General features: G+C 42.7%; 3 protein-coding genes across 6 annotated transcripts; 1 reads left to right on the forward strand and 2 right to left on the reverse strand.

The window, feature by feature from the left end:
* Nucleotides 1-666: 666 nt before the first annotated feature.
* Nucleotides 667-18256, reverse strand: efhc2 (EF-hand domain (C-terminal) containing 2). Of its 2 annotated transcripts, none has more exons than XM_053876392.1 (16): nt 18005-18256; nt 15765-15953; nt 15232-15420; nt 15014-15164; nt 14419-14642; nt 13921-14172; nt 13227-13334; nt 11653-11791; nt 10902-11067; nt 10701-10843; nt 9400-9596; nt 9010-9143; nt 8054-8248; nt 5000-5092; nt 4730-4829; nt 667-1199 (listed from the first exon to the last, which is right to left on the reverse strand). In XM_053876392.1, exons 2-16 carry the CDS (start codon nt 15894-15896, stop codon nt 1035-1037), a joined length of 2388 nt encoding a protein of 795 aa, XP_053732367.1. In that variant the 5' UTR covers nt 15897-15953; nt 18005-18256; the 3' UTR covers nt 667-1034. The 2 variants fall into 2 exon arrangements, with proteins under 2 accessions (XP_053732367.1, XP_053732366.1); XM_053876391.1 differs by lacking the exon at nt 18005-18256 and adding an exon at nt 16818-16888.
* A 136-nt stretch (nt 18257-18392) lies between these two features.
* Nucleotides 18393-21073, reverse strand: fundc1 (FUN14 domain containing 1). The gene is made up of 5 exons (XM_053876393.1): nt 20908-21073; nt 20368-20521; nt 19811-19886; nt 19176-19304; nt 18393-19063 (listed from the first exon to the last, which is right to left on the reverse strand). The coding sequence occupies exons 1-5, from the start codon at nt 20924-20926 to the stop codon at nt 18986-18988; spliced, it is 456 nt and encodes a 151-aa protein (XP_053732368.1). The 5' UTR covers nt 20927-21073; the 3' UTR covers nt 18393-18985.
* Nucleotides 21074-22141: 1068 nt separating this feature from the next.
* Nucleotides 22142-47641, forward strand: kdm6a (lysine (K)-specific demethylase 6A). 3 transcript variants are annotated; one of them, XM_053876388.1, is made up of 30 exons: nt 22142-22607; nt 22746-22809; nt 26757-26865; nt 26983-27032; nt 27645-27703; nt 28170-28290; nt 33249-33303; nt 33688-33722; nt 35048-35141; nt 37597-37723; nt 37799-37897; nt 37971-38190; nt 38412-38552; nt 39390-39491; nt 39563-39628; nt 40592-40699; nt 40842-41240; nt 41353-42182; nt 42318-42447; nt 42755-42860; nt 43146-43351; nt 43475-43527; nt 44487-44558; nt 44632-44780; nt 44855-44969; nt 45039-45226; nt 45683-45824; nt 45883-46009; nt 46702-46872; nt 46938-47641. In XM_053876388.1, the coding sequence occupies exons 1-30, from the start codon at nt 22447-22449 to the stop codon at nt 46962-46964; spliced, it is 4326 nt and encodes a 1441-aa protein (XP_053732363.1). In that variant the 5' UTR covers nt 22142-22446; the 3' UTR covers nt 46965-47641. The 3 variants fall into 3 exon arrangements, with proteins under 3 accessions (XP_053732363.1, XP_053732364.1, XP_053732365.1); XM_053876389.1 differs by lacking the exon at nt 38412-38552; XM_053876390.1 differs by lacking the exons at nt 22142-22607; nt 22746-22809; nt 26757-26865; ... (1 more) ...; nt 27645-27703; nt 28170-28290 and adding an exon at nt 29870-31889.
* Nucleotides 47642-66620: the final 18979 nt, after the last annotated feature.

A 66620-nucleotide genomic window follows, 5' to 3' on the forward strand; every position in this document is an offset into this window, starting at 1 on the left:
GTCCACTCTGCAGATATGATATGACATCATGATGTGTACCACAAAGCCATTATCATTTCCACTTTTAACTGCAAGAATAGCACCACAAATTAAATCATGCCACAAATCAACAACTCACATTTAGTGTTGCTTTAACAGACATGTGTTGCTTTGAGTTGAGGACCATAAAAAAGTGAAAGTGGCTTTTATAATCGACTTTCAAAGACGTTGCAGAGCTGCAAACGCATGTTGTTTTGCTTTGTGAACTGACTCACTCCACTGCAAAAATGCTTATTGGCGTGGTGTTTACAAGTAAGAAACATATTTTAGGCAGATTTGAAATGGTTCAAGGGATCAAATTATACAAGTTTATATGAAGAGATCTAAGATTACATATGAACTTGCTGTTTAAAGTGAGTTCCACCAATGGACATAGCTGCTATGCTTCAGGAGGGTGTCCAAGATGGACCAGAGGTGGACAAGCCTCCAATGAGGTCCCAAACGGAGATTTGTGCTATCATCTTGTCTGCCATGAATTTTGGCCGGGGTCACAAGAAAATGGAACATGAACTGATGTGACACTTCTACATTCATTGCAGAACCAAGTCCCATAGCATAATACAGTAACATTGGGAAAGTGGACTTTTGCGTCCTATACTGACAACAAAGGCATTTGAGAGGCTACATATGAAAAGAGAAGGGTTAGAACCACTCCAACATTTATTCATTGTTTACAACATGAATTAAAGTTACATTCTTTAAAATATCAACTCAACACCATCATCATGCCACTGACACTGCAACATGTCCGTGTTTGAATTGGCATAAACTTGTGTGTATTTGGTTTACTGCATAGTTCTTAAACAAACAAATGACTGTGTCCTGCCCACCAAGGCAATAAAACGTCCATTGTGGTTCTGCTTCCACGCCTCTCTCTGTTTTAAGACGTCTTGGAAGGATTCACACTTCCTCTGCAAAACAGCACTCCCCTGAATCCACCACTTCTTGACTCAACACGGTGGTTTAACCAGCCATGAATAAGTCAACGAGGGTGTTTAATTGGGCCCGAGTTTGTCAGGCGTCCTTGTCGCGTCTAAACCTTCGCCCTCTCGGCTTGATGGGTTGATTTGCTCTGTTCCAAAAATGTGTCGCAGCAGTGAGAAATAGTTCACTTTCTTCTCTGGAATTCCATCTTCATCATAGCGCCAGTTGACAGCAAACTGGAGAAGGAGAGACAGGTTTATTATATTACACATTAATGGCACTGTATTTATGATGGTACTACGATCATAGTGTACGAATTAACAGTTAACATTATGGCACAGTGCTAGGCGACAGGATTGGAGTGTAGAGCTGGACGCTGCTCATTGCTGCCATCGGGAACTGAACTGGTTTTGAATTTTTCAACTCAATAAGCCAAGCCTGCAGATCACAGACGACTTCTTTGAACATGGAAAAGTACAACACTGAGTTGGTGTGTTGACGTTGAGGGAGCACAAGTCTGAGAAGTGTATGCTCATGTTTTTTCTCACTGTTTTTTCTATTAGCATAATGCCAAAGGTAAACGTTGCAGCAGCAGAAGAAAATCAACCCTGGAAAACTGGCGGAGTTCAAATTCAGGTTCATGGTCGAACCGTGGATGGGTCAGGCCAAACCCAACATGGAACTATTTTATTAACCAAACAGTTGGAGGCAAAATAACAACAATAAAACTGTTAATTGTTTTCATCTTGTGCACTTGGGCATGTCTCTTTTTGGCTGTGTTTTATGAACACCATTCATCTTTTCACGTCCAGTTCAGACTAACTCTCCAATAAAAAACCTTAAAAATGGGCGCAACTGTTTCTTTTGATGAGAGTTTTTAGAGGTTCTGGATCGACTTTTGAGAGTCATGACAGGAAAATGAGACTCATACACCCTGCTGGTGATGGGATGCTGTTTCTCTTAACACACGTGGTTCTCCTTACAGTCTTGGCCAGTGCTGCATCAGCACTGCATGGAAAATATACAAACACAAGTGACAAGTCCAAAGCTTGAAATGATCTTTATGAAAACCCGTGTGTGTTTCTGCACTTATGGCAACAAATTGTTGTCATGCCCTCCTGCACCATGTCCTGCACAACTGTCTCAGCGATTGATCTGCCTGTATGTGAAGTAGAATTTTTCAATTCAAGATAATGCGAACAAAATGGCTGCAGTATAAGCTTTGGTAAAATGGTTTAGCAGGGTGAATGTTGCTTTTCCTTGGTGCCTTCTATACTGTGACTCAACCGAAATGCATTATGCACCTCTTGCTGTTGTTCTCAAAACAACAACAAAAATGAAACAGCAGAACAAAGACAAACTCTTGACATCTTTCAGTGCTCAAGAGATTTCGTAAGATTGTTCCAGAGCACATCAGGATACACAAAAAGCGTAAGAGATTCTTTTTTTTGTCTGTTAGAGATCCCCTCATGACAATAAAAAAATCAGGGGTTGATCATTATGTATTGCTGCGCCCCAATAACCTGAGATTCTGTCCCACCACTGATCAAGATGGTTGTCTCTGTGCCAGAAATCCTGCTGGACCACAACCTTCATACGAAGACAACACATAGCAACAATGCGATAAACACCTAAGACCACAGGATCATTGTGGAAGTGACAAGAAGTTCTGGCTTATACTGTTGTACCATCGACGGTGGAGAAGGGGCAAAGTCAGGACAAAAACATCCCATTTATTCTGAACTGTGCACCGCACTTCGGGTTAGAAGAAATTTGTTTTGGAGGAGGACATTTTTCTTTTTTAAATCAACATGTTTGGTCGTAATTCCAAGGATTTTGCAGTGATGTAGTCGTTGAAAATCCCTCCCAGTTGGATGACCAAATCAACCAGGGGTGGCCATTCCAGTCCCCAGTGGGCCGGGGAGGTGCAGGTTTTCGTTCCAACCGATCATGCGCACACAGTTTAACCAATGAGGTTTGAGCTGAAACAAGCAGCACCAGGCTGACAACTGATTCAACCTCTTGATTAATATGAAGTAGGGGTTAGGCGTTCTTGAGTCTTTATAGCTAAGGCTAAGAGGCTAAGAGCCACATTGTTTACTGTGTTGCTGAAAAGATCCTACCAATAAGTGAGGCTGCAAGGCTCACCTCAACAGCTGGTCACGTGACTTAGCGGCAGTTAAACACATGCCTGTGTGTCACAAGGTTGCTGGTTTGCACCCAGCGTATGTCTCTTATGCATGTTTTTTTTTTTTTTACATTTTACCACGATCCTCCTCCAAATGTCAAGCGGCGTAGATAGAAACGTGTGCACCATTTATTTTACTTGTATATAAAAATCGAATCGGTGTGTGTGGGTGACGCTGCAGACTGGAGTGTCTAACACATGCCAAACGTTTAGTTTAGGGAATGACAAACGTGGAACTAAGTCATGTAAATCGTGTTGATCGTGGATCTGATGACACACACATCGGTATTGAACATGCTCCAAGCCGGGCGAGGCATGTTCATGTTTCAAAGTTAAACGCAACGAAGTCTTTGAACAATATTTTGACATTTCGCCAGAATAGCTCTTATTTTTTCGTCTTATTTCCTGTATAAACGATGAACTTGACCCAAAATCGCATTTGGTGAAGAGCCGCATGAGACAGCCGCGGGTTGGCCAGGCCTGCACTATTATACGTGTGATGCCTTGTAAATATACTAATAGTTCATTATAGATGAGTTGGAGTTTACCCAAGTGTGATCTGGAAATTTGGCACGTCCTTGTGCATTCTCCTATCTTAAAAGGCACAGTCCTCTCTGAGTGACGGTGAGGACGTGCTGAGATTGAGAGTCACACTACGTGTAGTCTACGTGTTGACACTAAGCGGAAATCTCAGCTTTTAGGGGTCAAAATAAAGCCACTGGCAAGAGCCTGGTTTTACGCATGTGCAGAGGTCCCTTACCAACCCTCCGAGGGGTACCAGCATTATCCTGAATGAACAGAGCTGATGCCATTTTATATTCGTACCTGAGCGAGAGCCTCAACGTGCGATTTCCATCACATGATCTTTATTCTATTCATTATATTTGTTACATTTACTTTAGGAACCCCACAGTTTGATCGAACCTGATTTATAGACTTTTCTGGGGCGGATCAAAAACCTCTGAAAAAAGATTAGGACTTGAGTAGACTGCTGACATTCACTTGTATTCCTCAGCATAACGGATTCTTCGTCCTTGACAGCTGCGGCAATTAAACCTCTAATTGAATCTGAACGCGTCACAGTCACTCAAAGCGGTCCAATGTCAAGCCTCCCGTTTCCCAAAAACATCATTAAGAGGCTCATTTATCAACAAATGAATGGTGTTTTGAAGCAAAATGCCCTTTCAGAGCCGCAGATTTCCATCCCAGCAGAGCAATGACACGGCACTCAGCATCGTCGCATGACGTGCTGCTGTATAAAGATGCTTCCGAAATCTCTTGTGGGGAAATATATATATATATATTTACTCGTCAGGAGATATTATTACAATCAATTCAGTTCCTATTACAGTAGGAATATAAGGGATTGGGGCAAATAAAGGATTCTCATTGAATTTTAGCCATACAAGAAAGATTGCATGGTCATTGTGTATTTAGGAATTGGTTGTTTCCAAGATCTACTACCGTAAAAAATCTGCACTAGTGCTGAACCATTCTTCTGTTGTGGATGTATTATCTGCTGTAGCATTTTCTCCGTGACTATTTTACATTGACTTTGAAGCCGGCCTTTGATCTTACCTGTAAAGTGTCTTTGGGTGTGACTGCGGTGGTTCGGTTGTCCTCCCAGTTTATACCAGCCAGGAATGCAGTGTAGTCCACTTTGTCTCCGTCTGCGAAGCTACACAACACAAACATCGATGCAGAAGTTACCGTTACATTATTGTGTTTTTTAGAGTGAAAGTAGTGCACCATGAATCTGTGTTTACTTCACAGCTTGTGTAAATAAATAATGCTCAAAAGGTGAAGCTGGATCCAACAGTGGCCAAATGCTACTTTGTGGACACTCACATGTCCAGCAGGGTGTTGAGCAACTTCTCTGGCAGGGGAAGACGGCAGGACTTGCAGATGGTCACCATCTCTTTGAGGGAGAGAACCTTGGTTCTGGAGTGGAGCAGAGCAATGAGGGGAAAATGTAAAACTCAGATTTCACTTTCAATGATAGCATCCCTCAACTGCTTGGAGTCAAAAATGTTTTTGTTTCCTTTCAATGCAATGTAGTTTTGCTGAAATATTCATTACACATTTATTATAATATAGTATTTCTGAGTGTGCTGTTAAATTCTTTATTTTTTGTCAGTTATCTTCATCAAACCTTCAGAGGATTATTTGTTTGTGTTTGTTTGAGTCCTTTGTGTGTTGCTAACCTTCAGTTACTTTTCATCTTTGAAGTCACTTCTCTATGTCTTAATGTATATTTTTAGTGTCCTTTTTAATTTGAATGTATTACTTTATTCTGTCATGTTTTTCTAAAATATTGTTGTTTCTCCATTATATTAAATGAAATATTCTTAAGGCACTTAAAATAATAGTCAATAGTTTACCCATGTTTGGAAAATAAACAAACTTTAAAACAATTTGTTGTACAAACTTTTTTATAATGCACTTATTATTTTAAGTCTGATTCTGTATTTTGTTTTGACTTAAAATACACTGTCGGAAAACAAATATTATACTAAAATATTGATTACATTTTAATCAGAATAGTATTTTGGCTGTTATACATTTTATACAATATATTTTTTTGTTTAATGTTTTCTCATAAAATATGGATACTTTGTTTTGAATTCAATTAAAAAACAGGTGCTTTTACAAATGTGAGAACCTTATGAGCGAGCTCCATCTGTAATAGGTTACATCTGAGTCAGCCATATTGTTGTAGTTGAGTTGTTTAGTGCCTCTCAGTGTCCTAAAGAGACCTTAGTGTCTTAGAACAATGGTTGGCCACATGTGAGCTGGTAATAGCCGTCATGGAGAGCGCCGCCTGCTCTTTGACAGAATCAGAGGTTCTAACCACAGGGGGACGTCTGAGCCCCATTTTGACCCTCAACAAAACTGTTTGAACCTCGATGTCATAACCAAAGAACTTACCACACGGGTGTGACTTTTGAACTTTCCAAGTAAAAAGAAACCATAATTGCGGCGGTGGAAACTAAACAATGCTGCAGAATTCACATTCACACAGACATCGTAGCGACGGCGGAGCGAGAACGTAAATTAGCGCTGACATGTATAGCACGCGGACCCGGCCAAATATGCCATCATCGGCAACCATAGTTGGCATTTCAGTAATAAAAAGCAGTTTGATCAATACGTTATTTACATGAGCCGTCTCCGATGTGGATTTGTCTGGTGATGTGTGAGTGTTGCTGACACAAGAGATCTTTGTTGTGTTCCGTGGCCATGCCAGACGGTCCGGAGGCCCATTCCTGCCGTGCCTTCCCATTAACGGGAATGATGAACAAGCTGACACTGACTCGAGGTGTCAACACGGCTGTATGGACCTGCGGGGAAGTTTTAGCGTGTTGCTCTGGTGATAGTTCAGGTCCAACACGTCGTGGCTTAAAAACACAACTTCCCCTGCCAGCTCGACGGAATACCACCGCTGAGTTCGCATGTAAACATTGGGGTGAAAATGTTTTCTGTCATTGCCAGTGTTGTAACTGTTTATCAAAAAAGCAATGTGGGATTAGAGGTTGAAAGTACAGACTCGTATTGCAATTTGTGTTTTGGGTTTTATCTTTCATTTTAATGGTGGGACAAACATGTTCTTTTGAAGCTGCAATGTTGCTTGCAGATATTTAACATTTTTTAAACTCATCCAGATGTCTTATACGGGACTACAATTGATATTGTTTATTTGCCAAAATTCCACACTCCCGTTGTGTACTATATTGACATTGGGAAAGTCAACTTTTGCGTCCTATACTGACGCAGAAGGAAGCCTTCAGCGTCACATGTTGACGCATTAGGCTTTCAATTGAAGCACACGTTCTACACCTTCCAACAATATACAGTATCCCGACACTGTGGGCATTACATTGTGTAAAAGAAAGATGAAGGTTGGGGTTAGGTAAGCTATATCGGCTTATTCCGTTCTGCATGTAACACCGCACCAATTGCAATTTAAACCCCCTCAAACAGCTGTGGGTTTCAACACTGTCAGTAAGGAGAAGTGCCATACAGTGTAAGGGGCTTTATATGGGAAATGGACACCAAAATATTTTGGTGAAGAGAGCTCCCAAATGTCTCGCCTGTGCTTGTGCTCCACACCTTCCCCTTTGGGACACGACACTGGACGGAAAAGATTTTACTCCACTGAAACAGGCAACGCTGAAGGTTGCCTTTGGCATCAGTATGGGACGCAAAAGTCCTCTTTCCAACATCAACATAAAAGGCCAGGGGAGTGAGAATGGATCGATCTAAATGGAGTAGCAGCTGACTGCAAGTTTTGTCTCTGTGCTTTTCTTCCTACGATACACGGGCTTCCTCTTTAACCATTTGAAAGTCAGCTTTCTACCTTCACAGTTACGGTGCGTAACACACGACACTGATGGTGAGTGCTCTGCCAGGTTTACTGGTTATGCATAGCAACACGTGTTGATGATAAACAAGCTATTCAAGCAGCAACAAACCCATTTGTTAAAGCACACTTTATATTGCTGAGATGTTGGGCAGCCATGTTGGAACAGAGCAGAAACTCACTATCATGTTACATTACTCAACTAGAAACTATATTTTGGGAGGGGAAAATTTGTGGATTTTCTTGGTTGAAGAATAAAAACCAGTTGCATAAAGCTGTCGTTTGTGAAAATAATAAGAAAGGTTCTTTTGGGGGGTAAACTAGCAATAACATTGTGTTTGTGTGTTTTCTTGAGGCTTGCAAAACACTGCGCTCCATCTGGTTCCAATGCTTCCCTTTCCCCGCTGCTGGAACTAATCGTCACTGTGAGGTGCGGCTTAACTGCCAGCACCGCTGTTGCCACCTCTGTCTGCCATCATGTGTGTGCTGCACAGTCTTGGTGTCAGCGCGTGTCAGCGTGAGTCAACGTCAGGGGCACCTACCTCTTTTTGTCTTGGAGGGCGAAGGCTTTAGACAAGCCCAGAAACTCCTGAAAGCTCTTCTTCATGAGGAAGTCCTGGGCGACAGCGAGCAGCAGGTCCACTTCCAGCTGGGGCTTCTCCTGCTCCAGGAAGCATCGGCAGAGCACCAGAACTTCGTGTTCCGTCAGCTCTGGGTCCAGAGTTAAGAGCTTGTCCCTAAGATCACAAAACACACTTGTCAAATTGCCATTCTATGCAAGTGTATTTGCTAAAGCATGGGTGACTGGGTGAAATAAATCGAAATACAGGGTACGAACAAATACACAAAACTCAGAAATGGACTTTCAGATGGAGAATGAGGTGCTCTGACATGGTTAAACTTCCACCTCCGTTATTATGGTGAGAATATTCAGGCCCCAAAAGTGGGACAGTAGTTAGATGACTTTTTATTGGGCAATCTTAACAACACTGCTGTAGTATGTGACGCATGAGGTTCAAACAGCATTTGTAGCATCTTCAATATATATTTTTACTTGCAGAAAGTTCCACCCACTTGCTAGATTTGGGTCACGGCTTGACATATAAGGATAATGGTGGGTCCCAAATCCAGACCAGGAAATACCATGACAGTTTGCTTAGGATTCTAATTGAGAATTACCCTTCATTGTCTTCACAACTCTCAGCACTAGAATCCCTTCAGTAGACATCTCTAATGTCTTCCTGGCTCCCGGTCAAGCTCACAATTAGCTTCCAGATCACACCATTAACGTCCCTCCATTGCCTTTCTCCTTTGTATCGCAATGATCCTCCAGGAAACTCAGTGAGCATCAGAAAATAAAAGTCATTGATAATAAACCTGTTGTGATCAATTCTAAAGATTGAGTGGTTCTCTAACCAGCAGACCTTGAATGGCGACGGTAATGTCGTGTTTATCCGGTCGTATCGGCTGTTAGAAGTGATCCCGGCGGCCTGCTTACCTCAGAGTTTCATAGCCAATGTAGCCAGAGTTGGCGGGGTCTTTCTCAGCAAGAAAGTTCCTCATCTCCCTCAGCCTCTCCTCCGCATAAGAACGGATTTTGTTGAAGATCCGACCTAAATCGGCCCTGGGAAACTTGATCAGATTGTGAAAAAGATTTTAAACTGTTGTGCTGACAGTATCAGGTTTATGTTAGAAGCACTTGTTGCTACAGGAAATAGGAACTTTAAGGACTAAAATAGACCAATGTCTGGATGTAACTTTACTGTTTTTTTTCTGTAATCTTTCAGACAACTTCAAGATCCACTAAACTGATGCTACCTTTTAAGAATCCCCCATTTTTTCAGCCATGATTTTGGAACTTTTCTCAAATGTGCATGAGCTTACGAACCTCCTCGGCATGCTGCTCCATGTAGTTGAGCGTGTATTCGTTGGCTTCCACCAGCAGGAAGTCCCTGTTGTTGAGGCTGAGCGTCGCTCCCACATACAGATCCTGAGGGGTGAAGTACTCGGACAGTTTGCTCTTGAACAACTCCTGACCTGGCTTCTTCACTCGTCCTCGCTGTAGAAATTTACCACCGATCACGCCTGGAGAATATTCGACAGAGTTAAGTCACATAATGTCTCAGTCATATTTAAAAAAAACGCTCCAAATCTGTTCTCCTTTTATGGACTTTTTTATTACAATCTGCCAGCCTAATAACTCCAAGCATATTTCAGCAACTCCGTCTGTGTCCTTTTGTGTTTAATGATGCACCAAATAAATCAGGTAGCAGGTGATTCACTAGAGGCTACTTTTTTAACAGCCTTCTCCTCTTTAATTGGACTTTATTTTTACAATAAATGAACGCAAGGTTTGTAAAAAAAAAAAAAAAAAAGTGGTACTTGTGAGTCATGATAAAAGCTGTCCTTCTGTGTCCTCTGATGATGACTAACTATACTTTTGCTGTCCTTTGGGATGGTGTCGGTGTGGCCTGGTGCCCAAGGAGAAATATGAAAGTTGCCCAACTAAAAACTTATTAAATTGCAGTTGAGGAGAACTAGCTGATACTGAAAGGTTAAATACTTAAGGAGCAATCTATATCTAGTTTGTTTCAAAATAAATTCTGAAGCAGGTGTAGAATAAAGTGTAGAAACTCAATCTAAATATTAAATAGTATTTAATTATTTGTCTTATGTTGTTTTATAGCTTGTGACTACGCAGTTTTGTTTATGTACACTGATGTTAGTGTGTATTTATCTATAATGTCTTGGGTATTTTTGTGTCTTTGTTTTCATTGGCTGCTGCAACATGTTGAATTTCCACACTGTGGGACTAATAAAGGACATCTACACTTCTGCATTCAATATTCTGCAATACCATGAGTCAACACACATTCTGCCTCACAAGTGATGCGAGGGAGTCGATGAATAAGCTCATGAACGAAAGGTGCATTTGAACCGTAGACATTGTGACTCTATGGAGCATAGTTGGGTGTGTGTTGCCATTTCAGCTCTAGTGGCCTCCAATGTAAGAATTGTTGAGGCGCACGTGACTCACCGGTTAATATGCAGTTTCACCTTATAAGGCAACAAGCGGTTGGTTTGTGTCTCAATTCCAGCTACTTTACGAAGCAAACGTGCTACACTGAGGCTTATACCGCGTCGACCGTGAAAGGGCTTTTGTTTTTTTATCTGCACTGCGTCAGTCACCTGAGTTCTTCCGGGGGTGTTCGAATACACTGATGGTGTCATCAGAGAGGAAAAAGGAGATGACAAACACTCTTTCTTTGTCCACTTCATCCGTCGTCACCATCTTTGCGTTGAAGCTCATCACATTACTGTCCAGGCCACATCTGGAAGACACGCACTCCATCAAACCCGGGACCCGGATTCAATCGTGACTCATCCAACCTGTCTTTCTCCATGAATTTGCAGAAATCTTTTCGGGGAGGTTTAGGCAGCAAGCCCTGGCAGGAGCTGAGCGAGTCCTCCTCGGAGCCAAAACCATTATAAGGGGGTACAAGCCTCGCAGGCTTGGGGACCGGGGGAGATTTGTACTGCACGGGGGTGAAGTCCTCTGGAAAAAAAAAAAAGTGAGGAACTTAAAAGGTCCAGGAGGAAGAATGATTTTTGACCTCTGGGAGTCAAACAGAACCCTCCATCACATCTGCCTGTCACTAGAGGTTTGGAGTGCTTTACTACTGTGACTAATACAGAGCCCCTAAACCTGCCCATGGTGGCTGACCCATCTCAGCTTATGTCACTCCAACTCCAACAGTGGTGTCTGATATCAGTCAAGGCTGCTTCCTTCTGCACTGGATAGCAAACCTATCTGCCAGCTACTTCTCAAAATGCACAGCATGACGCTGTTGTTCAACAAGTTTTGGGTGCAGTTGAGGACCAGCAAACAAGAAATGCATTTAGCTGTAACCACGTCTAACATCCTGGAGCCTGTTGTAACTACTTTAAAAGGGTTATTATGTTGTTTTTCCCAGCTTTTATTTTTAGGCAGCAGATTTAGTTTGTCGACCAAAGCGAATTCCTTCAGGGATTTTGTTACCATTTGTATTCAATTTTGTTGTCATGTTGCAGTTACAAGCACTTTACAAGTAGATTCTATTCTGCTGGACGTGATGTGGGCATCGAGAGGCAGCATGATTACCTATGCCATATTTGGTGCGGTAGTGATGCTTGGTGAAGTCATCGCACTCGGTCAGAATCACTTTCCGGCCCCAAACATTGACCTCTCGGCCCAGCATCAGGTCACAGTCCTTGTAGCACTCCTCGTGAACAGCTCCAGTCTACAGGAAGACAAGAAGAACAACAGGCTGTTTATTCCTGGGCAGAGCATTAAAGCGGAGTCACTTCAGCTGTATAAACACAGGGCAACATTCTGTCATTCAAACAACCTCAACTGCTGATGTCGATCTGTAAGTCATGTTTAAACGAGCCAAGTTATTGAAATTATTCAACGTCATTGATTTCAAACTGTTAAATAAATGGCGCCATCTACTGTCGGTATGTTGTCACTCCTTTCATCCAATTTCATCCAGTTAACTGAGGTCGAATACAGTGACCCTACCTGGGTCAACTCAGAGACAATACAGTGGCACCTCGGTTCTCGACCACAATCCGTTCCAGACGGCCGTTCGAGAAGCGAATTGTTCGAAATCTGAATCGATTTTTCCCATTACAATGAATGGAAAAAGAGATAATGCGTTCCTAGCCTTAAAACAGTCTTTTGTAGGAGTGAGTGTAGAGCGTCTGCTGCAGGTGCGCTGTTCCTCTATGTGTGTGGCCGCTGCATGTGGGAGGGGTTGCCGAGTGAGTGACGTCTCTCCAGAAGTGAAGAGGTGCCCGGTGCGTGTCCAGCTCTGAATGTGCGCTTCTGTGCAGTTTGGCTGTGACAAAGTCATAAACCAAGTCACGCTCTGTCCCAGACTCGCCTCATCCCTGTCCCAGCTCCAGCCCACAACAGGACATCAAACCCTGGAGTGTGTGTGGAGAGCGAGCACCTCCCCTGTGACACTCTACCACGGTCCAGTGTGGAGACAGGAAAGGTTTTACACCTCAATATGAAGAAAAAACAGTCAGTAAATGTAGCTAACGGGACACGTCTGCATACAGAGGCTGCGTTATACACAATAACAAAGCGCGTAGTGGGTCAGCTGATCGGTCCGTGCACGTTATGTTTTTCCAGGCGTTTTTCGGGGGCGTTCGAGTTCTGGATTTTCGAAATCTCGAAATTTTTGTTCGAACTCCGATTTGTTCGAAGTCTGGGACGTTCTAAAACTGAGGAATCACTGTATCTCTTCAGCATGGTCGGGGTCTGCCCCAGAGTTGTCCCAAAAGGGTCCATTCTAACAGAGCTACATTAAATGCCTGAGAAACTGCAGAGAAGCAGCTGCTCTACTGTGAGTCTCTCCTGGACTACTGAGCTTCTCAACCATTTAGATTGTGTTCTTTCCATCACAGCTTGTGACCAAATGTAGGAGGAGCTTGGTGGCTCAATCGAGACCTTCGTCTTTTGACTCTTGTCTCGCCAAAGTACTGTCATCACTGTTGCCCAAACAGTGATCTGAGCTTTACACTTTGTATTTGTTGAAGATCATTGTGTTGCGTTTACTTCAAATCACACCATTTACGGTTTCTTTTTTACTTTTTCAGAATTTTAAAAAATGCCGAGGCGACCGTATGAGCGCAAATCTAACTGATATGAATATTGACAAGCCGAACCTTCAGACTGTCCAGGATGTAGTGGGTGGCCTGGTTGGAGGACGTCAGCACGTTGAGCAGTGTGCGGTCTGTGACCTCGCCAGGTTGCCTCATCTGGGTCGGAGCGTTCTGCACAGAGATAATAAACAAAACCCGGAGGAGAAAATGACTGATTGGTTGGAAGGTGGATCGGCCTTATTAGGAGGCTGAGGCGTTAAATGAAACGGCACCAGAGCGTGAGCTCAAGAGTGATTGAGCTCTGGCTATCTTTCAAGATGAATCAGGATTCAGTCAGAGGCTTGCAGAAGAACACACAAAAAAACACTGATCAGCCAGTGAACATTACAATTTTTGCAACATTTGCTCAAAACTTGCCCCTAAATATAAAGACATCAGCTGAAACTCTTTATACCTTTACTTCCTGTTTCCATATGTTGCTATTGATAGCTATAAATATTTTTAAAAATGGTTTGCTATTTATAGTCAGTAATCTATATTGTAAAATGATTTCTCATTAAAAATAAAATGTATGAATCAAGTAACATATATATATATTTTTTTCCGAATGATATACATTGAATTTCAATTTCACATTTGGCTTCTGGACCTTTTTTGGACCCCCTTTTTTGCCATACTTACACAACTTTTTTTTTTTTTTTTTATCACAGCAATAAGTGTAATAATCTAAAACTCTTTTCTGGGCAGGTCTCATCACCTTAGGCAGCTTGCTGCGCCGGAGGAACTTGGGCAGAACGTCCCTGCCTGAGTTGGGTGGGTAGACCTCATGGATCTCAATGGTGTCATCGGCCAGGAAGTAGTGAAGAATGAGCTCTCGCGGGTCCCCGAACATGGTCTTAGAGTCGTCCCAGAGGCAGTAGAAACGCAGGACTTGCCGGTCGTGGTCCATGAACTGCTTCATCGTGTCCAGTCGTTCGTACGGCCGACGGGGCGCGATCCTGTCCTCAGCCTGGAGGGCAGAAGGTCAGTGGTGAACTGGTGTTGGGATTATTTTTGACTTCCACATGCTTGATTTTTTATGTTGTTATTTTGTTAAATATGCATTATATATTAGTGGTTTATAAAGATGTACTCTTTTGAATATGTTTTACAATAATAAAGTGTAAATTATATATTTTTTAATGTTCCTCCGGTACTTCAAATAAATAATATAATATATAATAAATACAAAAATAAAAAATTAAAGAGCTCCAACCTGCTGCCGGACTTTGCTGTAGGGGTCGTCCGGTATGTCGACGCGGTCGTTGAGTCGGACCCCGAGTTTAGTGAAGAAATTCCTGGTGAAGGGGTCGCAGTCGGTGATGATAAACTTACGGGCGAACAGCTCCATCTCCTGGTTAATGTTGAAGTGGTAGATGTTGTAGAACTCCTCCTGGTTGGGAGGCGGGAGCGGGATCTTCTGGCGGTGGATGAAGACGCCTGCGTGAGAAATCAATGAAACGCTTGAATGTAGTGAAAAGAAGAAAATGTGACTGTTTGGTAAACACCGTATTTTCTGACCACATGAGACATTTCTATTGTGACGTGCGTACTCACTGATATTTTGAGTATTTATACATGTTATTGGTTGAGCAAATATCCTCAATACAATACAGCTCTGCACATATATAGATTCTAACTGTAAAAATAATATGGCATCTAGATTATAAACATTAAACATACGCACAGACCAACTCAGTGTTTAAACAAATGGCTATTTATTTTTTTATTTATTTCACTTCCTGGTCCATCAATAACCTCATGGCAAATTCTAATTCAACCTGGATTTGTGACCAACCGTCACCTCTTACCTTGTTTCATGCCGCTGTTCTTGCTCTTGGGCTCCACGACCTGGATGGTGTCGTCCTCCAGGTAGAAGTAGATCTTACACTTCCTGATTCTGTACAGCTCGTTCTGATTATAGGGAACTATCTCCTTGAAGTAAGCATCGAAACACAGAGCCTGGAAGGGAGAATGGGATTGAGTTGAGAAAGTGGGTCGATGACGAAGCCAAGCTGCTGCCGCACACCTGTTTGTTGAACGTCACCCACGAAGGTAAGTCGTTGCACTGGGCTTTGGGGTAGACAGACTGCTTGGGTTTGGCCTTCTGACCTTTGAGTGGCTCTCCTCCAATGCCCGGCTTGATGCTTCCGACCATCATTGGGATTCCATTGGTGTAATCGAAATGTTGGGATTTGTGGAATTTGTCCATCTGGATCTGAAAACAAAAAACATTTCTAAATGTACTTCAATATTTCCAGCTGCAGCTTAACTTTTTAGATGAAGTTTTTATTCTTCTAACCAGCTTTATGTGGTTCATCATAGAAACACTTTCCAGAGCCACAACTGAAGTCAATGACACTCAGAAATTCTAAGGTAAATCATTTGAAAAGCCTTGAGACAGACGTTGCTAACAGTTTGCACAATTAAAATGATACACGCAATGCACAGTGTTGGACCGTAACAGTAACACTGTGTTGTAATAAGTGTCCAATATATCAACAAGTGTCTGATAGATCATGAGCTGTAAAATGTGGTTTTAAATATGACATTAAAAATCACCTGTTTGTCGATGGCCGCCTTTGTTGGCATGTCACTGCGCTGTGACATCGGGTAGAGGAAGTATTTTCGTTTGACCCTCTGCCCGGTCAGTGGTTGACCTCCAATCCCCGGCTTCTTGTTGCCCACCATCATGGGGACGCCGTTGGAGTAGTCGAAATGTTGAGACTTGTGGTATTTGTCGGTTGGCAACTGAAAGAAGTGTATTGAGTTGAAATAGTTGTGTTGCAGATGCGATAAAGACATAGAGGAGAAGTGTAGTTGTCACTGAAGCAACACTTGACAGGACATGCTTTAAAGTAAAAGAAATGAAAACAACAATAAAATTCTCTCTGGTTCAGGTTGACACAAGACAAGTAATATAAATATAAATACATCAGACCAAATACAATTCTGTAATGAAGAGACAAAAGATATTATCAGATGTGAAAATGAAAATATTGTTCGGCAATAAATATAAAATTTAATAATTAAGAAATAATTGAGATGCAACAAAACACAAACGGATTATTAATGTCATACATTTTTTTTAAATATAATGATAAAATTCACCAATAAACAATACATTTCATTAGATGAAAAGACTTCTTTGATAATACCTAAAATAATAATCATAATCTGATTCAAGTATTTGAATTATAATGCAAAAAATAAAAATGTAAAATATAACAATAATCACGAGGCAAAACAATCCAATGAGAATGTTTGATTTATAAATAAATAAATAAAAAGCTAATATATCAATTCAAATTCAAGTAAAAAATAATAATTTGATCTTAAATGTGTAAAAATATAAAAAATGTATAATAAATAAAAATGAGAAAAATGTAAAAATCATGAATGCAAATAAATGTGTTCAAGTAAGTTGCCTTCTACTGAAAATCTCATCATCACAAAAATATCAATATACATTTGCTTAAAGGTAAAGAATTGAATTATTGAAACGTTATTACTGCACATTAGAAAAACATGTGAGACCAAAAAGGAGAACAAGATTCCCTGCAGCATCTCTCCTTCACACCGAGGAAGAGACCAGAGACTTGTCGTCTCACTCACCATTATCACAGATTTTTGCTATGTGCGTTTCAAATTAGAATCATAGGCTCAAAGGTTGAGGCTTTTAATTGACACCTGGTGCTTAATTGATGGACTGTGGCTGTATTTATATTCTTAGCTGTGGGGGCGCTCGAGCACAGCTTTGAAATCACAAGCTGCCAGTGACAGACAAAAGACACAAAGAATCAAAGACACAGGTGAATAAAGCCACAAACAGTCTCAAAGAGTTTGCTGATACTATTCTTACTGTGTGATGACGAGTGGAACTGAGCTTTTATTTGTTTAGTCGTTGGTTAGATATGAGCAAGTATTTAATGTAGCTGTGATGTAAAACTGAAATGAAACATTGAGTTGAGTAAAGCTTTATTGGTTATGTTGGTTATTATTTTTTTTTTTTTATGAAAAAAAAATTGAGAAATATGATCATTTTGTGAACAGTATTATATATTATTATATGGTATATCATTTCTATTGTCCGAAGTCTATTTTTAAATCAAAACATGTCTTTAAAATGTGTGTTCTACAGATTCGTATTTCACATATTTTATGTCAAAGCAAGAAAGGCATTGAGACAGCCAGTCAGGTGGCATTAAGGACAAGGAGAATTCTATATTGTCTATATTGAATCTATATTGAGCTGGGAAATGAGGACAGAAAATGGATAACGCTTCTTTCTTCACAGCAAAATTTAGACACTGTAAAAATGTAAAAACTACTGAAGGCCATCTAATCTGTGTTCCACCAGATACAACTCAAAATGTTTCGGGAGTTACAGTATTTTCTCCCCCAGGTCAAGGTTCTAAAAGGGAAGCAGATTTGTATTTCCTGCTCAGAATCCTGGTTGTTGTTTGTCATTTAAAAAAATACTCTGAAATTGATTTTGGGAAACACGATCGGGGGTTAAAGACATGCAGTGATTTTTGTAAATGTTTAAAAAAGTAACTTAACATGCAGAGTAATGGTTGCTAGCTTGACTTTGAGTTGACTTTTTCCCTCACTTGCAGTGTGTTGCATTATCATCTTATGCATCTGACACAAACATTGGTGCGTGCGAACCAATGGTTACTTTTTAACAACTTAAAAAAAGCAGTTATTACAACCATTGTTAAAACTCACCATTGTCATAGTTACCTTTGACTTGTTCTTATTAAACATTCTATTAACCAAGTCTTAATGAAGTTACTCACATTACTGGAGGCAGTTTACTCCGTCAGGAAACTCAGCCTGGTCTGTAAAACCTTTATAAGCTCTTTCAGCTCAACTGAAGTGGTGTTTATGGTTACCATGGAAACCACCCCTTCTCGTGGTGCCGGGGGCGTGTCGCCACGTGGCACGAAATTTGAAAGGAAAGCTTGAGAAGACATGCATTGGAATATTTTAAGTTGTTTTGTGGGATACATACAAGAACATTTCCATGCTTGTTTACAAGATGGGCCTCTGATGCACATATACCTGCAGCCACTTCTGCTCTCCTGCAAGTTGAACATAACAGAAAGACAACAGTAGTTTTTCAGCTACAATGGTTTCGACTGCTGTACAAAAGCTCCAGTTTTGGGTGAAAGACACAGACTTCAGTTCACAAACCAAAATTTATTGGGTGCAATTTTAAAAATAGATGCAGGCGATATCACTCTCCAAACTTCCTCAAGAAAGGCAAACCCACTCCCAGCAGCACTTGGGACGAGTTAAACATTGGTGGATAGAAACACTTCATGACTGTAACCAAGCAATACAAGGAAGGAATTGAGGGCACCACCAGATATTCAACGTAACAACCTCAGAGTGTGGCTATAAACAATAAAGCTGCTCAGTTTGAACTGAGAGTTGTAAGTAAAGTGCCATGGAATAAATAGACGAGCCATGTGCCTGACTTCTATCTGCTCTTTCTCAGCATTAATGTGCAACACCGTTTTACATTTCCATACAATTCATTGTCAGTCAAAGCTTTTATTCTTAAATACCCTGCCTGATGTGAGCCGTGACTCGGCCGGGGAAGTGGAGCGTTTTCAGATTACACATCGCTACAGTAAGTCGAGGGGAGGCACAACGTTTTCTGTAGCGAAACTTGGCTACAAGCTAATGATAAGATAAAAATATTGGATGACCAAGTAGCAAAAGGTCCAGCACTCTTTTCTAGTTTGCTTTTTTCCCCAGGAGTATCACAGAGACTAGGAGGCCAGGCCGAGGAGGAAACCTCCCACAAAGCCGCTGGTGACAACAATGTTCTTCTTCACAAACTCTGTTGTCTGGAAAATAAACATAAATAAATGACAAACTTCCCAAGGAATTTGAAAAACAAAACAAAAAGGGTAATAATAAATAGAGTCTCAAAAACCAACAGCTCAACAGAAATCTCACCTTTTCAACAAAGGTGTTCAGCTCTGGACCAGCCTGATGGGTGCTCTTCTTTATCTGCTTCTTAGCTTTGTTGACGTCCTTCTCTACTCTCTTCCAGTCCACCTGGATGTAGCCGCTGTTGTTGGCAATCTGAAGAGCAATGAGTTACAAAGGTTTATCTGAAGACAAAGCAGCAGCAAAGTAACAAAAAAAAGAATCTAGCTCAAGGTCAAAACAAAGAGGGGTGATGATGCATGTGCTACATTAAGTGATTCTGGACAAACAAGAAAAGGTGTGCAGAACGTTGCATTAGTCAAAATGCAGAAGTTAACAATAACATGCTGAAATGTAATCTGACTTTAGGCTATACCTGATCAATTTAGTTGCAGTCTGTTGCTTTCCTGAGCAACATCAGACATTGTTCTGGCCAACAAGCTAAAGATGGCCAAGAAATTTACTCTATAATGTTGCTTTACACACCACGTTTAATAAGGCACCAGAAGGCGGAGGAGAACAAATTCTGAGATAAAAGACAGCGTTGTGGTGAAGAGGTATTTTCACCTCGGCCCTAAATCAAAATCCCGTGGGTTAAAACAAGTAATTCAATGAGTTTAAACAGTATCATAGGTAGAAATTGAGAAATAAATGAATAATACCTGGAGCAACAGGAGCCCTCCCCCAACAGCTGTCGCAGCAACTTTCCCGACCTTCTGGAACAGATAACCTGCACACCTAAATCCAGTCAAACACAAACTTTTATCAAGATCACTTTACAATGCAGATACACAACTCTATCACAAGAAGTCATAAACTTATTGTATTTATGATGTTTCCATCTCTACTATGGCTAATCCCCGTGCCAGATGGTTTCTCTTTCAATCTCACCTTGTTGACCTTTGCTTTTCAGTTTACAACTATGAAAAGCAAAGTCAGGTCGAGCTTTATCTATATGACTTTAAGAACTTAAGAAAGACTTTAAAACTTCATGATCTCTGGAGTCATTTCATGCTTTTTTGTTGACACGTCTGCAGTCTCACAATGGTTGCCAAATTGCATTGTTACTAAGCAGATTACTTTCTCATCCAGATCATTAAGAGCTTTGCATTTACAGCAAATCCTGTTCAACATCCTCCTGCAAGGGACACCACTTCTCTCATACAACAGAATTTAGGAGAGGAGAATGATAGTGGACAGCAAGTGAGAACGTATTCACCATCCACTCGCTCCCCCTATGGCGATCTGTGTGGCCACGGAGTACTTCTCCGCCAGAGGGCCGGAGTTTTTGCCGAACAACCGGTTCCACCATGGCTGACGTTTGGCGTATTCCGTCAGGTCCACGACTTTGTCGTAGATCTCTTCATCGAGCTCTGAACACAGAGAGAGAGGAAAGTGAAGACTGGCCACACAGCGCTCAGTAAACAGCACTGTAGGCCATTAAACAGACACATTACAGGTGCACATCATGTATGCGTACAAGCATAAATCACGCGCAGTACACGTAGCACTATGTGCTTTTCTGCAAGCGGCAGAATGACGTGCTGGACACATGTCATTCTGAGGGGCAGCAACACATTCAAACTCCAGCTAAAGTTAGCAGAGGTGACAGAAACTAGTCAGAAAACGTACGCAACAACGTCAGACACGGCGACTGAAACACGTTTACGAGACAACTGCAAGCCGTAGACATATGCGCAACACGTGACAAGATTCAAAGTCACCCAATAACACGACATTAGAACAATTATTTCCATACCCTTGTCGCGATTCGCCATTTTGGGTAGCGGGCCGTTTTCAGCTGCCGCAGCTTCCGGGGTTCATTTGCATATTCTACACTGGACAAATCTCAACATTGCGTTGTTCTGTTGCCGCAAATATCCAAAAGCTAAATAATTTCAATGTCATAATAGTTTTTTTCCATTACTTTAGTCGGAAATTAGGCGATACGTCATACATTTACGGTACAACGGCAAAACAATCAACATCTTTTAAGAAATTACAATAACACAAGAAACTCACACATGAATAAATGAAAAAGTGACGATTATCTATTCGTATAAGACGAAATATAATAGATTCGCTACCGGCACGCCGGAGCCGATGTGCATCCTGGGTAATGCAGTCATGTACATTTCGGCAGTTAAAACTGCATAATCTATCCTTTAAATGTTTTGCCACCATGTATTCAATATTACAGTGTTTTACTTCAAGGTGCAACAAAAAAACACACCTTAATTTTCTTAAATATTTATCTCAATAATAAAAATTAAATGTGATGACACCTTATCTTTAAAATTATTTCAAATAAATTACTATAAAACAAATTGTTCAACAAGTATTCTGTGACGCAGATATTTTTGTATATTATTATAGTATGTATATGTATATATTATAGTTCTTTTATTGTGAAAATTGAAATCAAATATATTAAAAGACGACACATATAATTAAGCGTGGACTTTTATTTGATACGCTGGACACAATATGTCACAGTAATAGCTAAAGACTTCACTGCAACACATAATAAAATACATCAAAATAACCATTAATAATTCAAGGTTAGTAATGCATCTGTATTGGAGCGGCTACAAGGAGGTGTGATCATAATAATGATGTTGGATTTTTTCGGCGCTGGGATCAATTTAAATACAGGGAATGAACGCGAGTGGAAGAAGTAGTTTTCGACATTTCCATCACTCCATCAGTACAGTATAAATGCAACGTTGGCACAAATGCCCGTCATTTTCTTAAATGACGGCGGGTCCGACCAATAGATATGCGGCAAAGTTGAGTTACGTAATCATAATACTGCTCGTCTGCCCAATTGGAGCGCGTAAGGCGGAGCTTGGTGGATTGTTTGATGTGTGCGTGCGCGCGCCCGTCCGCGTGTACGCCTCACGTCAACTGTAGACGATCACATGACGGCGAATACCGGCCGTTGATTGGCGCAGTGAAAGAGAAGGCGTGGCCACAGAGGCGGCGTGCGTTTGCCTATGTGACACAATTACAACAAGTTTGAGCCGATGGTTGGAGAAGTTTGCGATATTATCAGTAACAAGAGCCGCAAAACCCGACAGTGCATCAGCTTCATGCAGTCGCCGGCACTGGAGTCCACGCTGTGTTGTTTGGCACAATGAGGAGGGTGGAGGGTAACTTGAAAGGGTCTTTTCCTTGAGGATTTGGCACGAAATAACGCTACGCCCCGTTTTAGTCCTGGATAAGGTGTGTGGCGCCCTCGCAGCCATTGCATCTCCCCGGATTTGCTCGGTCCCGTTGGAATTTCACCGCTCTTCTCATGAAATCGTGCGGAGTGTCGCTCGCCGCCGCCGCCTCAGCCGCTGCTCCGAGCCTCGGTAATGACGAGGAGAAAATGGCGTCGGGAAAACCGACCGATATCGAAGAGGACTTTCCGAAGCTAACGCCGCAAGAGAAAGAGAGTTTGGCCGCAATTGACAGGTGAGCTTGGCCGTGGTATCCTCCGCTCCACCAGCTGAGTTCGTGTGGTTTTATTTGCTTTCTTGCACTCTTTGAAACAACACCAACGTCCCCTGAAGTAATACGGAACCGCCTGTGTTGTCTGTCCTCTACTTGCAGTTCACTGTTTGGATTTCACAGGCTTCAAGAAGATGGCGCCAGAACGAAGGCCTTGTTGTTAAAGGTAATTTCGGAGTTGGACCACAGCCGCCCCCCTTGTGCCGTTTCCCCCGATCAGTACACATCCCACCTGGATGAAGTGGTACAGGCCTCTCAGCAACTCGTATGCTACAATGTGCTAGCACGTTAGCTTCGATTCCCTCAACTTTAAAGCTGCTCTAGCTTCTATTTGAAAAAAGTTGTTTATGATTGTGGCATAGACAAACACTGTACAGACATCACGACCGTGGACCACCCCAGAAGTTAATGTTTAAAGTCTCTTAAAACAAACTGCTACTTGCAGCGACGTGCTATGGATAACGATCATCCCACTATTAGGGACTAAGAACTGCGTCTGTTTATTTTAGCATGTAAGCTCGCATAAATGCGTGAATATAATGGGTAAAGTCTTTTGGTGACCGACTTAATTGAATGCTATTATAGATACTGGTAAGATGATACATTTATTTGTGGGGTTTGTCAGGGAAACCATGGCTTTAAGCGTGGCAATTATGAAGTTTCTTTTTTATCCTATATTTGCTAGTATTTTGTCGTTGTTTTTGTTATTATTAATATTATTATTACGCTGGACGTAACGCTCGTGTCTCAACATCTGATGACTCTGCTAGCATGTGGCTATACAGCTGTGGCGACCCATGCAACAGTCACTGTCATTCTTGGATGTCTATTGTTGTCTATTATATACGCAGGCAGTTTTGGAACATTTACATTAATGTATGATAGGTGTTGAATATCTCCATTTGTTATTCGACATTTGGCAGAGGTTGAACTGCCATGTAAACGGCTGAAAATTGTGCGAAGGTTTATCTCAGTTTAACTCCATTTTGAAGGTCAGATAAACACTAAAGAAAACGATTTGTATCCATTTTGGCGTGATATGCGATCACTTACACATTGCCTGTATATTTAACGGATGCAAAAGTCAAAGCAAAATCAGAAGTTCACATGACTTCATGAAACAAGCAGACATTTCTAGAACATAATTACCAGTTGATGAGCATCACCAAACATTACGGCTGTGTTTTTGTAACTGTGTGGCTCTTTAAAGAGGAAGTAACTGCATCTTTTTAAACAGTAACAGCTCCTGCCACGTGTATGCAGCAGATTTGCCTGAAGCATTTGGCTGTCTTTGGTTTATTAAAAATGAAATGGCTATATCAGAATTTTGATTGTCTGGTCGGTTACATTAGTAACTGGTGGTGTGTTGGACTATAATCTAAAGGTCACTTGAGGTAAACTCAAGCGTTGCTCGCATCTTTACAGTAATTGACTTGGCGTGGTGCCATAACACTTGCAAAATGGGTAATGTATTCTAGGGTTAGTTTACAGAGCCCGTGCAATGAAAATGGCTTTGTATGTGACTGGTCCGACACAGGGTCCTTTGTACACTAAGAAGCCACATGCTGACTTTGTCAGCTGGCAAACACCTCGGTTAACCTTGGTTGCCCAAATCCAAATGCCCAAGAGCCGGTGAAATGGTTGTTCTACATGGGTCTGTGTCCAGACTGTGAAAACATTTCCCTGCTGTTCAACTCAAGAGTATTCTTTCCTCAGTGGTGTTTTTCCAGTGTTTTAATCAGTTCTTATTGATGTGACTTGTTTCCTGCTCATGACAGTCATTTATAAGAAATTATCTTGTCAGATTAGTAATTAGAGATCCTGTGTTGTTGTGACTGAGGAGCTTTCAACAACACAAAAACGCCTGTTGATGAAATAATTGAGTGATAAGACCAGAGGTGACCAGACGTTCGAAAATGTCTTTTTCCACTGGCGCCTGAGATTATAACGGTATCAGCGCTCAGCTGTCTGCACTTCGGGATGACTGTAAATCAGCATGGCACTAACCCGCATCATTAATTCATTTTCAATAAGCAGCTTGAGTAATCATCAATCACCAGCCTCTTATGTTCTCTTGGTCTAATGCTGTCCGTACAAAATGGAAGAGGACTCAGACTTGAATACATTTCACAAGGCTTTTAGTTAGGATTTTGAAACGAAGCGTCCAAAGCTCTGCCCCTCCCCTTCCCTCCTGACACACCAGGTCACCCACAGACAAAACTGGCATTGTAAAAATAGAAATTGTAAACATCTACTTGTAAAAAAAATAATTTTCTATAATAAAAATATCTGAGTCAAATAATCGTTTGACTCAGATATTTGACAGATGAATTTGGTATCTATTGCTGCAGTAACACTTTCAGATGCAGCAGTCTCCTGGGCAGTTGTTTCGCTGACCCTGCTTAATTAAAAAAAACGTTTTAATGATTCTTTCCCTTACTACAAGCTAAGCGTCTACAGTTTTATTCATCTTCTTTCATATAGTTATGCAAGACACGCATACAGTTGGATCAGCTAAGTATCTGTGATGGTTTTCTAGACTTTCACACCTTTAAACAATCATTCATTCAAACAGTATAGTTGGTTTTGCAAACCATTGTGTAAAGTTTGGAGCTTCTCTGCAGCTTCCTCCTGTCATCAGCCCCAGACATCCCATCAATCACAGCGCTTCCCTGCCACGAGTTTCACTACAAACAAATATGGCGGCTGCAAAAGGGTTGAGACTCGGCGCATTTTGGTCACATTCAGCAAAAATACTGAGAGGAAACACTACCAATAGGGCTTTATAAAGAGACAAATGATTGGACATTAAGGGCGTCCATTTTTTTTATGTTTTGCAGTTTGGACGCGAGCAGGTCTCATCACTTACCTCTCTTCCAAAACTTGGGGTTGAAAGAGCGAACTTGCTTCATCGAGTGTTCCTCAATTAGCAGTTACAATAAACCTTGTGGAAGATGTTTTTTCCAGAAATGTTTGGCTGTTTAATATTTCTTAGGCACATTTCACGATGGAACTCTTGTGCAGAGGTAGATAGAATGTTTGTCAGTGTGTTGGGTATGTCTGTTCTTGTGTGAAAAGTTTTGATATTTTTTTTTGCTGCTGTCTTCAGTTTCCGATGTTTCGCACATTAAAAGGAAATTAAAGGACAATTTTATGAGTGCATTGGAGGGTGGTAAATGAACTGAGTTGCAAAATGGAAAATTAAAATAGCCCTTGTTTACTGTTTTGCTGTTATTCTAATTTTAGGAACAGTTTTTTCCTTGTTTCTTTGTGTTTATGTTAAAGAGCCAAACCCATCTTTTCCGACGCATGCATGTACTTCAAATGTTGAAGTCCTCCTCTTCTGAAATCTTGACCAACCAGACGTTACAAGACGCCCGCTGTTTCAACACAGTGGGTTTTGATGTGCCTCTAGCGGAGCTCTGAACCTGCCCACCTCCTTATTATTATTACCAGTGATTGTGTCCTTTGCATCAAATCAGAGATGCAGTGGTGATTCAAGTTGGTTAGGAGAAGTATGTAGTCTCTGATGCTCAGATGTGTCCGTCACCAGAGGCAGAGGTGGGAGTCAGTGTGAGAGTGACAGTCACCGTTGTCCGATTCGCTAAACCAGGATCTCATTTTTATCTCTGCTCGTCTACAACCAAGCGTTCAGACAGGACGGTGCACGGCAACTGGTCTGGACTGACAAGGAAGTGAGGCTTTGGCTGTGAGAGATTTTATCTTCCAAGTGTGGAGTTCATATGGTGTTTAAGAGTGCAGCAAGAGCAGAGGCGAGCTGAAGGTTTCCTCCTGACCAATCACAGTATAGTGGTCGCGGCTGGGGAGCAGGGCACATTTTCTAATGAAATGCTTTTATAAGGACATATTTCCAATCATAGCGTTTCATGCGAACAGACACGCAGTGATGTGTTCAATAGAGGTAAAATATTATTTTCAAACAAACTAATTGCCAGATTAAATCCTCTTAAGCAAATTATTTCCCCATGTCAATACAAAGTGTTTCAGAAAAGAAATGTTACCACCGGGATTTATGTAACTATACAAAGGTTTGTAAAAAACCAGTCAAAAGCCAGATTTTTATTTGTTTATTTTTGATTGTTTGTGACCCAGGCTGTTAGCTGCTACGACGCCCTCATCCTGAAATCTGAAGGGAAAGTGGAGCCTGACATTTTCTGTCAACTTGGCCACTTCAACCTATTGTTGGAGGATTATCCAAAAGGTAAAAGGCCATTCCTCTGCAAATATTAATTCTACACTCTTAATATTTTATGTTGCCACATTCTACCTTGTTCATTTTTTTCCTTCATTAAGTCTCTCTTCCTCTCTTGCCCCTCAGCATTATCAGCATACCAGAAGTACTTCAGTTTACAGTCCGATTACTGGAAGGTGAGTTTGAGCACGATGTTCAATTTTGTTTTTAAAGTATGAGATGAAAACGTTGTCCTTAATTCCAGTGAGAGTTTAGGTCATGTACGTAAATAAAGTGAAAACATAGTTAGGGAGGTCAACATTGTAATGTATTTTATTGATTTATGCTTATTTTCTTCCAACCTCTGCTCATTGATAAGGTGACCAACCAGCATTCTTTGTCATCATGTTGTCATCAGCTAGGGGGAGGGGTCACACGTCAGTTTATTAGCTCTCAGTCAGATGTCGCAGAGTCTTTTCGTTTCATGTGAACTATACAGTCGTACTGATTGGGCATGTGCAAAATACAAAAATGCTCCTGAAGTGCGTCGCCCTATTAATGCCTATATGGGGACGATAATTACAGTGGAATTGTGGCAGCAAAAATCATGGTCACAGTTCAAATTCAATTCATTGTGCAAGTATAGATCTGCTTGCTATTTTGACCACAATAACCCAAAAACTCTTTGCTGTATATTTTTAGCTAAGGACTCCCTTTGGCTTCTGATATATGTAAAAAACTTGCATGTTGTTTTTGTTTGAAGGTGAATAAAATGGCATGACTCAAACTAAATCCTGTGTTTCTTACAGAATGCTCCATTTTTATATGGTCTTGGCATGGTTTACTTCCATTACAATGCATTTCATTGGTAAGTGCTTTCTCTCTCTTCTCGAGACGTGATCAGCGCTAAGCCAGTTCCTTTTTCAGTTTTCCATTATGCAACCTAAGAAAGTCATTGGTTATTTTGACAAATCCGATTTTGGTACCAATGACATGACAAACAAATGTAAATATTGTGTTGTGTTTTGGAAAATCTGAAGCAAGTTGAGTCGAAATCTTAATTACAATCAAATATTTTTCCTTGCATGCCTTGCATTCCAATAAACCTGGACATATTATGCATGTGATGTAAATGTTCAATGTACTTCATTAATAATGTAGAAATCATCGAGCAGTCATTGTGGGAAAAGCGTTCAGAGTATGCGTACATGCCTTTTAGCATATCGGTTTTAAAGTAAATGGTCAGCCATTTCACTATGGCTTTCAGTTGTCAAAGGTCCCCTGTTTACGCATTTAACTAATTTGTCGACTTGCTTTGACGTGTCGTCTTTCAGGGCAATCAAGGCATTTCAGGAGGTGCTATACATCGACTCTGGTTTCTCAAGAGTGAAGGAGATTCACCTGAGACTAGGGCTCATGTTCAAAGTCAACACGGACTACGAGTCAAGCTTAAAGGTAATGGAGACAGTTTTGCTACTCCTATTACTATTTCAATTCTTCTGGTTGTTTTTCACCTGTGGAGTTTATGACCTGAAATTATGCCTCAGCATTTCTTGGTGTTGTTGACAAGGTCTGCTGTTGCTTTCCATCCCTACCAAGTTTGGTCATCTCTCTGGTGGCCAGGAACACGCGCGCCGCGTTGTCATCATGACATTGGGCTGTTTCATTCATTGTTTCAAGTGAGACAAGTTGATGCCAGCACATTAGAAAAGTGGCTTTACTGCTCTGACCGTGTTGGGCTGGGTGATTTTGACTAAAATCAAAATCCATATTATTCTTTTCCTGAAAATTAGATTTTGTGGTGAAACTACTTGCACTAAGCTCGTTGAGCTACCGCCCCACCAAAGTGGAAAAATAATGAACAGAGCTCTTGTCTTGATGTGGTCTTTGTTCAAATACTAATCTAGTGAGGCAACATTTCTGTTGTTTCAACATCATATATTTTACTGATTTAATGAAACACTGGTGCGTTCGCTGCTAAAACGTTGGTTGCGATGTCTGCCTCGCTTGCCCTTATCTCTGTTCCTTGCGGTTCCTTGTGATGGCAGTGCTCTGTGAACGCTCTTCGTTCATATTTCCAATTGACTCACAAGACATTGGTATTAGTCAGACCGTTTTCACTTCAGACACGCTGCTCCACTGGTAGGAAGTCCGAGGTCACATCTGATCCTCCAAAAAGTAGGAGCTCTATCATACTAAACAATTGTAAACGATACTGACATTCAGTATTTCTGTTCATGTATTTGACTGATTTAATGACACCAATGCTGCCTGTAAGCACAGTGTTCAGTGAAAACACTAAATTCCCAATGCAGTACATATTCAGAAAATAACATATAAATAGTTCCATTCTCTATCTTCATCAAGCCACACACACACAGCTTTGTTGGTAGAGGAAACGTCTCAGTTGCACAGACGCATGGCTTGAGTTTAACAATCAAACTCTTCATAATCATCTCTGAGTACAAAAAACACTTGCATTCATTTAAGTTTTCTTTTAGTCCAGTTAGTGTTGTCAGGAATGCTGAGCCAACAGACTGCTGCTGAGGAACCAGACTAGAATATGACTAAATGATCATTTATTCACATTATTTCTAATATTTCTTCAATAGCATCTAGGAAATGTGTCCAGTTTGTTGGTAGAGGAAACGTCTCGCACAATTATCATTATGGCAAAAATTACAACATTTATCGCGATAACTTTTTTGTCCATATCGCCCATCCTTAATCCCTAGTAATGGGGTATTTCACTGTTTTCTGTTTTTCTGTTAATTCTGTCTATGGTTACTGGTGAGAGGTATGAACCCTGTTGACCCCAAATGTGACCCAGAGCGATGTTGTCATTGAGTTGGCGTGAAAGCAAACACTCTTCCTTCCTGTCTGAGGACACTTGACCTCGCGTGTCCCAAGTTTAACAATGGCAGGTGGATCATCTATCTTCTGTCTGAGATTTACAAAGTCTGCCGCACTTAACCCACACCCGCTAGCTGGAGATTTCCAGACGGTGGCGTTCTGTTGCTGACACCAAGTCCCAATGTCTTAAAATATTGTATCAGTATATTTAGTCAGGGAGTTTTTCTGTTTTGTATCGTGTTTTAATAGATAAAAGTTAGATTACTTCAGAGATTTACAGTGGAGCGGCCCACCAAGACAAGAATTGCTTGTCTGTGTTGACTATGTTCCGCTGTGGCACAATTGGTCGAATTTTAAACATGATCATTATTTTGGCTGCTATGGATGTGTTTGCATTTGTGTGACAAACTTTGGACACAGTGCTAGTAAGTTTCATGCATTTCCAATCAGTATGAACATATAGAATGCCAAGGTTTCACATTAGACGTGAAAAACAACAGTACTGAGGCATTTGAAACCTGTCAATCATTGACATATGACCTGAAGATGGCAAACGTGTTGTTGAGGTGCCGTTTCAATTCACTGTGGCTGAGAGGAAGAAAATATAAACTGTGGCTTATTTGATTCCAAGCCCAATTACTCTCACTAAACATTATTAGCCATCAGGTTCATGCTAAATGGCATGCTAGCACAATATGCCACAGGGAAATGGAGGACATTAGAACTTTATTCGTTCCTGTATTCTGTAATTCCTTCCATTGCATTGCACTTCCTAATTGCACAAATATTTCAGAATACTCAGGCACACACACCATCACTCGCACAACAGTTTGTGACAGCACTAACACATCAATGCTGCAGTCACGCTATGACAACTGAGTTGGGGAGCGGTTACTGACAGACGGCTCTCTTGCATGGACAGGACATGCGGAATAGAAGAACGATGCTGATGTCTGGATTTTCGTAAGAGCTTAAATTGCGGCTTGAATTTTTCTTCTTTGTCTTAAACATGTATTACAATTAAAATGTGTTGCAATTCTCTGTGTGAAGCTCAGATGATGCTTTTAATAGTGGGTCTTCCATCTCCCTCCCACTTGTGCTGCATGCAGTGGTCACAGTGGAGGTGAGTGGCAGCAGGCTAGTTTGAAGAGGTAGGGCTGAAGGCCAGCTGTGTCAGTCATGGATTCCCTTTTATCTTTAAGCATTCAATTCGTGGACTGATTCAGTTTGAAATCCCTGTACACACGTATAAATTTGTGGAAGAAATGGAAGATGGAAACAACTGTTGCACTTTTTGCACACTGTCTCAGGACATTTGCATGAGTGTGAGCACATAGACGTGTACCCCCCTCTCCCTGAAACAATCCATTGGGGCTTTTTTTTTTCAATTAACTTACATCTGGTCAGCCCAATGTTATCATTGTGGGTCACATTAGCTGCACATCCTCTCTGACATGTCTGCGCCCCGCTCCTCGACTGCCTGGCTTAGTGCCAGTCTTGTGCACTTGCAGATATTGACACACACACACCACTGCCCCTGTTCTCTCCAGCCTGGGATTTGTTCGTGTGTGGAGGAGCTGAATGAATATTTTTGGGAATTAAATGGAGATATAGAATAACTTGCATGCAACTATGTTTTAACCTTGTGCCAAATTGATGAGTTAGCATGTTCTGATCAATTGTTTGGGAACTGACTCGTTCTATTCATGGCAAATGTCTGAGCTCGAAAGAGGTGCACCAGTGTGAGTGCTGTGATAGTCTAGCACATCTGGACATAGTGGCGGTTCATCTCTGAGGATTCTGTGTATCCATAGAAAATAGCTTTGAGCTGAGAAAGAAGGTGAGATGAAGGGAGGGGGAGCTGGTGTGTACGTGTGTGTGTGCGCGTGTGTGTGTGTGTTCCTTCTTTGAGGTATTGTGTGTCATCTCCCTGCACTCTCTACCACAGCCGTCTGCTGAATAGTAATCACTGACACCAGGATAGCAGAAGGGGAAGGCAGCAGGGCTGAAGGGGAGAGAACAGGATAGATTGCAGTGAGAAGGAGAGAGAAGGCAAGCATAGTTATGAAGAGAGAGGTGGAATGCAAGGCTAACAATCCTGCTGCATTATCTACTTGCTGTTTGCAAGTGTGAAAAGGAAGAAGGAGGCAGGAGATCTGCCGGAGGATCCACTTCTCCTGTGTGACGTGCTGGTGGTCTAGGTAACACATTTGTCTTATCTCTGTTTCTTAATCTGTCGTTCACCGGGTGCTGTTGAATGCCGTGAGGCTTTGTCCTTGTTTTTAATGTGTAACTGAAAAGATGCATTATGTGCTGGAGTGTGAGCCCAACTGGAAGGATCTTGATTTGTCTGTGACATTGAGCGACAGTGCTGCGAGTTTCCGGGCCTCTGCATCATTCAATGACAACTGACCCCACTGAAGCATAACCTCAGTGGCCCAGAGTGACAGTTGAATGTGAGCTTTATTGTGGATATTCTCCACCAAGCAATGCAATAGCACAGTGTGTTCTTTACAGCGAGGCTCATGGTTGCAAGTGCTTAAGAGTCTTCGCTGACCCAGATTACTGACACTGATGCCTTTTTTAGTACAGTTTGGTGGATGCTGTTGCTTTCTACTCATCAGTGGTATTTAAATGGAAAAATATTTCACTGGGAGAAACAGATGACTATTAAACTGGAAGTTGGCACTGATCCTTAATCTATTACTTTAAATCAAGACTGTTGAGGATAAAATGGGTCACAGTGTTGCGATTTTATTCGGGATCATTTGTGTCCACATATTTTTTTCTATTAACAAGTTAGACACAGCCGACCCCAGTGTTAGTCATTTTAAAACATCCAGGATCCAAGAAAGTCTATTAACAATTTCTACCCAACCTGACCTTGACCATGCCATTTTAGCATGACCACAGTGCCGTTATTAAAGTGAAACTAATGTCAAAGTTAAATAGAAACTCTGAAAGTATTTAGCTCTTATCAGTCTTTGAATTATTGTAGATAAAGCATCAAACGTTTTTCATCTATAATATGTTAATGTTCAATAGCTTTATTGACCACAACCATTATTTCCAAACACGTGGATTCACTGAAGGTCAGAAAATGAAAAAGAGGCTGTCGTTGTTATCCTCTGGGTGACGGTGGCAATGGGCATCTGCAAAAAACGTGCCACGCCTTGACATAAATGCATATGGGCTTTTGAGCAGATCAAACTGTCTGGATGGCAGGAAAGAGGAAGTCAGGATCGGGGACCTAGGGACATGAGTATTGATGTCTCAGTTACCAGAGCCATCAGTGTCCTCTCATGTTTCAGCCAAAAGAGTTGAGACTCTTTTGTGGTGGATCCATTGAGCTTTTCAGGAAACCAGATTAGATGGCAAGGCAACACGATTTTGAGCAGCAGAGGCGGTCTCTTGCTGCTGCTTCTGCGTACTCTGAAATCTATTCTTACCAGTTGGTTTATTTTTAGCCATTGACTGGTTTTCCTCCAAGCAACATGAGCATCATGCTGAAAATGTGAAATCTGGAAAAGTAATGGCATCATTGTTCTTTGTCTCTGCAGCATTTTCAGCTGGCTTTACTGGACTCCAATCTCTGCACTTTGTCTAAAGCTGAAAGTAAGTCGTATATTGATTGCTGTTGAAATGCTATGTTTTATGCACAAGCTTGTAAGCACATGTTGCACACTGGAAGGGTGCAGAAAATATTTCTGCAGAGCAGTTTCTCCTCTGCTGCCTTCACCCTGCTGACTCTGCCTGAGACTGGGGTTGCCTAGGAGACAGCACAAGGAGCAAGAGCTGCAAGTGATTGCATGCACATTGCAGAATACATACACAGTGTGATTTCAGTCCACCGGCACACTTGAGGGAGAACGGTCCCAGGGCTCCTCCCTTCTGTGCTCCATATTGTGTGCCGTCTGTACCCACCTAGGTCCGCTCAATGAATGTTTAATATCAAGTATGAAAAAGTAAAACCATCATTCTTTTTCTTTTTTTCCACAGTTCAGTTCCACATCGCTCATTTATATGAAATTCAGGTAAGACTCACTTAATTCATTGCCTCACTTGCCTTATCACTTAAAAATGGGTATAAATATAACAACAGATTTTGTTCATCGCGATGGATCATTTAACAAATGTAGCAGGATTTTGTAGACATTTCAGAGGATGAAGTTTTCACTTGTTTTTCCCTCTCTAGTTTTGATTCTGCGTGTGCTGGGTGTGAAATCTCTCCATCTGTGCTCTCCACTTGGTAGCAAAGGCCTTGACATCCAAACTATTTAAAGTATATATAAGAAAAGTCGAATACTTCACTTGGTTTTATATTGTTTTCTATTTTGATTGGTAGATAAATTTACCAAGTCTATCCAACAGCCCGAGCTTCTTGGTTTTACACTGCATACACGACGGCTGCTTAAGCCTTCAATCGTGGAGTGTCAATGTCCCACCACATCCCTGTCAACGGCGTCACCACCTCACAGTCACCGCTGTAGAGTAGTAATACAATTGCTAATACTACTTCCCAAGAGAATTATCTGATTAGGAGGGTGACTTAATAATAACTTGAGGAAAATTATATCTTTACTTTATTAAATCTCATTGTCGTCCTGGTCAGAAATCTTAACTGTGGCTGTGTGAACTTTGGTTGCCCCAGATTTAAAGTCACTTGCTCTGCTGCAGTTGAACGTGAAAATTAATTTTGCATGAGCTATGATGGCCAAGTGTTTGGCTGTCTGGCTGACATCCTCTTCATCGAAAACCGGACGGACCCTCAAATAGAATCTCTTATTTATGTTCCCCAAGTGTCGAAGCTTAACCGGAGGTGTCTTAATGATGCATCGACAGGAAGGGTCCTGAGACAACTGTGTGTGTTTGTGTGCACATTGGAGTGCATGGCTGTCTCCTCACTTGCCCTTAAGTGGTTTTGTAGACAAGCGAGGTCTGGTTGCTTTAAAGAAGTCTGGGTTGATAAGAGAAGACTGGCGATGTGAACCCACGCCTTCTATCATTGGAGAGGTCAATAAGGTTGCAGTGTGAAAACAAACCACGCGCTGGCCTCAGGGCCAGAAGGATCAGGTTTCTCACAAAATACAACTGGCATTGTGTGGCATTGACACACATACACGGAAGTGCAGACACACTTAAAGGTGCCAGACGTGTTGAGTCTGGCCTGTCCTCCTCCTTGCTTGACCCTCCCTGTCTGCATTTGTGTCTGTGACTGGTCATTACCACTGTGAGAAGGTCTTTGGACTCTCTTTGTGTGTGTCCAGATTGAATCGTAAAACGCGGAGACCCTCCTGTCTGGCTTGAACAAGCGCTGTCTTACATCTTCTCCCCTCATTTGCTTTCTCTCCATCTGTAGAAGAAGTACAGGGCTGCTAAAGAGGCATATGAAAGTCTATTGCAGACGGAGAATCTTCCTGCACAGGTGAAGGCGTCAACACTGCAACAGCTTGGTGAGTTCACTTTTTAATTTGATCATCTATCATTTGAGAGCATGGGTTTTGGACTACAATTTATTGTACATCAGGATGGTTCATGGAGGTCAGTTTCCTGCAAGCAATAGTCATGATCATAGAGAGAGTGTGCATCTCAACCACGCTTTAATCACTCCCCTCCCCCACCAGTGAGGCAGCATGACAAATGCACCACACATACAAAATCATTTACTCAATTCTGACTGGTTTACATTTTGTGCCTTTTAAAGTTTCATTTGTACTTAAGCTTTTTCTAACCTGAAACCCGAATCAATGTGGTATTATGGGGCTTTTGCTGTGTTTCCAAATATTCATAGTATTTTGCTTTGGACTCAAGTTTCATCTCGCATTGTCTCTTGTGGCCTAAGTGCCTTTGTGGTACTTATTTATAGGATGGCCAATGCCAGATGAAAAATATAAATAAAAGTGTAGCTTTGGCTAATGTACTTGTAATGCTTGCTGTTTTTATTGCAGACTGTTGATTTTATCTTTTAAATTGGGGTTCTGTCTTGTTTCTACTAGAATAAGACCATACAAATGTCAACACTGAGGCTTGTGTGTCTAGTTTTGGTCGAGGTTCGTCTGTTGAGCAAATTGCTGATACATCCACTCTTCAACTGAATGTGTTTTAGGCCGCTTTATTCTGCACTAGTTCTGTCTCAGATAGACCTTTCATCCACACAAATCCGGCCATTTCTGTCACTGGATTGGATACTTTTTGGAAAATAGGTCCCTGGGTGAATATGTTTCAAAACATTGGATGTGCGTGTCCATCTTTACTGCTGATCGATAGGAACGTGTTTTTTTTTTTTAAACCGGCCATGAAAAACGGGGTTGGACAGGATGTGTCTGTCGTCTCCCAGAACCTGTTTTTCGAAAGTCCAAGACTGTGAGGATATGGTTGAGGACGGGTCAATCCATATTCTAACCTATTTAGTATGACCATGTTTTGCTTATGATTTCACCTATGACAAATTGGAAAGCTGATATTGCAATCTGCATTTATACTTATGCAAATTGTTCTGCATGTTGGGAAACTCATCCCTGAGAATCATGTGGCTCAATTTAATTAAAAAAAAAACACACCTCATCGCCTCATGGGGATGTTTGTCTTCACACCAAGAGTTGCTGGCAAAACAACTCTTGCGGTTTCCAGAAAGACTTGTTTGTGTTAAAAAATATAACAGTGATTGTCATTTACTCTGAAAAGTTTTGTTAAACATACAGTAAAATATATGTCACACGAAACTCACACTTGATAAATCTAACACACTCATTTACATGTAGGACTCACCAAGTCCTATGTCCAGCATGTCTGGTTGTAGAATCAATATGTCACCATCACTGCAATTGGAATTAACAGACCAAGCATTGACGTTCCTTGTCTTGTCTTCTGGCTGGCAGCCAGACCTGGTGGTGTAGTGTGTGTGAAAAGCCTAGATGCATGTCAGGACAATAACTAACAAGAAGTCAAGTGGATAAACAAGGTCTGATATGGGAGAATTCTCTCTTCTGCTGCAATTGTTTTGTTCTTTTGCGATGATCATATGTCTTTGGTTGCCGTCTACCTGCTAATCATCACTTATTTGATGAGCTCTGCTGACCCAGATCAGGCAAATGGTTTGAATGCATGCAGTCTAGATACATGGCCCCTTGGTTTGGTGTATGCAACATCAAGGATAGTTGACAAAGCTTTTTGCTTATTAATGGGACAGAGTGTCGAGTGTAGCTGCCTGCATTCTCAATCCTGACTTTAAAAAACGATATTTATGACATTGGTATGAAAATGTGACTGTGTAATTTACATTTTAAAGCATTTTTCTTGGCCATTGTGGGAGCTGCCGCCCCCACCACCTCACTCGGTTGTAAAGACCCGACATACTAAGGTTGTCATGGCGACCAGTGGATAATGCCACAGGTGTGTAAAAGTAATTGAGGCCCTTTAAAACACGCAGCGTCTCCTTGTTGTAAAACATCCACCACTACCACACATACTATGGTGGTGTGAACCCCTGCTGGTGGAAGTGGTTGTCCGATTTGTCTATGTGAGCTCTTTTGAAGTTGCTGGGTGTGAAGAATCCCCCCCCCCCTTTCCTCCAACCTCACACGCACATGCTCACAGTGGTGCTCTGCTTCTTGCCCACTTCCTCTGTCCGTTAAGCACTTTGAAACCTAAATTGCTGGTCTCTTTAAATGTCAGCAGTAAGCATTTTGTTCAAGTCCCCACTGTAGTGTAATGATTTATTTTGGTGGTGCTTTGTTATTATAAATCAATTCACACAGTGGAAATTCAAACTATTGGATCTGGTTTGATTCATTGGCAAATAAAATATTAAGAGCAGAGGAAGGTTTTTGCTGACTCCGTAATGGCTGTCCAGATATGCGATGTGACTGTCAAACTATTTCTTTAAGATTCCTGCTCTTTCTCTTCCAGGCTGGATGCATCACATGGTGGAGCAGCTCGGGGATAAAGGCGCCAAGGACAGCTATGCCATCCAGTGTCTGCAGAAGTCTCTAGAGGCCGACCCAAACTCTGGCCAGTCGTGGTACTTTCTCGGCAGGTAAGATGGATACGGATGGAAATATTTTCACGCCGGAGAGACCGTGTTTATTTATGACTCTTATTCTCTGCTCAGGTGCTACTCCAGTATTGGGAAAGTACAGGATGCCTTTATCTCCTACCGTCAGTCCATTGATAAATCAGAGGCCAGTGCTGACACCTGGTGCTCCATAGGGTGAGCGCACAATTCCTGCCACTTGTACCAAAGCTATACCTGTCTATTTTCAAGCCTTGCTTCCCTCCTTCAGCGTTCTCTACCAGCAGCAGAACCAGCCTATGGACGCACTGCAAGCCTACATCTGTGCTGTTCAACTGGACCACAACCACGCTGCCGCCTGGATGGATTTAGGGACACTGTACGAGTCCTGCGGGCAACCCCATGACGCGATCAAGTGCTACATCAACGCCACGCGCAGCAAGACCTGCCTCAACACGGCCGCGCTCACTCAGCGAATCAAACTGCTGCAGGTAGACATCAAGATTCGTCAGTGCAGTTCGACTGTTTGGTGTTGTGATTGGTGCTGTCAGTGATGAAGGCTGATATGAATAGGCATTCATATTCATGCTCTCCTGTCATTGCATAAAACCATGTTTTGTAAATCCTTATCAATCATCTTTGAATAGCTGCTTTGTTTTTTCCCCCCCCGAGGACTTTATCAGTACTCATGTGTCTGCACAATTTCTCCTAGGCACAGTTGTGTAACCTACAGCCAGGTAGTCTGCAGAATAAGAGTAAAATGCTTCCTAGTATTGAGGAGGCATGGAGCCTTCCCATCCCTGCTGAGCTCACGTCCAGACAGGGAGCCTTGAACACAGCACAAGCACAGCAGGTGAGACCCGGATCATGCAGAAGATCAGAACCACTGCGACACAGAACTCTGCTTTCACACTTTGACACACATTAATATCCAAAAATAAACAGACGTACAATTCTTGCCCTGAAGGGAAATAGAAGTTCGATAAAGTGGAACAGAGCCTTGAGGACTAGGAATGACACTGGGATTGCTTCAAGCTCATGATTTGCGAGTCAGTGACCTTCTTAAGAGAATGAAGGGTCATATCATGTTGCTCTGTCGATTAGATGGCCTTTACTACAGTGGGATATAGTACCCTATGATTTCCTCCAAAAGGTAATCACTGTGGGCTTATTGCATCCAAGTTTGGAATACAACACAAATCATCCATCATATTGAAACTGCAGTTTTTTTGCTTGTGTCCAAAGGCAAATTTTAGATTTTATTTCTTGAAAATATGAGCTTTAATGTTGAAATAAAATGTTATCCCCATTTACTTGAGTTTCATACCGACTAGATTTCTGCTGCTCCAAATGTGTTTCATTAACGCTCAGTTTGCACCCAGTTGTGCCTGTAATTGATTTGTGACACGGCTCATCCGGGAGCATTCCTGATTTGAGGGTTTGCTATTGTTGTTGACACCGAGCTCTGAATGATTTGATAAGAATATTGGTTCTGCATGCTTCTCCCTGTCACAGCATGAACCCTCATTATGACCTTAATCTACATTTTAGCACTTGGATTAAGGTACAAATGTGTTAATTGGTCTGTGCTTGGTAGGGAAAAGGGATTTTTTTATACATGTAGTTTCATGCTTTTAACTGGATTAACTGGTAGATGTGTCCTCATCCTTTATCTTTGTCGGACTTACAGGCCTGTTCAGGTCCTGGCGACGCATCCCAATCTGCTAGTAAAAACCACTCGGACCTGCAGGCAAGTCCTGCCAAGCGCAAACGCACAGAAAGCCCAGTAAAGGTACCCGGACTTGAAACCATCACACGTTTTGTACTACAAACCGTTATAATATATGTGTATGTCGTCATCAGGAAAACGCTGAGTCAATCAACCCTAATCAAGTTCCCGGCTGGTATCTCACACCACAGAAGCTGCAGGTAATATTTAGTTTAAAATCACGCTTCATTCTTATTTATTATAGTTTAGCCTGAAATTCTGTTCAAGTTAAGAAGCATAGATGTAAAGCAATACATGTATGAAATGTTGAACAGACAACATAATCCTCCCAAAATACACATTGTTGATGTGGAACAAGCCGTGGTTGCATTACTGTATTTCCCACCGTGCTTTCCAGAAGGAAGCAAGAACATAGCTGGAGAAAGTGAAAATGAACCTTGTTTATACAGTTCCCTTCTAGCAACATTGTCAATATTATTTTGGGACCATATTAGCCTCTAATGTAAAGAGAATTTACCATCATGCACCTTTTACTGCATGAAACTTTTTTCTATTGTAATATAGAACTTTCAAATATCTTGAATAAAACAATTGTGTTTCATTTTGGCTAGCAAGTTTGTTAGACTACTTTTCTGTTGTCCCGACTTTTGAACAAATTCAAATACAAAATTATCCCAGGATTGTATTCCCTCAATTTTCACACTGTTGATTTGCGTTGCTCCTTGAAATGCTCATTTGCTGCTCACTCGCACCTACATTCATTTTGCTATGGAACGAGCCCACCCAAAGACATGCCTGAGACCAGTACCTCTTGCCAGTCATCCAATCTCTTCGTCTCCGTGGGTGGATGTAGGGCCACTTGCTCCGACACTCGATTCATTTGGAGCTGAGAAATGAGGAAAACAAATAGCATGCATGCACATGGTGATGTACCAAAATGGTCAGGTTCACTTTTATTTTATTTTTATTTGAATGTTAGATTATTGTTTCAGAAAACTGCAGTATAAACTGCGTATAAAGCTGTGTTTTTACACACTTTTTTTTTTCATTGATGGTACATGAAGACAAATCGCTGCCATGATGTAAGAGTTCCACTTCAAATATTTCTACTGAGGGCTGCATGTTTTTAAGTAACTCATTTGTATGTGTCTAAATTTGTGCAGCTTCTGGATCACTTGCGAAGCAACAGAGCGAACCTCAAGAGCCCGCAGGTGCAGATGCTGGAGCAGCTAGAAAACCAGTTCTCACTCATGCAGCAACATCAGCAGCAGGTACACGTTTGAATATTCAACAGAAATGAAGCGTTCACTCGCTCAGCACAATGACAGCTGACAGCAGGCATCGACACACTCACTGACCATGATGACCTTGGCAGTGGCTTTTCATGCTCTTGTTCTTTTTTTTTTTTGTCAGATGAGGCAGCAGTCGGCGGGAAATGCTCAGCTGCGTCCCAATGTCCCAAACGGCCCTGTGGCCGGATTGTCAAACCACAGTGAAAGCACCCCACACACGTCCCCACTGAACCCAGCAGCCACCCGACCCCCATCTGTCCCTCATCCTACAGCCAATGGATCTTGTTCTAGTCCATCACCAGGACTGCTGGGTCGCTTGGATACCAGTTCTCCCAGCAAAGGTCACACCACAGGGCTGGGAGGTGGCGGTACGAGCAACGGAAATGTGCCTTACCCACAGCAGAACTCTCTACCTCACAACTGCACAGCCGCCACCAACCCGAGCACCAGCAGCGCTAGCGGCAGTCCCGGCCATCTAGAGGAGACGTGGAGGAGCAAACAGTGCAACACTACCACTCAGGTATGGCTGATTGTAGACTACCAAGGCTGCATACACATGACAATGAATTTCGGGGGCTACATTTGTCATCTTTAGTTCCTCATTTCAAAACCCTGTTCTTCCTCTTTTCCAGGGGCTTCCAAAAGGTTCCCATTTGGCAGGTCCCAATGGAGAACCCCTTTCCTGCTCATCTTCCCCTCAGACCGCCTTTTCTTCCTCTGGCATTCTGAACCAGGTGGGACATTCCTCCGGGCCCTGCACTGTCTCCTCATCGGCCTCCTCTTTATCCCCCACCTCCCCGCAGACCACACCAAACCACTTCTCCTCGCCCCCCCACGCCACCACTACCTCAGGGGTCCACACCAAAGAAGCTGCGCCTGCCGGGGTCAACAGCGCCACCAGTGGTGCCGTTTCCTCTTTGACATCAGGTCCAGAGGCCTCCGCAGGGACCTCTCAAAGTTCCGGTGCAAAGCCTGAGCAGGGATTGACCAATCACATCCAGGACGTCCCCACAAGCCATCCTAGCTCTCCTGCCCTGGGCGCGCTCACTTCAGACAATCCTCAGCTCTCTGCCTTGTTAAAGGGAAAAGCCAGTGCAACAACAACCAACGATGATAACAATAACTGCAGTAACAACGGAGACCCTTCCTCAGAGAAGATCAACAACGTCCTCTCTGGTCTCCATGCCTCGGTCAAACCACCATCGCAACTTTCGGTGTCTTCCTCGCCGTTGTCGGCCGCAGCCACGCCCTCCCCAAGCTCTGCTGACCAGCGAGCCGCGACCAGCCCGTCCTCTTTCACCAGTCAGGGGCGGATGGTCAATGGAAAGGGATCATGTGAAGATTCTCGGAGCCCACTGAAGGTTGAGTCTTCCGCAGGAAGTCACAGGCACTCGTCTAGTCTCTCACCCTGGTCCTCCGTATCCATCTACCCCAGTTCCAGTGAAGTTCTTAAAGCCTGCAGGTATGACGCTAGACATGCTCTTGGCTCCAGTAGTTGCCTTTTTAAATGACTTCCTAGAGTTGTTGGATGATCAGTTTCTCCCTTTTGCTCGCCAAACTCTTACAAGCTGATGGTCATTCACTGCTGTTTTTGCAGGAATCTGGGGAAAAACGGTTTAACGACCAGCAGCATCCTTCTGGACAAGTGCCCGCCACCACGCCCGCCTCCTTCGCCCTCCCCCCTGCTGCCAAAGGACAAACTGAACCCCCCAACGCCCAGTATTTATGTGAGTATGAACAGAGCGAAGAGAATCAACCCAGCCTCCATCTTCTCTGACAGCAAGTGGTGTTTAGTGTCCGTAATAGTTAAAAGGTCAGCTGTTGTAATGTCCTGTAGTAGTAGTCCCTCCCTCACATTTCCAAAGATAATGTCCACGTTATCTTTGGTTACATTAATTGTCTTCCGAACTCTTGTCTTTTTTTTCCCCTGTCTCGAATGTGTTTTTTTTTTTTTTTGCATACCGCGCCCTTGAGCTATGCTCAATGACAAATTCTGTTGGCCACTTGTAATTCTGTGTCATTTCTATCACACAGCTTGAAAACAAGCGGGACGCTTTCTTCCCCCCGCTCCATCAGTTCTGCACGAATCCAGCCAACCCGGTCACAGTCATCAGAGGTCTGGCCGGAGCACTGAAGCTTGGTAAGATCCCCAACCCCAGCGCTCAGGGAGAGGTGTCCATCACTGCCAAAGCCTTTTCTGTTCGTGTCTGGTGTGTGCGTCAGCAGTCTTGTCAATGTGGGCGTGTCTATGACATCATGCTGGACACAGTGTCTGTCTTATATGGCGACAGCACCACCTGCCTGTGAAATATGGTACTGCAGCCCAGCATCCTGACTCGCTGATACACATCATATTTCATGAGAATTTTGCATTCACAGAGCAAATATTTGATAATGCAACCCCTCTGCTGTGTTTCCTACCCAGACTTGGGTCTATTTTCGACAAAGACACTGGTGGAGGCGAACCCAGACCATATGGTGGAGGTGCGATCCCAGCTGGCCCAACCCACTGACGAGAACTGGGACCCCAGCGGCAGCAGAAAGATGTGGCGCTGTGAGAGCAGCCGCTCCCACACCACCATCATCAAGTACGCCCAGTACCAGGCATCGTCCTTCCAGGAGTCGCTACGGGTCAGTGGCTCACACTCCCTCAACTGTCCTACGAGTACAAGGACTAATCTTTCCTCTTGCATTGTGCTAACTGGATTTAGTCAATGACATATTTGTTGAGCTGCTGTTGTTTGTTTAATACAGGAGGAAACTGAGAAGAAGAAAGAAATGGAGGCAGAAATGGGCTCCCCAGACAGGTCAGACCATGTCCTTTTCTGATTCTTGTGTCTTGAATCTGTACTTGGACTGTACTTTTAAAATGATATTGATCAGAGATAGATGTATATTTTTAACTTCCTCCCGCCACGATGAGTGATCAGTTTTGTTTTTCTGTGATGTTGATAAATAATATCAATATTTTTGATTAAGAGATGGTGGATTTAATTGAATCTGATGAATCATCTTTTTTGGGCTGTGACTTTTACGAAACTGTGAACTGACACATGTTCATTTCAGCATTCAAGTCCTCGCTGGCATGTTGTTGGTTTTGAAGATGTGAAATACATTTTTTGGCTAACATCTGAAAAGAGATTTGGACTACACCGCAATAATCTGACATTTTCATCAGGGGCAGTAGCAACAGGCGATTTGGTCAAGACAAATATGTTTAATACATTTTATGACAGCAATATTCTGGCAAATTTACGTGTCTTTTTCTGTGTGGCTATTGCACAAATGATGGACCTGTTGCTTTCTGGAACGGTGAAGACAGTTTTCCTGGCATGTGTTGCATTTAACTGACTGGTGGTCTGGTAAAATACTCACCTCTTTGCCGGCGACTGCTTGCTGTTGCCACTGACATTGGTAATGGTGGGAGATTGTTTGTCACTTGCTGTCCTGCCTGTTGATTTGCTTCTGGGCCACGAAGGTGGTGAGTCTTTTTCCTTGTGTGGGTCCATATTAGCTCCAACTGATCTATGTTTGGTGAGCAGCATGCCAATTCCTGTCATTTAGTTATGCTGTTTCTTTGGGGATTTTTCCATGAAAAACATGTTGAAAACCAACTGTGGACTGTGAGCCCTGATCATTTACATGTAGCATACGCTGTTCACGATATAAACAATAACAACAAGCCAATCATTTTGAGTCGTCGTGGAATTGAAGGTTTTGATGATGTATATTTCTGAGTTTCATGTAACTCTTTCTTCCCCTTCAGTCTCAGGCGGAAAAAATGTCCATTCAAACACATCAAGTTTGGCACCAACATCGACCTCTCTGATGAGAAGAAGTGAGTTCCTCCATCGCTGCAGATGCTGCTGATTCACATGCGCTGGACGAAATTGTGACTGTCCTGTGTTCAGATGGAAGCAGCAGCTGCAGGAGCTGACCAAGCTGCCGGCCTTCGCCAGAGTGGTGTCAGCCGGAAATCTGCTGAGTCATGTGGGTCACACCATCCTGGGCATGAACACGGTGCAGCTCTACATGAAGGTTCCAGGCAGCCGGACACCAGGTACTGATGCTCATCTGAAGTCTGTGAGGGGGGCGGGGTTTGAGTTGGTCACTGATGATGTCACACCGTCACAGGCCACCAGGAGAACAACAACTTCTGCTCAGTCAACATCAACATCGGACCCGGGGACTGCGAGTGGTTTGCTGTGCCGGAGCCGTACTGGGGTGTGATCAACGACTTCTGTGAAAAGTTGGTGACACGGCAACAAGGCTGGGTGCGGTCAGCTGACTGGATTTAACCGTGCGGCTCGTGTCACAGGAACAACATCAACTTCCTGATGGGCTCCTGGTGGCCCAACCTGGAGGATCTGTATGAGACCAACGTGCCCGTGTACCGCTTCATCCAGCGACCTGGAGACCTGGTGTGGCTCAACACCGGCACCATCCACTGGGTCCAGGCCATCGGCTGGTGCAACAACATCGCTTGGAATGTGGGACCTCTTACAGGTGAGGCAGGGAGCTGCAAAAGGCCGAGTCATGTTTTGGTGGTTAGGTGTCACCTGGGACAAATGGAAGTGAAGAGTTGAGTACGTTTCACTGTGATAAGCAGCCAAACAGTCTTCACTGTCAACACTTGTGCGATCATTGACCGCTCCTCCGTTCATGTTGACCGGATGGTTGCACGTCGCTTCCTCTGCTCTCATTGTTGTGTGGAGTACACGTCAACTAGTGCATGTTGCACTGCTGCTACATTTCGGCTGGAAGACAGTTGAAGTGAATGTGTGCTAGTTGTCCAGGATCAGACAGGGACCATCTCCACTGATATCTGCAGGCCTGCTTCTTTCATCAAACCCAGTCACAGTCCTGTTGTCGCCTCTTTCTCAATTGATTCAGATCTAGTGTTTGTGTTGCCATGGAAGCACCAACGCTTCATTTTCCCTGCCTTCTTTTCCCCTGCTTCAGCTCACCAGTACAAGCTGGCGGTGGAACGCTACGAATGGAACAAACTGCAGAGCGTCAAGTCCATCGTGCCCATGATCCACCTCTCTTGGAACATGGCCCGCAACATCAAAGTGTCGGACTCCAAGCTCTTCGAGATGATCAAGTGAGTGAAGCTGCTGGATGTCTGTGGGAACTGAGCTGACTGTGCGCCTGCTCGCCAGGTACTGTCTGCTGCGGACGCTGAAGCAGTGTCAGATGCAGCGGGAGCTGCTGCTGGCTGCAGGGAAGGAGCTGGTCTGGCACGGGAGGACCCAGAATGAGCCGGCCCACTACTGCAGCATCTGTGAGGTAAAGACTCTGACATGTTCACCGAGCTGGGATAGTCCCCAAAGCTCCTTCAGCCTGCTGAGGTCGGGCGAAGAAGAAAATGAGTGATGTCAGCAAGATGTTTCTTGAATTCAGTTTAAGTTATTTCTCCTTTTGTAAATACATGAACTCCTCACTCACTCACTACTTGTTACCTTGTAACAAGTTTTGAAAATGTGGTCCAGGGTCATGAAAACCGAGTGATGTACCTCGATGCAAAGATGTTCCGACTCCTCATATCAGACCAGTGAAATCACACTGGCCTTATATTTCCATAAAAATGTCTCTGCACCCGGAGCAGCTTCTGCTGCTGCTTAGGTACGAGCTATAGGTTGTTGATCCCACAGCTCTGTTTGTTTTCGAAGCCTGAGGAGACTCAGGATCATAGTTTTGCTGTATTTAGAACAGCTCCGGGGGAATTGACTTCTTACTGTTGTGGGTTCAGTTGCAGGTCGACTTCTCTCTGCTACAGTCTGTGTGTCGAATAGCGAGCTGACGTCAGCTAGCCTGGGTGAATGGTGAATAAGAAAACAACATTGACAGTGTCGAAGTAGAACCTGCTTCACTTTGGCACCTGAGCCTGGGAGGGTTATGGAAGTGATCTACAGGATGTCGTGTGAGCCTGTGTCAGTGTGGTCTCTTTGCCGCGTGTATTGACTGGTGCGTGTGTGCAGGTGGAGGTCTACGACCTCCTCTTCGTCACCAGCGAGAGCAACAGCAGGAAGACGTACGTGGTTCACTGCCAGGACTGCGCTCGCAGGGCCAGCGACAACCTGGACAACTTTGTGGTGCTGGAGCAGTACAAGATCGAGGACCTGATGCAGGTCTACGACCAGTTCACCCTGGTGAGTGTCCCTGATCTCCTGCTGGCTAGGCCGAAGCTTCTCATTCCCGCCGTCTCTGCCCACAGGCCAGTCCTTTGCCTTCCTCCTCTTGATGTCGTCATTCTGAGGATTCAAACCCGAAACCTTCCAGGAATCTTGATTCCTGATATTCAGGAATTTTAGCCCACGGTCCTTCAGCTGCGCTCGGCAGCCATCTCACTAAGGCAGCTGCACGAAAGCTGTGCGTCTATGCAATTTTGTCTCCCCCTACTGGACTGGTGAGGGACGTCACCACAACCTGACTGTTCTACTTCAAGGACTTATTGAAATAAACCACGTAGAAATCATCACGATCAAGGTTTTGATTGTTTTAAGTGGCTGCGTTGTCTAACAAAACTACTGATTTAATCCGTTTTTCTCTCTCTTTCGTTTTCTATCGTTTGTGTTTTGACCCCCCACCCATCACCCACACTCACCACGAGACGTTAGTGTAGCTTCTGTATGTTAGATAGCCTCTTCCCTGGTCAGCAGACTTCGGTTTTGTAATGTGAAAAGTTAAGTGAAATGTCATTTTGCGGAGCTTCGCAGTCTTTGGAACGAGAGGGAATCATTGGTCACTGAGAAAAAGGGTTGCACATGATGAGAGAGAGTGGACTTTGTTTTTTTTATTGTTTGGATGTAAATTGACACTATTTATAAATGCATATTTATTGCTTGAAAATATTTGTTGATGGAATGCTGTAAGTTTTTTTTTTTCCCCAGAGTACCTGCCATTAAAATCTGAAGGAGCCTTGAGAATTTTTCACTGAGGACCCTCAAATGTTTTCTAATGAAACAGCTTAGTAAGCACTGTACAGAGACCTGACAGTAGGTTTATGTTTGAAGGATGTTTTAAGCGTCGATAAATAAAACTGTGTTTATTTACACCTGCTGAGTTCCTTCATGCTTTAGTGGTGTAGTGTCCTCTCTGTCCTCCTGTTTTTGTTTTTGTTTTTTTCCCCCAGCTGGGGGAAACATCATTTCTGACATCATCCTGGAACCATCCATCGATCCATCGATCCATCCATCCTTCTATCCATCCATCCTTCTATCCATTCTTATTATATCCTTATTTCTTCATTTTCCACTCCTGTTCTTTTCGGTTTCCTTCTTGCCCACTCGTTTCCTGTCGCATCTCAACTATGAATAAAGTCTCGCTGCTCTGAAAGTGAACAGCAGTGGACGGACGCTGACTCTTGAAAGAGCCTCACACGTGACGCGCCCAGCTGTGCCGGCGCACTCCTGACAGCCACTTCATTACCATGACTGCAGGGGGCGCTCTGGTGCGGCCGCGACCTCGCTTCAATTAGCGGTTATTAAAGTCTGCCTCCTGCCGCCGCGCGCGCTCCCCCCGCTGCACTTACCGCGCGAAAGTCACCGCTGGGGAGGAGTTTGACATTTTGGGAAATATCAGAGAGAGTCTCGGGTCTTTGTTCTGGTCGCGACACGTTTTAATTCTGTCTGTCGTTCAGGAACTTAATCGACTGTTGGCGACGTGAGAGCGGAAGTAAATTGTTTAGGCACGTGGCCTCCGCAGTTCTGTGGTCATGTGACCCACCTCCCTACTGTACACGTGAGGCTCTGAGAACCGCTTTTGTTTTTCTGCACTCATTTTACCTCCATCTTCTCTTCCGCTTCACCTTGTTCTCCCCTTGTTCCTCCATCTTCTCTTCTGCTCCACCTTGTTCTCCCTTTCTTCTTACATCGTCTCTTCTGCTCCACCTTGTTCTCCCCTTGTTCCTCCACCTTCTCTTCTGCTCCACCTTGTTCCTCCATCTTCTCTTCTGCTCCACCTTGTTCTCCCCTTGTTCCTCCACCTTCTCTTCTGCTCCACCTTGTTCCTCCATCTTCTCTTCTGCTCCACCTTGTTCTCCCCTTGTTCCTCCATCTTCTCTTCTGCTCCACCTTGTTCTCCCCTTGTTCCTCCATCTTCTCTTCTGCTCCACCTTGTTCTCCCCAAGTTCCTCCGTCGTCTCTTCTGCTCCACCTTGTTCCTGTCTTGTTCCTCCATCTGCTCTTCTGCTCCACCTTGTTCCTCCATCTTCTTCTCTTGTCCACTTCTCCCCTTTAATCCCCCCTTCTTCATTTCACCCCTCTTATTCTCCACCATCCTCATTTCATCCCTCACCTCTCTCTTGTCTCCTTCCTCACCTGCCTTTCTCTTCTCCCCTGTCCTCACCTTTTGTACTTCATCCTGTCTGTCTGTCCACTTCCTTCATCCATCCATCCCGCCTTCACATCCACTCTTTTATTTCCTCTCCTCCTCCTCACACTCGTCCCTGTCTCTGCTCTCTCTCATCTACTTCTCCCTCTAGTGTCTCCTCCATCCTTTCTTCCTTCTCCTCTTGTTTCATCCCTTTCTCCTCCTCTACAGCATCCTTTTCTTTGTCTCTCCTCTTCTCTCCTTCCTACAGTCCACTGCCTTCCTTCTTCTCCTCTAGTCTCATCCCTTTATCCTCCTCTACTGCGTCCTTTTCTTTGTCTCTCATCATCTTCCTCTTCCTCTCCTGACTTGTCTCCTTCCTCCTTTCTTCTTCTCTCATCTCCGTCTCATCCTCACCCCTTCATCCTCTCATCTTCTTTCTCTTTTCTCTCTCTTTTTTTTTTTTTGCATTTTATTCAAACGCTTTGGTCCGAGGACCAGAGAAGACGAGCCCGACAGGTAACGCAAAACACGAATGACGTCATACGTTTCAAGCCTGAAAATCCCTTCTTTCCACTCGCTGCCAGCAGATGTCACTGTAGCTGTGAAAGAGATTGATGGCGCTCGCGCGCTCTGACGGTGAGTCACTGCCTGAGTCACTGTGTTTTCACTCTGCTCGCGTTCGTTTGCGCTCGAGTGACTCAGTGTTTGACCAAAAACATTTGCAGGTATTTGAGAGGAGGAAGTGAAGTTGGTCTGGAGGCTGAATCATATTTGCCTGCCATTTATGTTGGGTTTGAAATGCTGACTTTCCTGATAGGAATTACTGCAGATCTACTGAAGATCATCTGATTTGTGGTGCCATGACAACGCACTCTTTCACATGAATTTCATTGTAATCTCATATAAACGTGTCGTTTCATAACTTTTGTTCAGTTTGGTCCATGTAATGTTCACATTTTGAGCCTTTTCAAGTAAAAAAAACTTAAAAAAAAATAAAAAAATTGCACATTTTAATTCAGAAATGATGCAATTATTTCCTTTTGATTTCTTGAGTCTTATGAGTTAATTCAATAACAATATAAATATTTTGTGGTAAAGTTTAAGTTGAGATAGTCCTTTATTCGTCTCACAATGGGGAAATTCAATTGAATTCTTCTTTATTGTTTTTTTTCCCCTTTGATATATTAAAGATGATCAGATTGAATCAGAACTGTTTTTTTTTTTGCCATATTTTGGGTATCACATTGTAATAACAGCATTAAGTTTATTTTCATTGTTAGTTTAGTTTCATTTCATTCAATCATATTCAATCATATTCACATATTCACATTCATAGTAGTGTTTGTCATATCATAAGAGTGACATTTAAACTGTCTGTTTCTATAGAAATCTGAAAATCTGAAATTTCCTACAGTATTAAGTCCAAAAAAAAAAAAAAAAAGACAAAATCTTTTAATAGCAAAACTTTTTCCTTTCATTTTCAATATCTTTCATGTATATGTATTACTTTCGTAATTTCCCCAACAGTGTGGAAAGTTCCCCCCCAAATTAAAATAAAGAAAATGAACATAGCATCAAAATCCCCTCTGTCTCAAATTGGGTTTCTGGTGCCATGAGTTTTAGTAAAAGTGAGAGTGAGCGGGAGTCACAGCAGCCTCTTATATACAGAGTCCAAAAATAGCCGTCAGTCATGGCAGTCGAGTTGGTCTGGTGACTCAGATTTGACTCATGGCTGCGGTCGCAGGTCGCGTGCTTCTCTGGAGACTCTGGAATCTGGAGTTTGTTTTCATTCGATGATGAATAAATAAAAAAAAAGTGGAGTCGTTGGCGTGAAAGACTCGACAGGATAATTAAAAACAGAAGAGTCTTTTCAGCCACAGATGACTCGTGTTTCCTGTCCGGAGCGCTGAAGGAAATGTTTCATTATTCACAGCGCAAACACACAAATATGTTGCATAAGTTTATTCAGCTCTCTACAGATTTGAATTTCATTCAAAGCCTATAAATATAAAAGTCAAAGTCTAGTAAATATATATTTTTTTATTTTTATATTAATCTGTTTTACAATTGTTGATGTCCTAACTGAAATAAGTGGAATTTATTTTATTGTTTAAATTTTCTTAGAGATTCTTGCTACTAAATTCATAAGAATGTTTATGGGTTTTAAGTATAATATTTTTTCATAATGATTGTCATATTTATTTATTGTCAGTTTCACATATTTTTACAGTGAATTTAAAATGTAGTTTTGGCGATTACTAACATAACTTTAATAATTTCTACTTGCCTTCTATTATTTTACAGTTCCTTTTACAGTTGACAAATATTTAAAAAAAAAATTAAAACGTTTTAATCCTCAGTTTTCACACATATTTCGCATCACATGCCGACGGAGACTTTTGAGCCATTCATTTTCCTCTGTATGTTTTGGGCCGTGGGAGGAAACCAGAGTGCCTGGAAGAAAGATGAGCAAAAAGTCCTCACACCTATGTTCACCATTACTCCAGCCCTTGCTGCCTTTTAGCTCAGCTCTTATGGATCACATATTTTGAAAATAACACTTCAGAATGGGGAACTGACATTAACTATGAATACAATAGTTACTGGTTTATTTACAGTTAATACTTGGTGCTGTTCAGAGTGAACTGTTCCAGGGTTAAATCTAGTCAGTCTCAATGAGACACTACACAAAACTCTGTAATGACTAGTTACTGAGTAATATGCTGCAAATACACACATTACACAAAGTGAGTTAAAGAAAAAGCTCCCGACTGTTGCTGGAGATCCGCCCATGTTGTCCCCTCACTGGTGAGCAAAACCTTGATTTTGCAGGTGGCAGCCACATCTCGTGTCTGTGAGGACCAGGCCATGAGCTGCCTTCTCTCCGAGCGCGCTCCCCGACGTGCCGCAGCAGCTCACCAGTTTCCCAGATTCCTCTGAGATGAGTGTCAGGATTTTGGAGCTGTGAGTCACAGGAAGCGTCCAGTTAACTTGATGAATGTCTTGTGATATCCCACACAGACGCTTGCGCCTCTTGGTTTTGAAAAAGAAACATTGTGGGGTTTTTGAGGTGAGCGACTCATTCCGGAAGCTTTTAACCGTCGACACGTGTCGCCTTCGGGACTGGCTTTTCATTCATTCATGTCCCCATGACTCGCATTTTCATTTCCCCTTCAACTGGCTTTTTTTTTTTTAAAACATTCCATTTTTAGTTTCCTGTCCTGTTTTTTGTTTATGTATTTCATTTGTTTATAGATTCCTGACAGGTGCTTTTCTTTGATCCTGTACTTCACTTGTTTGATCTTTCCTTTCTTAAATCTTCTGTTTACATGTGTTTTTTTGAATACTACAATGTGGATGGTTTTTGGTGAAAATCTGCCATTTCACCACCAATCCCTTGTTAACTGCATGATATCAGAGCTTCTGGAGCTGATGCTGTTTACTGCCACTACTACCTTTTTCTGACGTCCCTTTCTTGCAGATAACCAAGTTTATTTTCTCATTATTTCCATACCCATGTCTTAGATGGCTGCACCTTTTTCAATAAAAACAAAAAACACAAAAAAAAACAAATCGTTTTTCAGAAAAAAAACCTTTTGCTTAAAAAACCTCACATCTCTTCTCTTCTGTTCGCATGCTTCTCACTTATTACTGTTATTATTATTGTATTTTCTTAGGGGTTCACATTATTATTATTATTATTATTATTATTATTATTATTATTATTATTATTATGTTTTAGACAAGAAAATGAATGAATTATTAAATTGTATATTATACTATATTATTGTATATTATTGTATTATTATACATTATATTTTCATTAGTGGTGGGACTTTAACGAGTTAATTTCGATTAATTTATTGCAACATTATTGCCATTAATTTATTGCAACAAAAAATTAATTTAATATTATAAAATTGAAATTCTTATCCAAATATTTTCAAGACATCAAAAGAGCTTTAGCTTAAATAAGGTGATATAAAAACTTGAATATAGACACAATCGTGATTTATTGTGCTATTGTCAAACTGATGCAAAACAAACAATATTTTGTTGTTTAAATGTATGTATGGGTCCATCATTTGATCCAGTAATATTTCATTCACATTGAAAAATGTGGCTTCTTGTGGCAAATATTCTCATACCATTCAACTGCGATTAATTGAGATTAATTCATCACAAATTCTCTAATGAACTAGATAATTATTTGAATCGAATCCCACCCATAATTGTCATCATTATTTTTCCTGACTTTTAAAAGTGACAATGGCATTTTACAAAGAAGGACAAGTGTAGCTACACCTCCCCAAAAACCAATCTGACCTTCTCCACTGCACCGTCATGTGACATCTGTTTGTTGTGTTTACTGCAGATTTTCTGTTCCGTGATAGCGACTTGATACAGTCAGGGTGAGTCAGCATCTCTCGCACAGGACTTGAGTGGAACCAGACCCAAGCAAGCTGTTGAGATCGCGAGGCGGTTTGATGGTCGGCAGGTGGTGCAGCTCCTGAAGAGCAGGGAGACTCCGGATGAGGCGGACGGTCCCGTCACCTTCCTGCAGAACTCTGAGCGCTAAAAAAAGCCTGGCGTCCTGACCTGACTCACCAGTTGAGCTTGAGTCATCTCAAGTGCGGCCAGGTTAGCCAGCGTTCGCTGGACTGCTGGGTGTTTTCCATCTCGTGGTCGTTGACTAACCAGCAGCAGCGTCCCGCCGCCTCCGTGCCGACCGCCGCCTGACAGATGTTGTTTAGACTAAAGCCGCCGACCGTCCCGCGGCTCGCCGTCCTCCCGCCTCGGGCTGACGCAGGTATTGAGCAGCCTTTCCCTCGGTGATGACATCATCTTTTCCCGTGACGTGCGACCCATTAACCCAGGCTGTTTCGTGTAAATATCACAAACTGTACTGGAGCTGGAGCAGCACCTGCCGCATGTGACGTCACCTGAGCATCAGGTGCATGATCCTCAGTGTGTGTGTGTGTGTGTGTGTGGCTGCGGGGTGTTTGCATAATCAGCACACTTTGGTCACAAGGGAACTTTCCACTGTGTCACAGACCTGCATTTCACACTTGAGTCGTCCAGGTTAGAGACGGAGCTGAGGGAAGTTCGGATCAGAATAAGGCCTTCAGTCACAGCTAGCAAGCCAGTAGCCTCCTCTCAAGTTAGCCACGCGACTCTATTGTAACTGGCGTTCATGCTCAATGAGCAGCGTTGCCACAGCTACTTTGAAAAAGTAATCTGATTACTCCCTCAAAAAGTAACTGAGTTACTTTACTGATGACTTGAATTTAAAAGTAACTAAGTTAGATTACAAGCTACTTGTTAAGTTACATTTGGCAGCCGACGACAGCTCTCATCACCCAAACAATATCTTTTATGTCCATTTTGAGGTTGGAGTTCTTGGGGGTTTTTCAATGTTTGGGGTCATTTTTGTAGCACAATTTCCGTTATATGAATGTACAGTCAATGTTTTGCTTTGACACGCATTGGCACGAAAACCACACACAAAAAGCAACAGGTATGAAAAACAAAACAAACTGATATATTGCCATTTATATAATAAAATGTAGGGAATGCCTCATTGTTTTTATTATTTTACTCTTTTGCTTTTTTTAAAGTATGAGGCAAAAGTTTACTTAAAGTTTAGTAGCGCTTAAGTGGCTGCTGTTACTCGCCTCTACGCTCCTCGGTCGTGCCGGAGGATGATTTTATTTCTGACTTTCGAGAGAAAATGCAACATCGATACGTCACATCAGGACCGTTTCTTCCTGCACCAAAGAAAAAATAATCTATTAAAGTCTAAAAATCTATTATAACTTGACCTATCAAGAGGATTTAAAAAAACTGGTACACAGTTTTGAGTCCGTGCTTTCGACAGATTTGCAAGGCGACTTTATTTCGCTCTCTTTAATCGGTGATTTCTGTGCATTTAATACTGCAGGGTTAATACTGTCATCTAGATTCAAAGTAGTGGCTGTATTTTCCTGCCTAAATACAGTTGTAGAAAGCGAAAGGTAACATTTCACTTCCCGATAATGGCAACTCTAGTAAGTCACGGTGACTTAGATAAGTCACTTTAGTTTGATTACTCTATTTAAAATAGTACCGCGAAAGTGTTACTGGAAAAGGTTGTGCTGTAAGAGTAACGCGATATTGGCATCACTGTCAACGAGCTAATGGCTGCCTTTAAAACTAGCAGTGAGAAGTTCCTCAAATGTTCCTTTCTAGCAGCCTGGACTAGGTCAAATGAACAGCAGTTTTATGTTGTGTGTTTGCACAAACAGCAGCTGCTGAAATCCACATGTCAGTACGGAGCACCGCCATTATGGACTCACTTCCTGTTTGCCCAGTTCTGTCCAGTCAAACATGCGCAGGCTGAAACGTCAGTAAATAAATGTATAGCTCACATATTCAAGTCAGATTTTTAGTTCACTTTCAGGAGCAACAGTGAGGGGGCGCTGTGAGGCGCTGGAGTGCGGAGAAGAGGCGCACAAGAGTAGATAAAGGGATGAGATGCTGTAGTCGTGACAGCAGCGGAGAAGGAGGGAGGGAGCAGGTCAATAAAACAGAAGTCCACTTGGAGGGTTTTCTACTCCGAGTGGACTCAATGAGAAGCTTGTGGATGGATCTAAAGAAGGAGATGGCTCTGCCTGAACTTTCACGCTTGGGAGGGGAGTCACTTCTTCCACTTGCCTGGCAGAACTTCAACTATCGAAGGAAGGAAGCTGGGGCGCGGGTCCGAGGAGGAGAGGCGGCTAAATCAGTTGACGTTGGAGAGGAAGCTCGCTCATATCCAGGAGGAAGTGTGACTCAGTGTCCGAGCATAGTTGGAGGCTGATTCAGCGCCGCACAGGAAGCATGAAAACGCTTACTGCTGAGCTTTAGCTTGGAGGACCTATCTGGGTTCAGGAGGTGGCAATGTTCCTGCATGCTAGCGGCAGGTAAAGAGCAGGAGCGGGGGAGAGGTTGGGAGCGTCCTCTGCCTCCTCGCACTCAGGAGCTTCAACAGCTTCTCGGATTTCACAGCTGTTAACCATTGACTCTCCAATTGACAGACCTTCTCCTTCATCTAAATAAATAATCCGACTGGCGGAGTTTGAAGCAGATGGAATCGGATACGGAGGTCGAAAGCTTCTGTAGCTGCTGCTGAAGAGTGGGTGTGATGAGGATGAGCTCCTGTAGGGTGCGCTGAAACCAAGCATCTTATTCTGTTCCCAAGTGATGGAGAGTTTTCTTTTTCAATAGGGTGACACCTGAAATTGGGGGTGTCACTGAGCTCTAGCCTTCGCAGTCGATGGTATTATGTTCTTGTACTTTTTGGCGGTGTTCATGTGTTTGACACGCCAAACGTGGTTGGTTGTCAGATTCTCTCTGAGGACCACGGTTCCACCAACTTCTGTGTGGGTCTGGGATCCTTTTTTTCTATCAGTCACCGTGAGTTTTTGCTGCTCAAATTTGTGGCCCTCTCACATCCTTTGACTTACTCCGCCACACTTCCATTGCCAGAACGCACCCTTTATACAGCGTCACTGTTGACAAACACAGAGTCACTACAATTGTGATCGGCTCCTCTGGTTCTGAAACATAAAATATCGCACACGGACAGTATCGGCCTCTATAAGTGTATTTCCTCTAGACACACAGATTTCCTCCCAGAGTCCAAAACCTGAGAGATAAACTGTTCTCTCTGTAGTTGTGAGTAGTTGAGTGAAGTGCCCCTGCCTCCTGCCCCGTGTAGCTGGGATATGTTGCAGCAAAGCTGTCGACTGATCATGAATAAAAGAATGAATGTTTGAAACGTATTAAGCCTCTGGAGAAACAGATTCAAAACTCATTTGGTAACACAATGGCATAAAGGATTTAAAAGTAAAAATCCTCACACACACACACACACACTGTTGGATGACCCCCCCCAACCCCCGGGTCACGACCTTGATTTTGAAACGAGGATTCAATGATGTCATAATGGCCATGTTGTTTTGGCGTGTGTGTTCATTAGAAGATGTTCTGCTTCATTTATCCAGCCAAGGCCGGTCCCTCCCACCTCGCTGCATCTCATGGTCACCACCTCTCGCTTTTTCCATCTATCTTCTTCTTCAGACTTGTGTGTGTGTGTGTGTGTGTGTGTGTGTGCGCCCATGTGGAGGAACAGGTTTCCACATGAGAGTAAACCATCCAAACACACAGTGGAAAAAGTGTGCTCAGCTGATTAGGGGATGGACACACTCACACACACACACACACACACACACACAAATCCAGCCGTTTTTCAAAGTCCCTCACTCTCACACACACACATCACTCTCACACTGAGTCTCTGTCTCACACAAAAACCATGTTGTATTGTACGAGTTGTTGCTAGGAGACAAACAAATTCCAATCCTCTCGGAATACTGGGACTCACTCCTCGATTCGGAGCCGACACGTTGGACGAGGAAGAGAGGGACCGGCAAAAGTGAGCACCTCGAGCTGATGCAGACTCCGGCTCATCAGCGTCTCCATTGTTCCTTATCTTTGAGTGACAGGCGATGCCAAGCCAAATTGAATGGAGGAAGCCGCCAAAGAGGAGCGTTCCCTCAGCACCTTTGTGGCTCCACCACAGCTGCAGCTGTGGCCAAAAAGACTCTCAGGTCCAAAAGAGAAAATGAAATTGTAATTGATTATGTTTTGGAAGCTTTTCAGTATGAAAAAAAAAAAAAAAGATGATTCTGCTGCAGCGCTTCATTCTGTTTGGCTCTAAGATGGCGGCTCCTTGTAAGAGCACACGCTGCCCTCTGCTCAAGCAGGTGGTTTTGACTCGCCACAATCATAATTGAGCTCATCCTTCATGTCTACCTGGGAGATGAAACGGAAGTACACCACAAGACTGAAATATTCCCACAGCACAACTGCATGGATTCAGCGCCTTTGAGGCGTTTCACAACCACATTTACGCTTTCATCTGTACGAGTTGAAGAGAATTTGTCAGGATTTTTTGCGTTTTCTATCACAAACTGTACTGGAGCTGGAGCAGCACCTGCTGCATGTGACGTGTGTATATATATATATATATATATATGTATATATATATATATATATGTATATATATGTATATATATGGTATAGATGCAATGCTTAAACATAATGAAGGTAAAAACAAGTAAAAATTATGAAATGTTATGAAAAGATCCGAGTTAAGATTATGTGACCTCTAACCTGGGTCGCACCTAAGGCCGGGGAACACATATTGTAGTATTGTAGTAGTAATGGTAGTGGTGTTTTTTGGAGCGAACCGTCGGTGCCAATCCTGCGGCTTAAGAAGAACCACATCAGTACTTTATAAGGATTAATCCCTGGCTAACGCCTGACAAATAGACATTGGGATCAGTGATTTATTGATGGGTATATATGTTCCCTACATAGAGTAGAATATAGAGTGTGACCAAAGTCAGACAGTCTGTAATATTAGGGAAACACATGATAATATTGAGAAACAATCTGGTGTTAATATAAAAATTCCTGTCAATGTGGATAGAATCTGTCAATATAGCGTGGAAGAATCTCACAATATTTGGGGAAAAAAACTGACAGAAGAAACTGAGTTTCAAGAAACATCAAATTATTACTATATATATATATATATATATATATATATATATATATATATATATATATATATATATATATATATATATCAAGAGTTAATATGAATATATCCTCATTTAAAGTAATAAAGTAATATCCCTATAATATTTTGCAAAAAATAATGAAGAATGAGGAAAATATTGGAGAGGGATCTGGTGATGGTAAAAAATAAAATAAAATAAAATAAAAACAAAACAAGGAGAGTTCTCAAAACTTTTTCATAGGAAAAATATAACATTATGATGTTGCGGGGATGAGTAAAAATCTGGTAATATTTCTCCTCTTATTAGAGTAGAAATGTAAGGCCAAACATGATATTGAGCGATAATCTTGATATATTGTTGGAGGATCAGGAAATGTAAAACCTGCCATCATCCTTTAATGGAGCAACACAACTGGTAGTGAAGAGGTTGCACGGCCGATCAGAAGCCTTGTTCTTCCTGCTCTACTGAAAATAAGAATATATTGGTGAGCGGCACCTCAGCATTCCTGCTCTCTCACCAGCACTCGGGACATGCGACACTCCCGGCCGTCATGTGCTTCTCATCGCCGTCATGCGACTCTCTGCATACTCTCCATTTTTGTCTTGACAGACTTTCTCTTCCTCACCGTCCTCTGTCCCTCACACTGTGGAATACATTTCACAGACACGGGCCTTTGACAGCCGCCCCTCCCCTCCCTGACACTGGCCCGTCATGTCACATGCTGCGGTGGCGTGAGGTCAGCTGCCTGTCTGTTCATCTGTCTGACATGACAGTTGAGGCGGCGGGTTTGTGCGACGTCAGGGTTTCCCGCCGCCGCTTCATGGGGATGGAATCCGGCCAGAGAGTGTCAGGGCCCGTGAGCGGCGAGCGCCAAGTTAAACTTAGGAGCTGACGTGAGAGCAGACACAAGATCCGGCTGGGAGGCACTTGAACTTTCACCTGGTCACAGCAGAAATACACGGGGGTCACCTGGAGCCGCCTCACGTCCCGCGCTGGTCACTCATGTTGGCTATATTCAGAACACTGTCTCTGGACAGGGATGATGTCATCATCAGCCACGCTGAAGAGCGGGGGGGGCTCAGCTCAGCGTCATGAACGCAACACGTGTCTTTGCCTTGAAAACAGAGCTTAAAAATAGTGCGGAAACACAACACATTTTTTTTATTTAAAAACAATATAAAAGAAATAAAAACTATGAATAAAAAAAATCACACAGGATAGAACAAAAACTGTTCTCCTTCTGACAAAACTCAAAATGATGTTTCTACATGTATAACTACATTAAAAACACAATTCTTATACTTCCCTCTGTTACTACTTTTTCCAAACTAAATTACACCCACGATTTACAGTGATCTGTGGAAAGAAACCAGAGTGGCTTCTTATTCTGGCTCTGTCCCAAACTCTGTCGGAATATTTGGATGACTTTTTAAAAAATAATACGTTTTTGAACATGACCTTGTAGCGTGTAACTGTCAAGGCTAATAAGCTAAGTCGGACTTTTCCTTCTCCTAAAAGAGACACAGTCTGAACTTTAGCTTTTACCAAACACATTTCACTGCTGACATTGACTTTAATGTTTGTTACATTTCATGTTTGTCTTTCAATTAAGCTAAATGCTAAGCTACAATGCTCTGCATCTGTTTCACATGTTTCACATGCGATTTGTAAAGCGCATCGTGGCTTCTGCTAGCTAAAGGTTTTTCATCACTGTTGGTGAGCTGTGTATCTACTTTCATGTTGTGAAATGCAGCTTATCATAAGACCTTAAGAATTGCAATCACATTTAGGAAGTTTCGTGGCACTAACTACAGTAGCTCCTGAACATGGTGCACTTCAGCAGTGCAGTAGTGCTTTACTTTATTTCATCCTCTGCACTACATGTCGCTCTAGTTTTTAAAAAGTTTAGCTACACATCTATGTGCTACATAGCTATGTTCCTATGTCAGAATTATATGTGTGCGACAGCGTTAGCCAAGTTGAGAGGTGTAAACGGAACCAACTTGTGCGATTCATAAACCTGCCATGCAGTTGTCGTTTGTTCCAGAATATAAGTCGAAGCTTTCCATCACTGGTCCTGCGACTTTAACTCAGGTGTTGTGTGTATGAAAGTGCATAATTTCACATGTTCTTAAATCTTATTTCCTACTGGCCGACGTGACCTAAGAGCAAACATCGAGAAGGTTCTGCTCCAAGCCAGAAATCTTGTGTGATCACACGTGATGTAGCGTTACAATCACAGCAAAAAAAAAAAATTAAATGTGTCCTATAGTCAGTTTTTTCTGACTAGTGCGACTCATACTCAGGAGTGACTTATAGTCCGATAAATACGGTACGTCTGAAGAGTCTCTCCCAAAGGTAAAGGAGCTCAGTCATATGCTTGAGACTCAGAGTTGAACCTTTGTTTCCTCACAGAAATATCTACTGGAAAATAGAGTTAATCCTTAAGTGTTGTGGAACCGAATTCCAGATGTGGACAACACTTCTCTGCATCGCCCGAGAGTCGTGTGTGTCATAAGAAAATCTGTGTCACTGTTATTTTAATGTGAGAGTTGCTGTGTCATTGACGGTTGGACAGTGAGCCAAGACCTTTTTAACATACAAACTGCCTTTGCAAGGGTTATATCTGTCGCCAGGATGCAAGATTTGAAATGGAGTAGAACACATTCAATGCCATGCTTATTATTGGTTTCACATTATATGGAATATTTGAGTTTTCTGAATTATTTTCTGCAGCCCCCAGTAGATATCAGTGACTATAGCGAAGGGTTGTGTGTTCCAGTCTGGCATGTACCCAGTTCATGAGAAGAGGTGGCAGCATTTCTGTCGTACCACACTGAGAGCCATTCACAACCCACCTCCATCTTGACCCACAGTAATGGAGTTAACAGTCATCTTGGTTTGCTGTTAAATTTGGCGACGCTGTTTCAGAATTATTTCCTGCCGTATGTTTGACTGAAACCACTACATTGAAAGTAAGAAATTACACGAATAAAATACAAACTTCAAGCTCCGTTAATTCAATTTTGAATGGAGAAGAAGTAAACACTGGTTCGAGGGAAATTGACCTTAAAGTACCAACGCAGAAAGAATAAGTCCCCCGGAGCCAGTTCCTGCTTTCACTTAGTTGAATCTCTGCTTTCAGAATGACTCAAGGACCTTGAAGGATGTGACACAATCAGTGTCGCTTTTACAGCGAACCGAAGGAGGTGGCGAGTTCAGGCGAGCGATTCACTCCAAAGATCTCTTCCCTCACCTCTTCTTTTATTTTCTATATCCTTTCACCGTGAACTCAATTTTCAGCGGTGAATCTTGGCGGCTGCGAAATTCAACAGATCTGCCAGACATCATATAGAAGAGGACTGAAAAATCAGTCCTGATCTTTTGTCACGTGACGTGAAGATAAATGCTTCACAGTAGTGGATAAAAAGTCTTGGATGGAATTAAAGTCAGGATTTGCTGCAGTTTAGGGGTTTGTGTATGATGGTGCATGTGAATGGATGTGACACCTGGAAGGTGGTTTCTCATGCCAAGCCTTGCTTGCTTTAGGAGGCATAAGAGACATTTTGAGGATCTGGTTTCACCTTTTTTCCTGACCAACCTCAGGATGGCGTGAGCTTCGTACGATGAGCTAATGCTCTCACCCGTCAGTTCCTGTGTTTTTGGTTTCCTTTTCTGTATCGTCCATTTACTCATGTTATTGAATATAAAGTGAAGATGGGGTCTATTTATACATTTAATATTCAGCTTCCATCCTCTGTCAGGTACAAAATTGCCAAACCTTGATGCACCAACTTGTTGAAGTCCTGTCTTTTCTCAGAGCCTTTTACTCTTTGCAAAGAAAAAGACAGTTGTTACTGACTCAGATTGCGAGCTTTTGGGTTACATTTTGACTCTTATGACTCTCTCTGTCTTTTTCTCAAAATAAAAGGTTTTTTTTTTCTAAATAAAAGATCATTCAAACTCAGATAATACGTAATAAAACAGAAATAATGAATGATTTCTTGTGCGGCCTGGTACCAATTGATCCACGCACCGGTACCAGTCCACGGCCCGGGGGTTGGGAACCACTGTGCTAAATCACTGTGAACCAGAGACGCAGACCACAGAACTGCGATTATCATTCAGATTTATGTCACTTCACTTCATGGTTTTGCTCCTGTAATAAAGCACAATAACTACTAGGATCACCAGAGTACTGTGTAGAAAGAAGTTGGAAACATATGGGTGTATGTTTAAAACAAATAATAATAATAAAAAAAAATCCTAACAGTTTCAGTTGAAAGAGGTTCCAATGTGACAAACATGGCCTCGCTTTTGTCTGCTGCCCTGAAACTCACAGTGACAAAGGTAAATTCTATGGTCCTGTGATGTAAGTCAGTCGACCTTCTGGGCTGCCAGCAGGTCGGGAAAGCCCGAGGTCGCTGCGTGACATTTGCATGACTAAGTTCAAGAGTGACGCAGGCTGGTGTGTGTCGCAACAGCCGGGTGAAAGGGGACACCAGCTGATGACATCGCTGATGTCACCCTCCAACAACGGCACCTTCACCACACCCCCGCCGGGACGGAGCCACACAGATGGCCAGGACCTCTTTCCTTTACCGTCCTCGGCGAAAGACAATTGTCACCACTTGTTTTTCTTCCTCACATTCTGCTCTGAATTCTCAGAGTGCACGCAGTCCTCGCACCACAAGCATCATCAACAGCTTAGCACCGCGACAATAAACCTCCCACGCACTGGACCATTAACAACCACTCACGTCGGTACCTCAGAATTGGTACTGATGGATCCGCTCGGCTGCTTTGTGACTGTCAAGTAAACAGGATTGCTGTGTGACTGGACTTGTCAGCTCCACTTTATGACACCAAATTGACTGAAACAAAAGTGAGGCAGGCGTTTAGAACTTGAATTTCACCGGCTAAAATGTCGCTAAATGTCATTCAGCTGGTCACTGTGGCCAGCAGGGATTTCAGAAGCTACGAAAACCTGCTGTACACAGAACATCTCTCCAGCCATTCCTTCAGCAGGGTCCCACCAAGTTTTCGCAGATGGTGTGTGTCCTGGTCACGCAACCATCAACGTAACCATGTAATCTGTTTTGGCTACAGTCTGGTGGTCGAAACTTTAGTCCAAGCGAGGAGGCCCAGACTTTCATCGGCCAGATGTCCCAAACACATTCAGTGCAGGCCTTACAGTCTTGGACCAGTCCAGTGGAAATGAGGTCACTACCTATGAAAGGACAACTGAAGTGGTGATGGTGTCATGATCGAACTAGGGCTCACTGATGCACCAGGGGAGCGAAGGCAGGATGCTATCTGGAGTGACCAGGTGACCTCACAAGCATCTGCATTGGTATGTTGGTAATGGTAATAAATGCCGCACTACAGAATCAGATGCACACTATAAACTTAAAATAGTGAGCGAGGAGGCAGCAGCTCTCCGCATCAATGAAGTATAATTTTCTGTTTAAATACTAGTTCAATAAAGGTAGAGGTCGCTCAATTCTGCGTGTGATGTCAGCTGACCAATTGGTCCGGAGTGAACTTCCAATCGACAGCTATTTTGAGTTTCAACTGACTCGCAATACAACACAAAGTAGGTTACAGACAATGGACTTCGATCGACCGAAACTCACTCAGAGTCTCAGCTGCTGAGTCTCGAACTTCGAAGTTCTCGAAGTTCTCCAGACTCTTGCCGCACTGCCTTGGAGATGAGGATGAAAATGGTCCTAGAATCATGTGTGTTGGTTCTCTGCTTCCTGCGGTGCGAACTGGAACTAACAGGCTTTTAGCAAGGAGGGCGTCTGGGCGTCTGCAAAACATGAAAAAATTGACACCCGATTCTCGACCATAGCTTGGCTGCCACATTACGCTGGTATATGGCGGCATCTGTCAAGCTACGATCGAGAATCGGGCATCCATTTTTTCATGTTTTGCAGACGCCCAGACGCCCTCCTAACTTGAAGCCGGGGAACTATTTAATGAGCAAAACAACAACAATCTCTGTATTCCAGGAGCGGGAGTTGGGTCCAGAACCTTGGGTGCAAGTCTGATGTGTTTCCGATCTGAGTTGGTCCCCGCCAAGGTTGTGCTTTGTTTTTGGTTTACATGAACAAGATTTCGAGGCGCTAGGCGTTGGGGAGGGTTTGCGGTTTGGTGACATGAGGATCACTGCTATTTGCAGATGATACGGTTCTCTTGGCTTCGTCACTGTGCGACCTTCAGTTCTGGCAGTTGCAAGTCCTAGACCATGGTTCTCAAAAGGGTGGATTGCTCTCTCTGGGTAAGGAATGAGTCCCTTCCTCAAGTGGAGAAGTTTGAGGGCGCTTTCACACTACAGGTTCTGTCTTGAGACAAAGCTCTTTCGGCTCAGAAGTCAGAGATGTGAACACAAGTGAGTCAGGTTTTCGCCGCGGACCTGATCCCCGCTGGAGAGCTGCACCTCATCTCGGGAAACTCTCAGCAGGTTGCGGGTGGTGAGCTTCTCGCCTCAGGCGACTCTGAGCTAGACGCCGGAAACTTCCTGTACAGCGCGACTCCACACAAACATGATAAATGACGGTATCTTGAGGTCTTGTTCTCAAGTGGGAGGGGGGGTAACGGAGTTGGAGATTGGTCAGCAAAAATGTTGGGGGAGAGGAGTCAGTTGTGCGAAGTATAAACTGATCCGGAGTCATCTCATGAGGATGCCTCCCTTTGGAGGCGGTTCAGGCAGGGCAGCATTTGAAGAGCCCAGCTGTGCCCAAAGGCCACTTGTCTCATTATCTTTGCTGCTTAAGGTGAACTCCAGAGACGCCTCATGTCTGATCAACTCATCCCCCTCTGGACTTCCTAATCTAGTGCAATTCTAATGAATGTTTGCTGCTGCAAGTGCGAGACTGAGACAGACCGATCCATGTTGCTGGTCCTTTTTTATTGCCTTTGCTGTAGAGAAGCTGAATCGATGACAATTGTTTGTTTTCTGCACCTGGACTTCAGTTATATTGTGTTGCACACACTGCACTGGAGTCAATTAAATTCCTTCAGAGACACACTGTGGCAGCAGAATCAATGAAACAGGGTCCAGTGTTTGTCTTCCCCGTCTCCTATTGAGATCTTGGACCTGGCATAGAACCCAGATCACAGAGAAGCACACCAGTCCCTATCTTGTGCTTCGACTATGACTGAAACAGTTGTTTGATAAATGTTAGGTGACTGGACGACTGGTGTGTTCCAGTTGTGCTTGGAACTGGGAAATTCCCAGTTAGGCCTCCCAGTATGAGAAAGACAGCGGGAGAATTGTCACCACCCGGAGTACGCAATATCCACGATGGCTGTGAAGTTAAACAGGAAGCAGATGCTTTGAAGCAATGAAATACACCAAACACATTCTGCGAATTTGTCTGTCCTCCTCCATCCTCTTTCTTTCTTTTTCCTTTTCTTTCTTTCTTTTGTGGTAAGTACGCTAACTGCAGTGCCGAGTTGGAGTCTCCAAAACAGACCCGGAAGCAGATCGATTAGAACATCAAGGGCTCGGCGGCAGAGGTGTCAGCGATAACACCGAAAAGTTCGAGTAACAAACATATAACATACACATAAAATTTCCTGTGTCTTTATATCGCGAAACATTTGGTTACACAGCTACTTCATTCTTGTAGTGCTGTCCTGTCCATCCCGACATCAGCTCACAGAAAGTAAGATAATGTCGAACTAAGCCCAAAAATGTTTTTCCCTTTCATCCATCATTAACCATCATTTTCATTAAGTTTTACTTGAATCTTAGACAATATATTTACATCACTAGTGTCGCAATTGCCATGGTCATAATCATAAATATCCATCGATTGTTTATCCACGTAATATAACATAATCTGAGTATTTTGCGCTTCCATTTTCATCCTTCAGCCGCCCAAAGTTCTCCGCCCGTAACCACCAACTTTGCCCTCCTGCCCGCCCAAAGTAATCCTCACACCCATCTGATATAATCCATTCATAAT

The sequence above is a fragment of the Synchiropus splendidus genome, chromosome 10, assembly GCF_027744825.2.
Source record: "Synchiropus splendidus isolate RoL2022-P1 chromosome 10, RoL_Sspl_1.0, whole genome shotgun sequence".
Lineage (NCBI taxonomy): Eukaryota > Metazoa > Chordata > Actinopteri > Syngnathiformes > Callionymidae > Synchiropus > Synchiropus splendidus.

Bases quoted from the DNA above. Each gene is read 5' to 3' on its own strand.
- kdm6a (XM_053876388.1), top strand. From the start codon at position 22,447: ATGAAATCGTGCGGAGTGTCGCTCGCCGCCGCCGCCTCAGCCGCTGCT. The intron at 41,241-41,352 runs GTATGGCTGATT...CCTCTTTTCCAG, and splicing joins AGTGCAACACTACCACTCAG to GGGCTTCCAAAAGGTTCCCA. The intron at 44,781-44,854 runs GTACTGATGCTC...ACACCGTCACAG, and splicing joins TCCAGGCAGCCGGACACCAG to GCCACCAGGAGAACAACAAC.
- efhc2 (XM_053876391.1), bottom strand. The intron at 13,335-13,920 runs GTGATGAGACCT...ATCTCTGTGCAG, and splicing joins GGCGCAGCAAGCTGCCTAAG to AACGCTCCGACCCAGATGAG. The intron at 10,844-10,901 runs GTTGGATGAGTC...CGTGTCTTCCAG, and splicing joins AAATTCATGGAGAAAGACAG to ATGTGGCCTGGACAGTAATG.
- fundc1 (XM_053876393.1), bottom strand. The intron at 19,887-20,367 runs GTGAATACGTTC...GACTGGATTTAG, and splicing joins ATAGGGGGAGCGAGTGGATG to GTGTGCAGGTTATCTGTTCC. The intron at 19,305-19,810 runs GTATTATTCATT...ATTGCTCTTCAG, and splicing joins GAGGGCTCCTGTTGCTCCAG to ATTGCCAACAACAGCGGCTA.